General features: G+C 39.7%; 2 protein-coding genes across 7 annotated transcripts in view; one reads left to right on the top strand and one right to left on the bottom strand.

The window, feature by feature from the left end:
* The first annotated feature begins 8,236 nt into the window (after positions 1-8,236).
* On the top strand, positions 8,237-57,549 carry IL5RA (interleukin 5 receptor subunit alpha). The gene is made up of 15 exons (XM_043976976.1): positions 8,237-8,299; positions 8,915-9,007; positions 10,408-10,528; positions 11,261-11,330; positions 12,673-12,737; positions 13,937-14,021; positions 15,908-16,053; positions 16,628-16,766; positions 27,492-27,621; positions 27,990-28,177; positions 30,605-30,750; positions 34,205-34,343; positions 50,864-50,960; positions 53,130-53,214; positions 56,061-57,549. The coding sequence occupies exons 5-15, from the start codon at positions 12,705-12,707 to the stop codon at positions 56,145-56,147; spliced, it is 1,275 nt and encodes a 424-aa protein (XP_043832911.1). The 5' UTR covers positions 8,237-8,299; positions 8,915-9,007; positions 10,408-10,528; positions 11,261-11,330; positions 12,673-12,704; the 3' UTR covers positions 56,148-57,549.
* Positions 57,550-71,923: 14,374 nt separating this feature from the next.
* CNTN4 (contactin 4) overlaps positions 71,924-72,089 on the bottom strand; it is a 1,173,040-nt gene continuing 1,172,874 nt past the window's right edge. For all 6 annotated transcript variants that reach the window (XM_043978091.1, XM_043978085.1, XM_043978087.1 and 3 more), the window contains one exon: positions 71,924-72,089. This exon is cut by the window's right edge and continues 1,734 nt beyond it. The gene's annotated coding sequence lies outside the window, so the exon portion shown is untranslated.

Raw genomic sequence — 72,089 nt, forward strand, 5'->3', positions numbered from 1 at the left:
TGCCAAAGTCTGCCAATTTTACCTTCTTAACATTTCTCAAATATACCCCTTTCTCTTCTCTGACATTGCTACCATCCTGGTACAGACACTCATCACCTCCTGAATGGACTATTGCAATATTCTCTTGGTTAATCTCCGTGCCACAAGTCTCTCTCTACTTCAGTCCATTGCTGCCAAAACAGTGATCTGATTGTGTCACCCCACCCCCACCCCCACCCCCATTCAATAAACTCTAGTGGCACCCTTTCATTTCCAGGATCAAATATGGAATCCTTCATTTGATTTATAAACTGACCCTCTCCAATTTTTCCAGTCTTCTAGCATTTACTCCCTGAAGACCCTTGTTCTAAGATCCAGTGACACCAGCCTCCTTTCTGTTCTTCCCACAAGACATGCTGTCTCTCAACTCTAGGTATTTTCATTGGTTGTCCTTCATGCCTGGAATTCTCTCTCTTCTCAGCTCCACCTTCTGCTCTCCCTGGCTTCATTCAAATTTATTTTACCTTCTACAGGAAGCCTTTCCAGATCTCCCTTAATACTAGTGCCTTATCTTTCTTTCTTATCCCCAATTTATCTTATAAATACCTTGTTTGTGCAGAGTTGCTTACATATCATCTCCCCCATTAGACTCTGGACTCCTGAAAAATGGGACTTTTTTGCCTTCCTTTGTATCCCCAATGCTTATCCCAGTACCTGATTTGTTGATTGATTGACTGACTGATGGACAAGTGGAAGGGTTGGCCTTGACAAAGGAAAACAGCTATTTTTTCAGAGACTGCCACAAAAGAAAAGAGAATTGGAGATAAAGGAGAGGGATTATGAAGGGAGGTAAGAACTCGAAGTGAATAGCTTTTATTTTCTCAGTAAAGTTAAGAAGTTCTCTCCTGAGAGGGAATAGAGGAAGAAATGGTATGGAAATCCTTAAGAGAGAAGGGAAGGTTCAGAGCAGCTGTTGTGGGTAATGTTGCAGACAATCAATCAAAGATAAAAGGATTGCTTTTCAACAAGAGAGGGCAAGGTTAAAATCAGATAACAGTGGATCCCTTTGCCATTGTTAGCAAGCTCTCTCAGATATTTTTCCATTATCATAATAACCCCAAACCTATGTCTAAACCACAAGTCATCATCAACCTCATGTATATCCCCTTTAGTCATTCTGTTTCCATTGAGGCCCTGGCCCCCCAACCATCATGGACACACTTGGCTAAGTGCTGTAAGGGCTACATAGAGCAAGAAGAGCTTTATGTCCTAAGGAAACTCACTCCATCCTTCCAACCTCTCCTCATTTTTCTTTAGTTGCTTCCCATATCGTTGGGCCAACCACACCCCATCATGGCATCTGTACTGTGATGGGTTAATATTCTCACAGTACATAATATCTATATCTGTGCTTCCGATACCTCATTCTAATCATTGCCAAATGCAAAAGTAAAGGGACCAGCGGATGCTCAGAATCAAGCAAGGTGGAGAGCACACCAGACTTGGAGATAGGAGACCGGGGTTGCAGTCCACAGTCTATTTCATAATTGCTGTATGACTTTGAGCAAGGAACAATCTCTCTGAACCCTAATTTTCTCATGAAGATAATATTAGCTGTATTATTTCCCACTGAGGGTTGTAAGGATCAAATAAGATAAGGTATATAAATCATTTCATATTTATTAGTAATTCAATTCGACAAACAATGTCAGGCACTGTCCTGATCGCCAGTCCATTGGTTTGCTTCCATTAAGCTCAGCCAGATTTCCTAGGCCCCAGACAGGTGGGCTGTGTTTTTATTCATGACTTTACTTTCTTTCTTGAAAAGAACTTGTCACAACATGGTGCAGTTTAACTCACCACATCCTTGTTTTGCGGAAGAAGATCCACAAGATGCTGCCAAAAAAAAAAAAAAAAGGAAGTAAGCTTGGGGTAGTCAGAGAAAAGAAAGAAAAAAAGTTAAAGATGTGGGTTTAAATTAAGGGCTCAGGTTACACACCAGACCTCTTCACCACTCTGCCAGCTCTAGGATGGAAACCTAGCTAAGGGGTAGCCATCAGTAGTAGGAGTTCTGACTTCTTTCCTGGCTCTAGGATTCCCCAAGTCCCTAATCATTTTTAAGTCATGATGCCTGGCATGCAGCCCTTGTTTCCTTGAGACTCCCTTTCATGTGCTATCTTCTCTCATTTGAATTCAAGCTCCTTGAGAGTAAGGAGTGTTGGGTTTGCTTGAATTTATATGCCTTAATGCTTAGCATAGGGCCTGGAATATGTGTTTAATAAATGCCTTATCCTTATGACATATTACCTCATGTTATACCACATCATGCCATATCATATACAATATCATATCATGTCAGTTGATATCATATGATTTTTGTTGTTATTCAGTCGTTTTTCAGTAGTGTCCAACTCTTCATGACCCCATCTAGGGTTTTCTTAGCAGAGATACTGGAGTGATTTGCCATTTCCTTCTCCAGCTCATTTTACAGATGAAGAAAGTGAGGCAAACAGGATTAAGTGACTTACCCAGGGTCACATGACTAGTAAGTGTCTGAAGCCAGATTTGAACTCAGGAAGATGAGTCTTCCTTACTTTAAGGCCAGCACTTTATCCACTGCACTATCTAGCTGCCCCATATACATGTGATACCAGATAATATTATATTCTATGTAATATATCATGTTATATCACATCATATCATGGGGGAAAGAGCCCTGCCTTAGTAGTCACAGGGTTTGGGTTCAAATTGCACCCATGGCTCCATGAACTGGAGTACGTATATGAATGAGCCTGTAGTATAGCCACTCCTGCAGACACACCTTCCAATTGGAACACATCATGGGATGCTGCTTCTAGCAGGATATGCACGACTGTGCCCTGTCCCTCCCTGTGTGCTGTGTCCTTCTTCCTTTCCTGCTCCATGCTCTGCATTCACCCCCCCCCCCCCCCCCCCCCCCCCGCTGCATTCCCCAGCATGATCTGGGGCTGTGTCCAATAGGATTGGCCACTGAAGAGCAAGAGCTGCCCATTCAGTAGGTTTAATCCCTACCCTCTTCCTTCTTTTCTTCCTCTCTTATAATCAATTAGCTTGAGAACTTGGACCCCCAAGTCTCGCTTGGACTTGGTGGGAATGGGGGTATTTTGAATACAGCAATGAGAGCATGTGTTTGCCTAGTTGAGTCTGAGACTGGATTCAAAGCCCTGGATACTTAGGTACAGGTGACCTGAAATGAGGCTTTTCAAGCCTGGCAATCATCTCAGGAGTTCAGGTGTTCCTGGGATTCTCTGTTGCTGCTAACTGTTCTGCAGAAGGTACTCCCTAGTGCTTCTTGGATCATCCACCAACAGGAAGATGAGCATAAGCCATGCCCTGACTTCCCAAAACATGTAGATCTTGAGTAAGTTGCTTGCACAGTGTAGAGCTGAGTGAAGGTGATTTGCCTGTTCAGCAGTTCCACAGCGTGTCACCTTTTTAATATTTTAGGTATCAGCCTTCTAGGAGCATATAATGTATGATAACTTATATATCATTTTAAAAGTATTTGTCGATTCAGGTTTATGGGTATTTTGTGTTTTCTGCATTTATGTTGTGGTGGAGAAATAAATAGCTGTCCTATTACCCAATCTGCTTAGTAGAATGAGTAGCTCTCTTAAAGGGAAACTGTTAATAATCCTTTTTGGGAGGAGATCCTAGAAATGAGACAAATGTAAGCTTTGTTTAAGAGATTGTCCTGTTCCCCCCACCCCAAAATTCTATTGAGGCATGGGGGTGTAATGAGTCGGAGAGTATGAGAAGAGCCCCTTTGGAGGAGCCAGCCTCCTTCAGTATAACAACTCAGGTCCATGTGAGTCCAGATCTGGGGTTTCTTAGAGGGATAAGGAAACTGAGACCAGAGAGGTTATGACTTACCTCCAATCACAGAGCTAGTTGTCAGCATTTGAACGCAGGTCTTCCTGACCCCAAGTCCAGCATTCTGTCTCCATTCCATACTGGGGGTTCATTATTCGAAGTACCTTATTTATTTCACATTATTAACCCTCATTCACTATATATTCCAGTCAAAATGACTTACTTGCTTTTCTGTGGTTTAATAACTGTATTCTTTTGTTATTCAGAACTTGACAAACAATATACATATTTCCATAGGCAAAGAATATTAGGAAGAGAGACATATGAAATGGTGAATCTTTATAACCTATAGCTCACTTTAAAAAATTATATAATTCAATAGTTTCAAAGCTGTCATGCTTGTCTGTCTCCCTCTGATTGCACATTTGAAAAATGTATCAAGGAATTTTCTTCTGTTTTTTTGTTTGTTTGTTTTTTTGTGGGGAGCCAGCATCTTCCCCTGAATTTCCTCCCTACATTAAATTGCAAAAATAAAAAAAAAATCCTCCTTTATAACACAAATGCACAGTCAAGCAAAATAAATTTAAGACATCCTAAAACCATGCTTCATTCAGTACCTCCAGTTCCTCACCTTTCTCTCAGTAGGAAGGAAGCATTCTTCATCATTGGTCCTTTCAAGTCCAATTAAGTTATTGCATTAATCAGAGTTCTTAAGTCTTTCAAAGTTATTTTTCTATACAATATTGTAACCATTGCATACATTGTTCTCCTGATTCTGCTCACTACAATCTGTGTCATTCATTTGGGTCTTCATAGTTTTCTCTGGATTGATCCCTTTAATTATTAATTACAGTGGTCTGATATTCCATTACATTAATTTACTTTTATGTGTTCAGCCTGATTAATGGAGTTTCCCTCCAATTTTCTGCTATAACAACAAAAAAAGTGAAGTTATAAATATTTTTGCAACATGATGACTTTTCCTTTTTCTTAGATTTCATTTGGTGATCTGCCTAGGAATGGTGTTGTTGGGTAGAAGAGTATGCACGATTTGTTGACTTTGGGTATATAATTTTAAACTGATGCTGTGAATTACCCCAGCCATTCTGGACACCAGCATATTGCATTAGTGTTCCTGTCCTCCTTATGGCCCCTCTAACACTAGTTATTTTCCCCTTTTCTTATCTTTATCAATCTGATGGGTATGAGAAAGAACTTTAATTTGTGTTTCTCTTTTTATTCATGATCTAGAGCATTTTCTTCATATGATCATTGGTATTTGGGTTTTCTTCCTTGGAGAAAGGCCTGTTTATTTTTGACCATTTATCTATGAGGGTCTTTCCATGTTTTTCCTTGAAATCAGTACTCCATCTCCCAACTCCTTCATGCATGGAATTAGATTCTTTTCTTACCTTGGTCTCTTACCTTCTTTCAAGGCTCAGCTCAGATGTTGCCTCCTACAGGGAATTTGTCCTCATCCCCCAGTAGTTGTCAGTGCTATCTCCCTCTTCAAATAATCTTATCCTTATCTGTATACATTTTGTCCTCCAGCAAAATGTAAACTCTTTGAGGGTAGGGATTATTTAATTTTCATCTTTGTATCCTGCCACATACCATGGGGGTTGGCACATGGTAGCTGCTTATTAAATATTTGTAAAATTGAAATGACTTTATCATAATGCTATTTTACCTATAAGGTCATCCAAAATGAACTCTTAGGTGTCACAATATGGAAGATCCACTTGATCATCCATAGGGGATATAATGATTTGAGGTGAATTCTAGAAAAAATGTTAATGTTTAAGGGAAAACCTTTACCCCCTAACTTTAAAAGTCTCAGGAATTTCATCTCATGGGTTTTTTAATTTTTTCGTTTTTTTCGCTCTGGGTCAGCGCCTTCTCACCAAGCCAAGACATAGACAACTTTGCTGATGAATTTATGCAAAAAACCCTCTAGGTTGTACTTCCTTTCTAAAACCAAATTTGAATCATCCATGATTAGTTCTTGAGTTCAGGTTGGTTGTGGACCACTGATCTGTGTTTATTTAAAGGGGAGATTGCCTTAGTACAAAAATGGCTGGATTTTGAACCTATCTTGTTTTTCATGAGCCACATAATCAGGCCCACTGCCGAGATCAGCATCACCAAAATAGGCCCTAACGTCTATTCAGGAAGAAATTTCAAGTCAGATGTCAGTGTTGAATAGTCAGAAAGGTAAGGATCTGAAGGAATTGGACCTGTGTTCTTTCTTACTTGTGTACTGCTGATGATTTCATAGGAACCTTAAGTAAAAAAAGCTACAAACGTGTTCACCTTAAGGAAGATGAATACAGTTGGTCCACTTCCCTCTTTAGAATTTTGAAGGTGATCATTTTCATGATCTTTACCCTTGGGCTTCTACTCTTGTAACTGTTATCCAAGTTCCCATCTTTTAAAATTAATGGTCCAATAGAAGTTTCAGGAGAGCTAAAATTGATTTGTCTATTTACTTACCTCTTTTAAATGTAAAATAAAATTGCATTTGTGTGTAAAATCCCTCAGCACCAATGAAAACTGCAACTCTACATTTGCTGAGATAGATCTTTATTTGTCCTCTGAGAGATCTTAAACTTTAGTCGGCTTTTATTAAATCTTTATGAGAACAGGACTGGTGAATGACTTTTCTCCAAACAAATACTTTTTCCTGTTGTTGTTTCACTGAAAGAACATGTTCTAAAATTCTAGGACTTGTTCTTTTGGATAAAGTATTTGATGTTGTTTTTAAAAATGCAAGCAAAATTAAGCAATGGTTGGTTATGCTTTTACGCAGAGTTATCCTTATAAATAAATGGAACATGCATACCTTGAAGGGTCCTTTTCCAAAAGAGTCTTTTGTTGCCCAAAATTTCATCATTAATTGTAGAAACTTAGCTTGAAGGAAAAGATCCATAGAGCTTATGTGTGATCTCATATACCTATCAGGTATCACTTACCTGTGATACCTATCAGAAGAAATTATAAAGCTACTAACCAAAGAATTAATTTTATCTATGCTTTGGACTTTCCGTTGTTATCACCATCTTTAGTGATGTTCAATTTTAGTAAGTGCATACGGTATAGAGAGAGAATGTTCAGTGGTCCAAGAATTGAATTTAAAACATTATATTTCTCTAGCAGCTAAGATCTAAGTGTCATAGAATGTATTTAGGTTAGAAGGCAGTAAGAAAGCTTTTGTTGCCGTTGTTTTCCTTGTTCTTTAGTTGTTTCAGTTGAGTCCAACTCTTCGTGACCTCATCTGGGGTTTTCTCACCAGAGATATAGAGTGGTTTGCCATTTCCTTCTCCAGTTCATTTTACACATGGGAGCTTTGTAGAAAAGGAACTGGATCTGTGATTTGATTGATGTGGGGTACTCCTGTATGAGGGAATTCCCTCTACCAATGCAAGTTGGTACTTCCTCTGTGACTTACAGTTTGAGAGAGTCACCTAAGGCACTAAGAGATTAAGTGAGAGATGAACCTTGAACTAAAGGCTTTTTGACCCTGAGACCATTACTCTAACCATTATCTGAGGCTGACTCTCTTATTATACCAGCTACTCTCTCTTTGCAGAAATGTTTTGTTTTCTTGAATACCCTCTGTTCCCCTTACTAAGAGGTAGAGTGGTATAGATCTAAGTTCAAGTTCTGACTTTTTTGCTATTTTTCTTTAGAAGCTTGGGCAAAACCATTTGTCCTCCCTTAGAAGTTTTCAAACCAGTAAGATGGAATTGGATTAGAAATCTAAGGGCTTTTTCAATTTTGAGAGTGATGATGGAATGACAAAGACACCTATGAACACCTATGAAGATGATGACTTTCTCCTTTTATTTGTCATAAAGTTTGATTTCATATCTTCATATTATAGGACTTTCATATTTTAGGACTTCATGTAGGTTATTTCTTCATTCTGTGATGATTCTGCTACAAATAAGGATCTCAGGCTAGAGGGGAGGGGTGGAATCTCAGAGTTAGTCAGGAAAACATGAAGAGCTCCTGCAAATGGGGAGCCTGGGTTTGGGGTCCACAGAATATAGAAAGGGGGAATGAGAAAAGTTATATTAAGTGAAGAGCTTTTTTTTGGCTGCTACCTACACAATAGAAATCCTTGCATTTTGATAGCATAAATGTCACATACAATTATCATTAAGATTGTCCTATCAGAAAAAAAAAAAGATTGTCCTATCAGCCTCTTAGTTCTCATACGTTTTCCCTACTTGTTTTGTCACAGGTAATTGTTATTTTGTAGTAAGAAAACATAGCCTTTCAGTTTTACTCATCAGAGCTATGATGATGCAACAGATGAAAACTGCCTCAAAGTTTAAAAAAAATAAAAAGCTCACAGAGATAAAGTGTATCCACTGTCACCACTACCTCTTTCTAGCAGTGTCTTAACTGAACTTCTCTGTAAGGCAGGAGAAAATGCTGGATCAATTTCTGCCAGCTTGTCAAAGTATGTAGCTCATGGGGTCATTGTTCTAAGTACTTTATGGGCCTCATCATAGTAATTTTATTATTATAGAGGAAATGAGGGAGAGAAGGAAGGAGGGAGAAATGATAGAAAGAGGGAGGGAAGGATAGAGGGAGTGACAAAGGGTAGAGGGAGGGAAGAAGAGAAGGAAGAAAGGATAGAGGGAGGGAGGAAAAAAGGAAGAGAGGAAAGAAGGGAGAGAGAAAAGAAATGAAGGAGGGAGGCAGAGATAACCAGGAAAACTTTAAATGATGCAGTATCTTCAGAATACTGCTCATAATGGTTCTAGAGCTAAGCAAGGTCAATATTAAGCATTCCTTTTGCAATTTAGATGTTCATATCTGCACAATATAGTTCTGTTAAGATGGGTTTCTTTAGTATTAAAAAGTATTTCAATTACTTTATTGTCCTAGATATTTTATAACTTTTAAGTGAGAATATGCATTTTTTTTCATCATATTTGCAAACATACATACATTTGGGTAATGGGGATGCAATATTTCTTGGGTTGAAAAATAAAGTATAGTCTACAATGCCATTTTCTGGGATAGAGAGTTCTTGCTATACCATTTTAATTATTCTCACACTTCTCATTAGGTATAATACTAGGAGAGGAAAATTGAACAAAACCAGTGTCCCACTGAAGACTGAATGCCTTTTGTTTCTGCTGGGGTTTGGAGGCATCTCCAGGTTTGTTTGGTTCTTATAGCGATTTAAAAAAATAATTAAACTTCCTCATTTTAAAATATTCATTAATTTACCTTAATGTATTTACCAAAAGCAAAAAAGAAATGGAATGGGACCAAGGAATTACAAATAGAGCCTATTTCAAACTATCCCTGATGAACTTAAAATTCATGAAGGAATGAAAAATTACTGTTCATCAAGACGTGCAGAATAATATACATGTCTTAAGGAATTCCTATCTAAAAGTTCTCCTGGTTTGTATGAGAGCTTGGAGAGATTGTTTTCCAATAGTCCTAGAGATTATTGTTATGTTTAGAATGAAATTGTTGGGTTTTTAAAAATCCCTTTACAAACACATTAATTTACCTAGCATCCGTAACTGATATGGTCTTAAAAACAGTAATATCTGGGAGACAGAATGGGTTATTGTTTAAAAAGTGGTTCTGAGAAAATGTCTAGTATATGTACATCTCTGTGTGTATACATATGCATATATTTAACTATGCGTCTGGATACAGAAATGTAGATAGATCTAGCCATGAAATCTTCACAAGCAAAGTGGTTTAGAGTCGCTTCCTACCTTGCACAGCCCTTTTGCTTCTTATTACGCAGTGTTTGTTTTCCTACAGTTTATTGACCTTCCTCCCTTTGAATACCCCTTTAGTAATGGGGGGCTGGGGGGGGCAACAGTGCCATCCCAAGGGAGAGTGAGGAGAGGGAAGGAAAGAAGCGAGATGGTTCCTGAGGCTGCTAGCCTTTCCCCTTCCTCCCATAGGGTCCATACAATTATGCAAGTAAAGTTAGGTGACCAAAAAAAAAAAAAACCCAGCCTCAAAATCAGAAGTCCCAAACGGGTGGCGATGTCGGGGTGCACTGTGGGCTGTGGTGGGGGAGGGCAGTCCCATTATTTCTTTGGTTTGTAAGGACGTGAGACTTCCTCGTACCTGGCTCCCCACGGCTCTGACAGCCAGCTCAGGCTTGGCTAGTTCGTATTGAATTGCAAGGGCACCCCCAACACGGCTCGGCCACGTCAAGTTTGAGCGCTAAAGCCAGAAGATTGGTCGTCAGGTGGTGATTTTGTCGGCCCCTATGAGCTGTCGAGAATGTATGCTAAGGATCGTAGTGAGCTCCCCAAAAGATGAAATCATTTCTACTATTTCTAGGAGTCACAATCTTGTGTGTGTACACCCGCGTGTTTTAAGGGGTTCTGGGGTTTTAAGCTGAGCCGCCTTCCTCTCTTCCCCACCTCTAAAGACTGAAAGGCAGGGGGAAGGAGGAAGACTGATTATAGATTCCGCTCTCCTCGCTACCCACCTCCTCAGCACCTCAGACAAGGCATCTTGTCCTCGGGACTGTCGTTAAACTCTTGAGCAATGAAGGGCTTTACGTTTTTATTTCAATAGCAGGCTTGAATCTTCGAGGTACTTCCAAGAAAGATTTCAGGCCATTAATCAGAAGCGCATACGTGCAGGGGAATCCAGTGGAGCATAAATCCTGCAGTCGGACGTTCAATTTCAGAGAGAGGTAAAAAGCTCAGTGAAGTTGATCTGGAATTGGGTGTGACCACAACGGACTCAGAAGGGTACTGAAAGCAGGGCTGGGGTTTTAAAAAATATGTGTTCCTACACTCAGCGGCATTAGTTTGGGGGCAGAAATTGTCCTTTTTATTATTATTTTTAAACCAATTTTCGCAGGTTGAATTTCATCAATTCTTAGGAATGCCAGGGGAAATTCCATTGCAGATTGCTCAACTGTGCAACATTACCCATGATCTCCCGGCCTAGATCAAACCTTATCTTTCTCTTTATGCTGGGTATTAGTTTAGTCCTATTTGTGATAATGTCACTTCATCAATTTCAAAATCGGAGCCAAACACTGTGCCAGGTGAACAGGGCGCACTCAAGGGGCGTTAAACTGGAGCACTGAACTGTGTCGAGAACCTTCCGCGAGGTAGAGTTTGGAGCAATTATGTCAGATTTGTAGGTTAAGGACTTGGTGTCTCATGAGCCTGTGCCCTAGACATAATTTATAGTGAAAGGAGATAAGATTTATTGACATCCTCATTAGGAGAATTGTTTGATACTGGCTATTTGTATTGTCCTCCCGCTGAGAAATGAACTGTTTAACACATTCTTAGACTAGTATTCCTGTCTTGTTTTAAGTATCCTTGCATTTCTTCATTATTACACACAGAAACAAAGGCAAAACTTGCTTGAGATAAGGAGTAATTCAGCTTTTTATTTTTTTGGCATGCAGAGATGACAGTCTATACAATCCAAAGGCCAGCTGAATTTGGAGCCTGAGTCCAATACCTGAGTCATCTTAGGTAAGTCCCTTCACTCTCTTGAGCCTCAGTTTCCTCCTCTGTAAAAGGAGGGGGCTGAACTAAGTGACCTTTGAGGGTCTTTCCAGCTCAAAATTCATGATCCTGCCATGCTATTGAGTTGTTATGGAAGCATGATGAATTTCAGACTTCCACCATGAAAGAGAACAAAGAATACTATAATTGTGGGTATTCCTTCCAGGCATGCATGTGACATCCCCTCTCCTCTTTCCTACTGTTGTCTTGTGTTCCTAGAAATCCTCCTTATATGATAAAATATCTCATAGGGTTATTATGAGAATTCAGTCAAATCATGCAGAGAAAATGAATTTAATTGCTATATAAATGCAACTATTAAATTCTTACATTAATTCAGTCTTCATTACTACATCTGAATTCCTATTCATTGTATTTTCCTTTGACCAGGGATTCAATTGCTTACTTTTAAAGTTCTTTCCTCTTCAGTAAGGAAAAGATCATTAAGAAAAAGAAGAGGAAATAAAAATGAAAGTGTTATATGTAAAGTAAGATGGGGTTTCTGTAGTCACAATTTTAATGAGATTACTTTGTACAACTATCATATTGCAGTACATGATATATTGTAAGAAAAAGTATGATTCCAACAGCTCCATCTCAGTCACTTGCCACTGTTTTGGGGGCCTTAAAAGAAGAAACAGGATTTGAACTCAGGTCTTCCTGACTCCCAGTGCAGTGTTCTATTTACTAAGCCCTTCGCTGCCTATTTCGATAGTTCAGGTGAGAGTTGAAGAAAACCTGAAGTAAGGATGTGGCTATGTCAGTGGAGACAAACGGATATATATATATATATATAAGAGATAAGTAAAGATAGAAATGTTAAATTTTGACAACTGATTAGAAATGTAGAGTGAGAGAGAGGTCAAGGATGACACCCAAATGGTGAGTAAGTGAGGTGAGATTTGAACCCAGGTCCTCAACTCCAGAGGCAGTGCTCTATCCACTGTGCCACCTAGCTTCCAAGTGTCCATCTCCATCCCCATCCCTATCCCCATCTCCATCTCCATCTCTATCCCCATCTATCTATCTATCTATCTATCTATCTATCTATCTATCTATCTATCTATCTATCTATCTATCTATCTATCTATCTATCTATGTGTATGTATACATATATACTGCTCATATCATATATACATGTATATATACTCACATACACATATACACATATTACTTCTTACTAGAGATCTAATCAGTGAAGGAAATGATCTATAGCATCTTCTTTTGTATTTATAGATTAGGCTATCTTCAAATTAGATTTCAAAGCTGACAAAAAGGAAACCCAAGATTTCCATTCTGTTCTCCCCAGTTGATCTCCAATCATTTCTTACAATTGGAACAATGAGATTGCTTTTATTGGTGGTCCCATCACAGGTATGATTTTTTTTTTATCAAAGTTTTTTTTCTGACTATTCCCTGTTATAATTGTCCTTTTCTTCTCTGAATATTGCAATGGTTATTATCATCATTGTACATATATATAATGCATGGCAATAATAGCTAGCATTTGTATAGCATTTTAAAAACATCACATTTTATCTTATATATTTATATTTGCTTATGCTGTTTATGGAGCACACAGAAATAGGTTGTCTTGTGTGGTCATTCACTTCATCTTTAATATCTTCTACTAAATTATAAGCCTTTCAAGGGCAGTGACTGGACTTGACTCTTTATGTGTCTGTCTCCTTTTGGAGTTTTTCATAATATAATCTGTTTACATGTATATGCATGTAGAAGAAGTGTTTGGAAAGTCAGCAGCAAATGTTGAGAAGGGGGCACTGTGCAAGACTGTTAGAGAATATGCACTCAAACTATAGTCTCAAAGCTTCTTCATGTGACATATTTATTATTTATGTGTGCCCTGTGGTCTTGTTTTAATAGTTTCCTTTTCCTCATCTGTCTGTGTCTTTTTATTTATGGAAGAAGAGTTTGTTCTTGCCAGCATGAACACTGCATTGGTATCTATTGTGGACTGGCTTCCTGTCCTGTTCTTTCATACCCAATTGTAGGTAATGACTGTGGTTCTATTATACACTTTCTGTTGAGTTGCCGTATGGACTTCTCTTTGGGACATTCATTTTTGGAGATCAGCCTCTAATAGATCATTAATTGCCCCATATTATACTTTGTTAACTTATGCTACAGATCACAGCCTCTTTATAACTAAGGAGAAGTTATTTGTTCATTGTTGTGGCCAAACAGTTCATCATCATGAGACCAAGTTGGTGATGAGTCTTAGCTAGGCTGGACCTTGGGCAACAGACAGGCAGGTCATTTCCGGCCTGTGCTTGGCCCTGCCATACCTTCTGCTTTTATGAAATAGCGTCCAAATACCCAAGGGCCCTTCAAGAACCCATATCATAGGGAGGCATCAGAGGATGAGCTCAGCAGAGAAGTCCTCTATGATATGAACTAAGGAATGGATAAAAACAACAACAATAATAACATAATATTTTAAGGTTTGCATATATTATCCATTGGATTGAATTGAACTGTATAATAGTATTTAGTTATAAGATTTTAAAAGGCTCTACTGGGTGATTTTCTATGCAACCTCTTATTTTCAATAGGATATGATCATCATGATGATGATTTTCCTGTTTCTCATTGGGTCAGCTGTGGCATTGCAAACAAATTTATGTCTGGAAGAAGAAAGTAAGTAATGATGAAGGAGATTCAAATGTGCTTCTCTTTTCAGTCATATTAAATTAAGTAGAACCTCAATGTGTGTATATGTTGTGTACATGTATGCGAGTATGTATATGTGTATGTAAGTATATGTATAATTGGAGGGGGATTGTTCCTGCCAGGAGATATGTACTTTAAATATATTATTAAAACTGATACTGCTCTGGCCTCCACTGCCTAAAGGCCAGGTATGTTTCTTTTTACCTTTCCCCAAAGTTTCTCTGGTTTCCTTACTGATCTGGGATTCTCTCATCTCTGCCATTGACTGGAGCCCCCATCAATTGTGTGACTTTATCTCAGGGACACTCATTGTAGGCATAGGAGTGCTAAAGGAAACCACCTGAGAAGCATGGGCAATCCATACCCCTCCCCTGTCTTACTTCAGCTTAATTGTGTTTTTTGTTTTTTGGTGAGGCAATTGGGGTTAAGTGACTTGCCCAGGGTCACACAGCTAGTAAGTGTTAAGTGTCTGAGGCCAGACCGAACTCAGGTCCTCCTGACTCCAGAGCTGGTGCTCTATCTACTGCGCCACCTAGCTGCCCCTTGATTGTGTTTTTAAAAATCTGTTAAAGAATAAATTTGCCATATTTTATATAATTTCTCATGAACACCCATGGTTGATCCTAACCTTGTGTTGCTTGGTTTCCCATTATTTGTAGCATGAAAGTTCAATGGGAGTCATATAGGAAAAGAGGGATTTTATATTTATCCTTCTTCCAATTCCCCTTGCTCTACTTCTTCCTTCTCTGTCTCCCAGACTCGAAGTCCAGCAGCCCCTCATGAATACAATCCCACCATTAATCACAAGAAATTTGACCTGCTGTGTTTTTGATGAAGGGAAGATTGTCTCTCCATAGGCAGCCTGGTGGCCCCCACTCTCAGGGGTTCATCATACTGGTGACAGACTTAGTGTGGACAGCTGGATGGTTTTAGCCCTACAGTAGCTCAGAATTCCTGAACTCAAGCGATTTACTACTTTCAGCCTCCCCCAGCAAAAGGAACAGGAGTGCATCACCACACCCAACCCAATTTCATCTTTTTTAAAATGGTTGCATTATTCTAGCTTCTCAAAATCTTCTTGGATCACTACAGTTTTCTTGTTCAAAGTGCTGAGTCTCCCTAAGAGTTTGGTCATAATGGTGAAGGAAGAGAGAATTGACCTGTGGCTATACGCAGAAACCTTTTTGAAATTTTGCTTGATTGAGCCACATTACTTAAAGAACCAAAATGGACCAGTCAGTTTTTTACATGTAGACAAAGCCCAAGAAACAATTATTGGAAAATGAGCAATAAGGAGTGAAAGAAGATGGTGATTCATTAATAAAACTTGTTTTCAATGCCTATTTAATTATCCTAATTAACAAGAGAGAAGTTGGCTGAACATATGGTATAATATCCACTATTTTCAAATGCAAAAGGTGAAATATTAACTAAATATTTGGATTAGAAAAGATATACAGAAATCAGATTTGATTTAGAGATGCTTTCTAATATAGATTATTATTTATGTTAACAAAATTAATAATGATAATTCATCTATATTGTGCCAGGCAATGTCTAGAGTAGGGATTCTTAACCTTTATTGTGTCATGGACCCCTTGAGCAGTCTGGTGAAGCCTACAGACTCCTCAGAATGTTTTTAAATATATAAAATAAGATACACAGAATTACAAAGGCAAATTAGTTATATTGAAATCGTTATTAAATATATATATTTTTAAAACAGGTTAAGTTAAAACAGGACCCCAGGTTAAGAATCCCTGGTTTAAAATAGTAGTTTTAGTCATTGCATTTTAATTTCCACTATAAAAAATTGAATGTTATAATATTTTTTCTTCCCTTTAATTTGACAGTTTTACTTCTCCCTCCTGTAAATTTCACTATTATAGTAACTGGTTTATCTAAAGTTCTTTTACATTGGAAACCAAATCCTAACCAGAATCCAAGGATCAAGTGCATAAAATATAATGTGAGAATTAACACTCCAGATGAGGATGATGTGAGTATCAAAGATAATGGTAACATGGATTTCTTGCACACAATCCATTTGATTGAATTTTCTACATGACACAGAATTTCAAACTCAAACCCACTGAGAAAGGCAGAGGGAGGAGACTAATCATCTTGACTCCATTCTCCTACAAAAGTGATTCTAGTTGGTGTCTCAGTACCATAGAATAGACTTTGGAAGAATTGACTGAAGCATTGTATTTTGCATCCAGAGTAGCATTGCTAAAAGTAAAGGAAATTTAGCTGTATTCCAAATTCTTACTATTGAGAAAGAGCATGTGTTGCAACTCCTAAGTAGAATTGCAGTTTGTTTTTTTGGAAAAAACTTTTTAAATCTAAACTAGAAAACAGAAGAGCCTATCACACGGACAATGTGGAAATCCACAGGAAATTCAAATGTTGCTTTTTAACCAGCTGCAAATTTCATCTAGCAAAGCTGTTTTGTTACATTGTGGTTCGATGCTGTTTTCAGAAATAGGATACAATGTTTATTTAATTGAAGTAGTCTACTTATAATGGTTGTTTCCTCACTGCTTTTCATGGTTTCTGGGATTTATTTCCAGTATGAAACTCCAAAAACCCAAAGCACACGTGTAAATGTACTTCACGGGGGATTTTCAGCAAGCGTGCAGACAGTTTTTCATTGTGATTCCAGTTTTTTCCAAAGTAGCTGGGTTTCAGCTGAGCTTCAAGCCCCTCCAGGTAAGATGTGATCAGGGATAAACTTTGATTATTTATTGTGTGTTGCATAGATAGAGGATTTGAGAGGAAATGAGGATTGGTCTCCTCTCAATAAGAATATAATAGTCACCATTCAAATTATACTCCTCCAGATCTGTTTGAGGAAAAAGGTGTCCTTCTTCTTTCCACCCCCCACCCCAAACAAAATGACACAGTTCTGGGAAACCCTGAGCTGGTTGCAATTAGGTCTGCTCCTGAGCTGTGTCCATATAAAGGAGGAATTGAAGAATTGTCCCTGTATCACCTCCCCCACTGGCTAAGAAATACTGTGTTCTGATTAGCTAGTTTTTGCCCATAGATTGTAACCCTTGAATAATTGGACCAATGATGAAAAAGGGGAGTGTCCATTTGCGTTAGCGATTAGGGAATAAAATGAGCTTGAGAGCCTCCATTTTTGCTCATCCACCAGCTGCACACAGGGTGGCGCATTCTCGTGAGAATGACAATAAATGAGCCTTTGATACATCATCACCACTGAGTTCCAGAAAATTATTGGAGTCATTTTCTTCACAGAACTAGAAAAGGCAATCTTGCCATATTAATGGATGATGAGAATTTATCACAAAGTTGATTTGTAATTTCAATCATAATTAAAATTGGGTACAGTTAACCACATTATGGTATAGGGGAAAGAATGCTAGATTAGGAGTTGGAAAAGTTATAGTTAAAATGCAAATATCCTGTAGGCATAACACATTAAGCTACTGTCAGTCATTAACACCTTATTATGAATTAGTTTCTTAGACTGCTTTTCAACTTGAAAAGGAGCTAAGAAGGAAAGGGACAAAAAGAATATAAATTTGGATTGGGAGGGAGTAGGTAGAGAGAAAGCATCAGGTACCACGGAGGAAGGACTGATCTGGGTAGAGGTCCTCAAGTGGAGTCAGAAGCCAGACTCACTAGATGTTTGTGGAAGGAGTCAAAGAGGAGGAGAAAGGGCTACTAAAAGAAGGGAAACCCCCAACCAACCTTTTCCCACTTCATCATTTTTTGAGTGCTGATGCTGATTATCCTCTCTACATCAGTAGTTCCTAATCACTGTGTGTGGTCTGTGGACCCTTACACAAATGTTTTCTTAGGCAACAAGCAAAATGAACCGGAGGTAGACGCCAGTTTGAACCAATAGATATCACCAACACTTGGTGGGATGAAACTCACAAGTGGAATTCGGCTTCAAATCTTTGAAATTGTCATTAAAAAGAGCATCGTTTTTAAAGAGACCACCCTATTTAATATTTATTCCAAATTGTAATAATAATAATAGAGCTAACATTTATAGACTTTAAGGTTTGACAAGTACTATACAAATATTATTTAATTTTGTCCTCACAAGAAACAAGAAGGTGCTTTTTTTTTTTTTTAGTGAGGCAATTGGGGTTAAGTGATTTGCCCAGGGTCACACAGCTAGTAAATGTTCTGTGTCTGAGGCTGGATTTGAACTCAGGTACTCCTGACTCCAGGGCCAGTGCCACCTAGCCACCACAGAAGGTGCTTTTATTATCCCTATTATCCCCATTGCAGATGAGGAAACTGAGGCAGACAGAGGTTAAGTGACTTTCCTAGGGTCACATAGAGGGTAAATAAATGAATTAGATTTGAATTCCAGTGTGGTATTAACTGTGCCACCTAGTTGTCTAAAAAGAAACAGAATGGATAAAAAGAGAAATGAGCTAGCATAACCTAGGAACCAGAGGGGTGGGGGAGCATAGTAGAGAACATCAGGCTAATATTAGATCAATGACTGAAAAGGACTGATTTTGATAATGGGGTATAACTGTAAACCATCTGAACAGATGGAGGAAACAGATGAAGATACTGAGAAAGAAACTGTAAGCATGATATAGAGCTGTATTATAGTAGTGAAGGGCAAATTCACGCATCCTCTCCTTTTCACGATCTCAATCTCTGTCTGTCTGTCTCTGTCTTTGTCTCTGTCTCTCACTCTCATTCTCTCTCCCTCCCTCCCTCCCCTCCCCCTTCTCTCTGCCTCTCTTTGCCAAAGGCATATCAGTTCAATTAAATTTCTGGTTTAGTTTTACTTAAAGTTTTATTCTTCAAAAAGGAAAGGAATAAACAAAGGAAAATTCTCTTCTGGATTCTGATTCTCACTAACAGGAAAGAACTGTTTGCTGGGGGGAAGGGATGGGAATCTTTGGGAAAAGTGACCATTCCATCTTAGTGTTTGTGATAGAGAAAGGTTAAAGCCAGTCATCATCAGAACCGTACACTGAATTTGGGAAGGGCCGAGGTCAAAGGATTCAGAGGAGGACTAGGTAGGATATAATGGATTAAAATTCTACATGATAAGTCAAGTCAGGGGGACTGGGAAAGACTCAAGGACAAACTTCTGAAGACACAGAAGAAAATAATTCTGATAAGAAAGAATTGAAGCAGTCTAAAGAGAGCCATTTGAATGCTCACAGCACTAAGCAACAAACATAAATTTTAAAATGTCTTTTACAGAAGATGAAAGCAAATGCAGATAAAAGAGGATGATCACAGACATGTGGCATAGTTCTATAAGAAGAGTGTCAGGAGCACTAAAGCTTAACAAGAGCTTAGGCTGGTGAGGAAAGCTAGGGACAACAAAAAGTCTAGGGGATTGGGGTGGGGGTGATCATTCTAGGCAGCAAACTTGAAAAGAGCCTAGAGTGCTGGACTTGGAGTCAGGAAAAAGTGAGTTCCTATCCTGCCTTGTACACTGCACATGTGACCCTGGACAAATCACTTGACATCTCTCTTTTTTTAGTTTCTTCATCTGCAGAATGGGAACAACAGCAATATTTACTTTCCAGGGTTGTTGTGAAGATCGAATGAGATCATTATAAAACACTTTGTGAGCTTTAAAGAGCCATGGAAATGCTAGCTGTTATTATAGTTTTGTTTTGTTTTTTGGTGAAGCAAATGGGGTTAAATGACTTGCCCAGAGTCACACAGCCAGTAAGTGTTAAGTGTCTGAGGCTGGATTTGAACTCAGGTCCTCCTGATTCCAGGGCCAGTGCTCTATCCACTGCACCACCTAGATGCCCTGCTAGCTATTATTATTAAAGTGGTTGTTTGTCCTTCATTCTCTTTTTTTCTTTTCTTTTTTATTTTTTTAGTGAGGCAATTGGGGTTAAGTGACTTGCCCAGGGTCACACAGCTGGTAAGTGTTAAGTGTCTGAGGCCGGATTTGAACTCAGGTACTCCTGACTCCAGGGCCAGTGCTCTATCCACTGCGCCACTTAGCTGCCCCTGTCCTTCATTTTCAAAGAAGGCAGTGGCATCAGGGTGATGTCATGACTTGCAGTGAATTGTTAAGTGAAGGAGATCTGTGCAAGGTCATCAACCTCACTCTCTCCTCCAGAGCCATCTGGGTTTAGTTCTAAGATAAATATCAGGACGACTGGAGATGGTCTCAGATGTTTAAGACAATTGGGGTTAAGTGACTTGCCCAGGGTCACACAGTTAGTAAGTGTCTGAGGTGAGATTTGAACTTAGGTCCTCTTGACTCCTGTGCCAGTGCTCTATCCATTGTACCACCTAGCTGCCCTCATTATTAAAGCTATATTGGAGAAAAGACAGGGATCAAGGAAAGGATGTGTCTGCTGTTTGGTACAGATGGAATGATAAGAATTGACCATAGACAGAAGGCAATGATGATTCATCCTTATTTTCCTTTCTCTGTCTCTGTCTCTGTCTCTATCTCTTCCAAGGAAAAAAATATCCTTGCACTGGGAAGGGAAGAACACAAATGGCTGACAAATGATCCTTTGTAATTGCAATTGTAATTGCCATGACTTGACTGAAGGCATGGTGGCATGCTTATCAGAATTGCTGATGACACAAAGCTTGGAGAGAAAGCTGATACACTGGGTGACCAAGTTAGGCTCCAAAAAGATACAGATAGAATAAAGCCCGGGACTGAACCTAATAGGATGGCATTTTAGCATTGTACTTGAATTCCAAAGATTTGACTTTATAAGTAAAGTACAGTGCAGTGAGAGGTCCTGAGCAAAGTCACTTAACCTCTGTCTCATTTTCCTTCTCTGAAAAAATGGGAATGATAATAGCATTTAACTCACAGGGTGGTTGTAAAGATAGAATGAGATATAGCACTTTGTAAACCTTAAAGTGCTATATAAATGTTGACCATCATCATCTTATTGGTTGTCATCATCATTATTATTGTAAGGTAGTTTGTCAAAAATAGGTCTGCGTATTTTTTATGAACTTCAAGTTTAATATGAGTCAACAATGTGATGCAGCAACTCAAAAAGCTAATGTGATTTTTCAGCTTGATAAAGAGAGGTATAGCTTATAGGTTTTACACCCTGTTACAATAATATAGGAGGCAATGAAATGGGTCTTTCCATCCATATCATTTTTTCCTCTTCAGCTTTAGAAAATGTGTTTTAGATGAAAAATTCTGAGTTCAGTTGCAATCACTCCAGCCCTGAAGTTGGGAAAGTTCCTGATATTAGGCTCTCTATGTAGCCTTATATTTATATTTAGTTCTAGTTAACCCCTGGCCTCTTGTGGTTGAGGCAAAATTCAATTTACTAGGAACATTCAGATAGCAAAATACCAGATTACAGGGTCTGTGGACAAAAAGGCATTTGGAGGAGAAGTTGAGAAAGGAGACAACCTTTTCTTGGTGCTTTCATTTGCCTGGATTCCCAACTCTGAGATGCTTATAGAGCCAAAGATTCTCCTTGATATCTCCCATCTTTGTAACTTGATATGGTTTGGGGGGCAGCTAGGTGGCGCAGTGGATAGAGCACCAGCCCTGGAGTCAGGAGTACCTGAGTTCAAATCCGACCTCAGACACTTAACACTTACTAGCTGTGTGACCCTGGGCAAGTCACTTAGCCCCAATTGCCTCACTAAAAAAAAAAAAAAAAACAACTTGATATGGTTTGTCTTTGCACACCTGATTATTTGATTTGATTAAAAAGTTTTTGCAACTAGTTAAGGCACCAAAGCCAAACGGGATGGTTGTGACCCTACCCTTACACAGGAATAAGGAGGTGGTAGTTCTACTATACTTTCCCAGGTCAAACTATATGTGGAGTATTTTGTTCAGTTCTAGGTAGCACAATTTAACTTGGAGAGTATCCAGAAGATTATCAGGTTGATAAAAAGCCTTTATTCTATGTCAATATAAAGATCCGGTGAAGAAATTGAGGTTGTTTATCCTGGAAAAGACTCCGGAGGATGTGTTTGCAATCTTCAAGCATTTAAAAGACTTGCATGTGAAAGAGAGATTAGATTTATTGTTTCTCCCCAAAGGTAAAACCAGGAACAGTATGTGAAAGTTACAGAGAGAAGGAGAAGCTAGGAGGTAAATTTAGGTGAAATGTAAACAGAAACTTACTAACAATTAAAGTTGGAATTGACTACCTTTGGAGGAAGTGAGTTCTCTGTCATTGGAGATCATGAAACAGAGGCTGCATGACCACTTACTGGGTATGTTGCAGTGGAACTTCTTTCTAAGATATGGGTTGGACTAGATGGTCCCTGATATATCTTTCAAATGTAAAATTCTCTGATACTTGGATAGGTGGAGATGAAGATGGGGAAGGGGACCAAAGTTACCTCAAGGGCACTAAAATGTACCCTCTGTAGAATGAATAAATGACCCATCTCCTACATATTACAATTTTTCATGTGTATAGAAGCTGATGTGGTTGCTGGTATATGCATATATTTAAAAACGTTACTAAATCCATAGCAACTTTTTAATGTATTTTCTTCAATGAATGGGCATTATTAGCACAACTATTACCATGTGAGGGTCTGCAACATTTTTTTTTTTTCTCAGATGTCAGAGGCTTGTGACATTTAAAAATAATTACTATAGATACCAGTTTTGGGTAAGCAAATGTTAATTCTCATCATCTCAGGCCAAGTGGTAGAGAAAGTAGGGAGAGAGCTTCAGCATGCCAGTTAGCTTGAGCAGGGGAAAAGCCCCCAAGACACCCATGTAGTCTCCCAGAGAGACAGCATGTGTGCCCAAGGAGACCCAAGAGAGAGATCTTGTAAGAGAGACCATGTGGTCTCAGAGAACCAAGAGAGACCCAGAAGAGGATCCAGAAGTCAACCCAAAAGCCCTCCTGTGGCATCTTCCAAGAGCTTTTTTATCCTCTTTTAATACATTGATCAAAGCTAATTGGGTAATTATAGATCAAACAAATCTAAGTGGTTAGCATTATTTAAATCTATTGGTTGACAGACTTGAAAGTGGTCTATATTAAAATGAACTCTAGAGATAACATCAGAGAAAGAAATGCAAACCCCCTCACTCAAGTTGCTCAAGGCAAAGTCTGTTATCTAGGTGTGGTTTAATCCCATTGGGGTCTGGGGTGGGATCCAAATGCAAGCCTCCCTTGACTCCAAATTTAATGTTCTATTGTTCAACAGCACTTTACTTCTCTTAGAGGTCAATTTGTCCCTGCCCTACCATGGTTCTCCTCATGAGTGATTCCCAAAGTGTGAAATAAGAATCCCTGAGGTCCACAGACCCTTTGGAGAGATCCATGAAGTCAAAACTATTTATTATTTATAAGGCTAAGATGTTTTCATTTCTAATACAGGAAATAATCTCCATATAAGCCAACTAAGCAACAACTCTTTGGCTCAAGGTCTTTAATTAATTTCTGAGTGTAAAGGAGTCTGAAGACCAAAAAGTTTGAGAACTACTGCCTTATCCTATTTCTGGGTGTTCCTTCTCTCTCCTCTGACTCCCCTCTTGGCCGATAACTGCAGATCTTAGCATAGGTTCCTCACTAAGGCCTCAGTTCTCCTTCCTCTATTTTCTCCCTCAGGAAGGCATCATGGTTGTAGATGAAGAGCTGGCCTTGTGGCCATGAAGCCTTGGGATCAAGTCCTGATTCTGATACACTCTCTTCTCCTCTCCTCTTGCCACTGTTGGAGTAAATTGAAGAAGGGATTTTTCTTCAGGGATTGGGTGGACTAGATGGCTTCTGAGGTCCCTTTCAATTCTGTGATTCTCTGGGATAATAATATCTGAAAACTCACCTCACAGAGTTGTTATGAAACGATTTCAGTGAGTCTTAAAGGGCGCTAAAAATGTACGTTATCACCTATTTTTATATTTGTTTTGCCTTCCCATCAGTATTGTAAATTCTCTGGGGATGGGGACTATACTGTATCACCACCATATGTCCTATAATGTCCAGCTGGTGCTTAGTAATGTTAACCTGGAAATTAAGGAAACAATTAATATAGGAGAAATAAGGTCTTTAATCGGGACAGAGGTCATGGTATCACAGAGCTCAGAAGCTAGGAATACCCAAAGATGGGAACAAAGGACAGGCTTTTTATGGGGTAAGGAACAAAAAGGGAACCAAAAAATTTCTACAGCTACTTAATGTAAATGAACCTTTAACAAAAAAAAAGCAATAGAATTGCTCCTAAATTAATTATAGACCCTACTAACTCTAAATAGAAACTACTTAATGTAGATGGACTTTTTAACATAATAATCATAAAGTCCAGGGAGTAAGGTGGGGAAACTTTGGGAGGGGATGTTACTTGGGGGAAGGTCCATAAGTCCATCAAGAATCTGGAAATGACAAAGACAGTCAGCCCCAGGCAATTCATCTGCCTGGGTAAGGGGACTGGATGGGGAATCAGTCAGTTCACAGTAAATTTGTAGTTATTAGTAGATAATTCTTCACAGACTGATATTAATGGTTTGGGGAATTCTAAAACTGATGAAGGGAACTTAGTTGGTAGAGTTGGAAATGGCATTAAGAGTGAACCATCTGAGGCTAAAGGTATAAGAACCACTGCTTGGTTTATTAGTTTACAAAGAAAATTTAGGGTATATAAACACTTTAATTAGTGCTACTTTTTTGGGGGGGGGCAGTGAGGCAATTGGGGTTAAGTGACTTGCCCAGGGTCACACAGCTATTAAGTGTTAAGTGTATGAGGCTGGATTTGAACTCAGGTCCTCCTGACTCCAGGGCCAGTGTTCTATCCATTGCACCACCTAGCTGCCCGAATTAATGCTACTTTCAGTCGAACACTTGAAAAAGAAAAAAAAAAATAGAGAAAATTTAAAAGAAAGAAATATACTTTAAATTTCTGGGACATGGGAACACACCTGGAAACAGTTGGCCTGGTTTTTAGGCAGAAAGAGAAATGATGATGACAAGCATGAAAATGCTTGGAAAAATACAAATATCATCATAATCACCACCATCTCATTTCTTCCGTTGTGATGCAGCTGTCTTCTTAGTTTTGTTTTATTAATACGTATTTCCAAACAGCCATCTTGTCTATGTCATAGTCCTGAAAGAAGCCATGAGTGGCCATGTTATCCAGTCCCATGGCTCTAGAATTACATCAGTCACTGAAAACAAAGTCTGAAGGGCCTTCTCATTCTTTGAGAAACATCATCTTTATATTCCTTGTGGCTGATGGGTCAACCTTTGCCCTTGTTCCTTGTGGCTAATGGATCAACCTTTGCCCTTGTTCAACAAATATTCTATGATGAGTATATGCAAATGCACCTACAATGAGCATAGAGTAGGAGTGTTGGATATACAAGAAGCCATTCTAGCCATGGGTTGACTCATATTAAGAAACCAACTAAGTTTCTTCCCAATGTAACGATTGGAATAACGCCACCTGCTGGAGACTTACTGTAGAAGAGTTCTGCCCATGAAGCGAAGGTCTTTGAGGGCAAGACCAGGAGTCTTTTCTTTGGTATCAGGAAGTGACGCGGACTAGTGGGAGGAGGAAGGAAGAGACTGGCGCTCAGTCTCGCTCTCTTTGTCCTCTGGACTCTGGTGGAGAAGGGAGCTAGAAATATGCTCTCCCTTTAATAGATAGGAATCTAGGCCTTTCTCTCTCTTTACCAAATTCTTATTCTCCTTAATAAATGCTTAAAAGTCTAACTCTTGCTAAAGCTTATAATTTATTGGCAACCACTCATTAGATATTTTAGACAGTTTAGCTAGAATTTTAGCCCTTAACAGATGGCGACCACTCATTAGATATTTTGGACAGTTTAGCTAGAATTTTAGCCCTTAACACCAACCAGGTTTAAACACACTTTGAAGGAAAGCCATTAATAATGAAAAAGTCCCCTATGATTTGAACTAGCAGAGTAGATCCAAATCACCACTAAAAGATATTTCTAAGAGGTGAAGGCTTGGAGAACTTTCCTTTGATAACATTAAAATGGACTTCAGTACAATTCATCCAGTCTTTCTGTGAATGGAAAGATTTCTTCATGTAGACCATCATAGCTATGCACAACTGAACTGGTTTTATGATGGTTGATTTGGTTGGTTAAGTCATCATACATCAGTTGTTGAGCCTACTCTTTCACTTAATGTGTTACCTTATGTCCCTAAAAATACCTTTACATTCACTCAACCAGCTTGTATCTGTCCCAGCATTTTGAATTGTCTGCCAAACAAGCTGCTAGCCTGCCCCATCTGATGAATTTTTCAATTGCCCATATTTTTCTTCTGCTCAGGGACTCTCTGCAGCTGCATTCTTAGGGATTGCTGTTGACAGTAACAGACCTTCTTCCTCACTTATGACAATTTCATTGCTGGCCTGGAGGCTTGCTAGCATTTGTGACGCTGGAACATAAAAAATCTCCGCAGATCAGCTTCCAGACCGTGGAGCTCTCCAGAGTGTTACTTTTTAACTTGGTTTCATAGAATTCTTGTCTTTTAGGCCCATTGTTCTGGGAGCCAAATGTGTTCCTGGAACTCCCATAGCTATAGAGCCAGTGCAGCTGTGGGCTTGATGAGGGCTTTTCTCCCATTCTGAGCAATCCCTGACAATTCTGCTCATTGCTGCTTTAGAGAGGTTTTAGCTCTGCTCAGGGCTCTTACTATTTCCCTACGCAAATCCTTTATTCTAGCCAAATTGGCCTCACTGTCTCCCCCAAAAGGCCTTATGTTCTCTCATCTTTGTTCAAATACGTTCCCCTGCCTAGAATGGCTACCTCACTTTTTAATGTTTTAAAATTTAAATCCTACTGGGTGGCACAGTGAATAAGAGCACTGGCCCTGAAGTTGAGAGGACCTGAGCTCAAATCTCACCTCAGACACTTACTGGTGTGAGGCCCTGGGGAAGTCACAACTCCAATTCCCCATAACATTTGGGGCCATCTCCAGTCATCCTGATATATATCTTGCCACTGGACCTACCTAGATGGCTCTGGAGGAGAAGAATGAGGTTGGTGACTTTGCACAGACCTCCCTCACTTAAATCTAAATGCACTGCAGGTCATGACATCATCCTGATGTCACAGTCCTCTTTGAGAACAAAGGACAAACAACAACAATAACAACTCCTTCTTCAGGTGCCCTATCCCTTCCCTTCCTCTCCTTCTTCCGTAGATGAAGAGATTGTATTTTGCCCTAAATTTCAGATAATCCCAAAGGCAACCAGGAACAACTAAAGATTCTTGAATTGAGGGAATGACATCATCAGGGCTGTACTTTAGGAAGATTATTTTGTTAGCTGTGTGAAGGAGGGATTGATTGAAGAGGGGAAAGGACTGCAAATAGGGTGACCTACTTGGAGACTATCACAACAGCCTAGGAGAGAGGGGGCAAGGGTCTTCTTGTCTTCAAGGCCAGCTTTTTATCCACTCTGCTTTAGTGCATTTCAGTCTTAGGGATATCCATTATTAACATTGTTTTGATCTCACAGGAGCTCCTGGGACTTCAGCTGTGAATCTGACTTGTGTCACTAACATCTTACGGGGTGACGTATCTCTCCACTGCACCTGGTTTGTTGGCAAGAATGCCCCAGAGGATACACAGTACTTCCTGTTCTACAGGTTCAGCTCTGTGTCTATGTGTTTTTGTTCATTTGTTCAGTCGTGTCTGACTCTTTGTGACCCCATGGACCTTAGCACACCATTACTGTCCATGGTGCTTTCTTGGCAATGATATTGGAGTGCTTTGCCATTTTCTTCTCCAGTGAATTAAGGTCAACAGAGATTAAATGACCTGCAGGGTCATGAGGTTAGGAAATGTCTGAGGCTGAATTTTAACTCTGATCTTCCTGACTCCAGGCCCAGTCTCTATCCACTGAGCCACCTAGTCCCCTTAATGTCTATTTACATATATGCATTTAATTAATTTTCTTTAATTAACTAATTAATCGCTAAGTAATTTTATTATGCTTATCCATATTACAATTTAGGTTCGACATATACACTGAAGAATGCCAAGAATATAAAAAAGATTCATGGAATAGAAATATAGCTTGCTGGTTTCCAGAGACTGCCATAGATAGAAAAGGGCGTGGCCAGCTGGCAGTACACGTTAATGGCTCAAGTAAAAAAATTGCCATCAAACCATTGGATCGGCTGTTTGACCTTCATGCTATTGGTAAGGAAGACTCATGGGATCATAGATCAGAAGGAACCTTAGAGACCAGTGAGGCCAACCAACCCGTCATTTTACAGATAAGAAACTGATCAGGATTGCATAATTAGTGCCTATGGCAGGATTTAAATTCAGATATTTCTGACCCAAAGACCTGCCCTTTGTACACACTGCCCCTGTGGTAGTGGTAGACCTTTAGAGTTATGACTTGTATTTTATAATTGTATATTTATGTATAGGCAATATAACTATTGCATTTGAGAATTTTAAAGCTCTTTCACATGTATATTTTTTCACTTTATTCTTATAACCATCCCCATTTTATAGATGAAGAGACCTAGCGAAGCAATGACTTATTCAAGTTTACTCAACTATAAATGGCAGAGCCTCTTGAAATCCAAACTTTCTAACTCTATATCTGGTGTCTATCTACTCTACCACAGCCTCTCTATAACAGGGAGGTGAATAGGATTGGCACCCTGCTATAGGCCTCATGGGTTGGTCAACCTTTGATGGTTAAGTGTCAACATTTTCTTTGATGTTTATGTCTAGATATGTATAAATAAGTAGACATGACACAATGAGGTCCACTATATTGCAAGACTGTTTATACAGTTATGACCACTGACATTTTATTGGATATCCCAAAATGTCCCCTGCAGAAATGTGGGTGAAAAGATATAGGTGACAAAACTAAATCTAATGAAATGGGGTCAGATAGAGTATGACAATCCATAGAATCAATGAAGATTAGAACTGGAAAGGAATAAAGAATTCAAGCCCAACCCACACATTTGACAGATGAGGAAACTGAGTCTCAGGGAGTAATTTTCCTAAGGTTATAGAGTTATTAAACATGATGGATAGCTAAGACTCAAACTCAGGTCTTTGGGCTTCAAGTCTGGTACTTTTATTATTCCATGGCCTTTGATTGGGCTATTAATAGACTTATTGAAAGAGAAGCCCACACTTTCTTAGCCAAGTATCCTCTTGGCTATGAGACTCTTTGATGAGTGAAAAGGACCCAGCACTGATAATCAGAAAAAATGAATTGGAATCTTAATTCTACCATTGGCAGTGTGGTAAGTGGATAGAGGCCCAGTGAGGATTCACATCTTATCTCTGACACCAACCTGCAGGGTGACCATGGGCAAATCCCTTAACCTCCACAGGCAGCCAGCAAAACTCCTAAATGCCCACTTAAATCAGAATAAAATGTAATTGGGAAATATCTAACAAAAATAAATAAAAATACAATACAACACAGATAATGTTAATTTGTGGTTTTCTAAGTCAATATGCTGCCCTCAGGGTTTCTATTTGAGTTTGAAACCACTGCTCTAGGCAACTCTCTATCAATGTTTCAGAGAAAGTGTCAACCTGTATTGGTAGAGAGTTTCCTTATCTGAGAAATCAGAGAGGTTTTTCCCTATCCATACCTTCTACTCATCTGTGTGACCTAAAAGGAGGCATTTAACTTCTCTGAAATCCAGGAAAATGAGAGAAAAAGGCCTAGACTGGGAATAGAGAGATTTAAATTCTAGTCTGGACTTTATTACTCTACTGAGTGACCTTGGGCAAATTATTTCACCTCTCTGGTCCTCTGTTTCCCTATCTGTTACAATAGAGGGGGTGTAGTTGAGCTCTGAAGTTCCTCTAGTTCTTATTTAATGACTTGACCTGCGGTTTAGGGAGTAATACCCACCTCCTTTATGTTCCTTATAAGGCCTCGGTGAGAAGACTAAGTGAGAGAACAGATGAAAAATATCTTCAAAAGGGGAAGAGCTTTATTCAGATGAATGATTCTGTTGAATCAGAGTATTTTGAACTAGAAAGGATTTTAGGTCTAATCTAACCCCCAAATTGTATAGATGTGGTCACTGAGGGCCCAAAAGGGGAAATGAACAATCCAAGGTCACATAGTTAGTCACTGGAACCTAGGTCCTCTCCTTCCCATTTCTGTGTACTTTCCATTCATTCTGACTCATTTCATCTTGACTGTCTACACTGACTGAATCATAAGGCAAATAAGGCCTTATAATGCAACTGAGAGGGCATTGTAATCTCATTGGGAGTGGAGTAGAGCAGTCATAAACTTTAAATTCTATTAAGGGAGAAACCAGGACATCTTTAAGGCTGAGGAAGAATTCTCCTAAGCAATGACCCTATCTAGGAGAAATTTTACCTTTCACCTTGGAGATGATCTTGGTCATGGGTAGATATCGTTGTCTTGCAAACAGTGATTTGATTTATGCTCATATCAGAGACATTTAAATATGTTTAAAAATCCATTTAGTTGCCAAAATCCCTGCTAGCTCCTGAAGTTGATTGTACACATGTAGTATTCTATCCTAGAAAATGCCTTACAATTTTGAAATAGCAGCTGGGAGCATTTCTTCTCATGAGATTGGTTCTTATTTTCAAATCTAGATCAAGTGAATCCTCCAGTGAATGTCACTGCAAAAATAGAAGGAAATCGTCTGGTTATACAGTGGGAGAAACCAGTTTCTAACTTTCCTAGAAAATGTTTTGATTACGAAGTGAACATCTACAATATAAGAAAGGATTATTCACAGGTAATCTTAAGAGATGATGTTGCATACACTTTGGAGGGCTTCGTTAATTATCTACTACCATTTCCCTAGTTGAACCATAATGCTTATGAAGCCAAGGATGGGGGTTCAATCTTCATAGACTAGATGACTTCCTCTGAGAAAACCCTGTTCCATAAGGTATATTTCTTTCCTCTCTTTACCTGCCAAACTCTTAGAAACAGCACTCTCTACTTACTCTCTCTACTCCCCGATGATCCTCTTACTCCTCCATCCCTTACAATCTGGCTTTTGGGCCAATTGATCTATAAAACCACTCTCTTTAATTTAAATAATGACCTCCTACCAAATACAGAGATCTTTTCTTTTTTTTTTTAGGCAATTGGGGTTAAGTGACTTGCCCAGGGTCACACAGCTAGTAAGTGTTAAGTGTCTGAGGCTGGATTTGAACTCAGGTCCTCCTGAATCCAGGGCCAGTGCTCCATCCACTGTGCCACCTAGCTGCCCCTAAAGATCTTTTCTTAATCTTCACAATCCTTGACATCTCTGTTACATTGGACACTGTTAATCACTTTTTTTTTGCCCTTGAAACTCTTAACTTCTTTGACTTTTGTGCCATAGGCACTGATGGTTCACTTTATACATCTATGACTGTTTTTTCTCTCCTTATTCATTCTTACCCCCAAAGTATGGATTTCCCCTAGCTCCGTCTCCAGTCAACTTTATAGGCTTTAAAAAAAATCTTCATATTCTCTCCCTTGGCAATATCACCTACTCCTATGCCATCAACTTGTACCACCTTGTAGATCGCCCTCATATCTCTAGCTCTCAAGTCCATTTTAAGCTCCAGACTCACATTTCCAGCTGCCTGGTAGATATCTTCATCTTTGTATCCTGTTGGCACCTCAAACTTTGAAACTGTTTCCAACATATTCCTACCCAACTAAGCCTACTCTCTTGTCATCTTATTTTGGATAACAGTACCACCATTCTGCCAATGAATGAATGAATGAATGAATGAATGAATGAATGAATGAATGAATGAATGAATCAACAAACATTTATTAAGCAACTATGATGTGCTGGGCACTGAGTGTACAAGGATAAAAGTGAATCAGTTATTAACCTTGAGGGCATTACATACAGTTTGGGTAGAGGAGACAACAGGTACATATATGAGTACATACAAAAGCAATAAAAAAAATAGATTCAAGGTTATTGGGCAGGGAGGGGAGGTAGTAGTGAGTTCAGGAAAATCTTAATATAGAAAGTTAAGCTGAATTTTGAAAGAAAGAAAGAAAATAGAGAAAACTGAAAACTTCTCATTGCATCTAAGGCATGCCAGCATAAGAAAATACCAAAGAAAGACAAAGAAGTGGGAGATAAGAGTATGATGTCTGCAGAACATTACAAAGACCAGATTAGCGAAATCATAAAGTATATGAAGTGGAGTAATGTGTAATAAGACTGGAAAGAAAGGTTGGATCTCAGTCGTGAAGGGCTTTAAATGACAAAAAATGGAATTTATATTTGCTCCTGGAGGTAAGAAGAAGCCCTTGGAGTTTATTCAATAGGGCAGTTACATTGTTAGACTTACATCTTAAGAAAAGTCACTTTGTTGGCTGTTTGGAGGGTAGATTAAAGTGGGGAGAGAATTGAAGCTAGAAGACCAATTAGGAAGCCATTGCAATGATCCAGGCAAGAGGTGATGAGGGTCTGAATAGGGTGATGGATGTGTGAGGGGAAAGAAGGGGACATATTTAAGAGATATGGTAGAGGTCAAAATGGCAATATTTGATAATTGATTGAATATTTACTGTGAATGAGCATAAAGTCAAGGATAACACCCAAACCAGGGCAAAACCAAGGTAACTGAAAGGATGGTGCTCTCGACAGAAATAGAAAAGTTCACAAGAGAGGTGGGTTGAGGATGGGTGAGAGGAAGTAATAAGTAATGAATTATTATTGCACTATAAGAAATGGCAAATACAAGGAATCTGGAGAAATATGAGGGGATTTGTATGAAGTAATACAGAGTGAAATAAGCTTAACCAAAAGAACAATATACACAACAAACAATGTAATAATGGAAATGGAAATTTCAATAGATGGAAGTTAAATTTGAATATTGGAAAAAACCAATGAAGCCTCAGAGAAGAAATAATGATACATACCTTACATCTCTTGGCTGAGGTATGAGAAAACTAGGTCAGAATGTTTTACACATTGGCAGAAATGGTCTCTGTTTCAAATGCTTTTTATTGTTTTTTCTTTTTCTTTTTTGAAAGGGGATTCACCTACCCTCTTGGACTAGGCTCCATACATAGTCAGAATTTAATCCATTGCTTTACTTCCCACTCTTTCCCCAGGCATCTTCCATTTGCATGTCTCTTGAAGAAGTCTTTCTTGGTCATCTTCATGCAGATGCTACTCAGATTTACTTGTCCAGCCCTAACTTCCTAGGGGACATCTTGGACAGGATGTCCTTTAGACATCTTAAATTCAATATGCCTTAAACTGAATTCATTATCTCTTCTCCTAAACCTTCCCTTTTTCCTGACTTCTCTATTACTACTGAGGGCACCAACATCCTCCCAGTCATACCCGGCTAACAACCTAAGGGTCATCCTTGATTTCTCACTTTCTTTTATCTATCTCTGTCTATTCTGTTGCCAAGGCCTCTTGATTTTTACCTTTATGACATCTCTTGTATATGCCCTCTTCTGTCTTTGGACACTGCTGCTACCTTGGTGAAGGCCTCCATCACCTCACACCTAGATTGTTGCAAGAGCCTACTCTTCGGTCTCCTGACTCAGTCTCTCCCCACCCCAGTCCATTTTCCACTCAGGTACCAAAGTGATCTTCCTAAAGCAAAAGCCTGACTGTGTCACCCTCCTACTTAATAAACTCCAGGAGTTTCCTTTCACCTCCAGGGTAAAATACCCAGTCTGTTTGGTATCAAAAACCCTTCAATATTTGCCCCTCTCTCTGCCTTTCCAGCATTCTTATACTTTACACACACACACACACACACACACACACACACACACCCGCTTTGTCGTTTCACCCACAAGAAATTCTTATCTCCTGACATGGGGCATCTTCACTGCTTGTCTTCCATGCCTGGAGTTCTCTCCTCATCTCCATCTCCTGGCTTCTGTCAAGTTGCAGCTAAAATCCCTCCTATAGAAGGAAATTTTCCTGATCCCTCTTAATTCTTAAATCTTCTATCTATTGATTATTTCCCATTTCTCCTGTCTCTGGTTTATTTGTACAGTTTTAGTTTTTTTTAGTTTAGTTTTGTTTTTGGTTTTGTTTTTGCATATTGTCTTCCCCACTAGACTGTTTTTCCCTTTCTTTGCATCCCCAGCATTTATCCCAATGCTTGACATGTGGTAGGTCTTTAATAAATCTTTATAAATTGGCTGAAAGTAGAGTTTTCAATAATAGGTTTGTTAATTTTTTTTTGTTTGTTTAGATACTGAAAATTCAAGGAAATTCTTTCAGCTTGGTAATTGATCCCACCTCTAAGTATTCTTTAAAAATAAGAGCGACAGTGCATTTTACCTGTAGAAAGAATGGACTTTGGAGTGAATGGAGTCAATTTATTTATGTTGGTAAGCATCCGTAATTTCTGTTCTTATTCATGGATATAATAAACATTTTTGTAACTCTAAAAACTCTTGCAGGGTTAGTATAAGATTGGTCTTAACTTCACCTGTATTTCAATTTCATTTGGATTGATTTCTACTGGCCTTCTGCCTTAGACATTTGGAATTTGAAATTGGATGTCCTATAGCATCTAAAATTCAGTATATCCAGAACAAAACTCTTATCTTTCTCCCTAAATTTACCACTCTTCCTAACTTCCCTCTGTCCATCCATCCAGTCACTGAAGTTCATAACTTTAGTGCTGTGATTCTTCACATTCTCCTCATGCCCCAAATCCACTTAATTTCCAAATCTTGTCATTTTTACCTCCATGACATATTTCAAATATCTTCCCACCCTCCATTCTCCTTAAAAGGTCACCAGTCAAGAACGAGAGGCACAGATTGATTTGGTCACTTATGTATAACTTTAGGAAAGTCCCAAACTTCACCATGGCCCATCTTTCTTTTTCTTTCTTTCTTTCTTTCTTTCTTTCTTTCTTTCTTTCTTTCTTTCTTTCTTTCTTTCTTTCTTTCTTTCTTTCTTTCTTTCTTTCTTTCTTTCTTTCTTTCTTTCTTTCTTTCTTTCTTTCTTTCTTTTTGGTGGGGCAATGAGGGTTAAGTGACTTGCCCAGGGTTACACAGCTAGTAAGTGTCTGAGGCCAGATTTGAACTCAGGTCCTCCTGAATCCAGGGCCAGTGCTTTATCCACTATGTCACCTAGCTGATCCCATGTCTCATCTTTCTGACAGGGTAACAATCTTGGCACTTATTTACCCCAGGAGATAAATGGAGTGAAGTTAGGACATGATGATCTGACACACTTCCATCCTTTCCTTGAAGCAAGTAGCACCGTTGTAACCTGAAAATGTGGCCATGCCTTCTTGAAATAGATGACTACTAGATTTTGTACTGGTCAGTTCAGTGCCAGGGTTTCTGCTGAGTCAGGTGGCAGGGCAACAGTTTCAGGCCCTTGTCAGCTCTCTCCTAGACTATTGCAATATTCTCATAATTAGTCTCCCTACCTGAAGCCTCTTCCCTCTCCAAACCATCATCCACAACTGCCAAAATTTAGTATTTCTGAAACACAAGCATTTCCATGGCATTACTCCACTCCATAAACTCCAATTGGCTCAAAGATCAAATATAAACTCTGACAATTTAAAGAGGCTCACAACCAGTCCTTAAATTACCTTTCTAGCTTGTTATATATACTTTGTTCCCCTTCATACATTCTACAATCCAACCCCAATGGCCCTCTTGTGCCTTATGTGACACTCATTTGACCATCTCTGACTTTGTACTGGCTGTCCCACATGCCTGAAATCTAGTCTGTGCTCACCTGGGGCCCTTTAGAATCCTTGTTTATTTTATTTATTTATTTTTTTGTGAGGCAATTGGGGTTGTGACTTGCCCAGAGTCACACAGCTAGTAAGCGTTAAGTGTCTGAGGCTGGATTTGAACTTAGGTTCTCCTGAATCCAGGGCCTGTGCTTTATCCACTGCTCCACCTAGCTGCCCCAAATCCTTATTTAATTAAAAAAAAAACCTTGTTTCATTCAAAAGCTCAAGCACCATATTCTACGTGATGTCTTTCCTGATGCCTTTGTTTTTTGAGTGCTGTCCATCCACAAATTACTATGTATTTATTTGATATATGTATATATATATATATATGTATATATATATATTTTTTTTTTGCATCTACTTATATACATACCTGTTGTCTCCCCCAATAGAGTGTAAATTCCTTGAGGGAAGGAACTGCTTAATTTTTCTCTTTGTATCCCCAGGGCCTAGAACAGTACCTGACACATAGTAGGTGCTTAATAAGTGCTTATTGATTGATGGGACGGATTGAATGTCTTCTAGGGACTGAAGGTGAGGATTATCTTGGTCACTTAGCTATGACTTCAGGGAAGTCTCACACTTCACTATGGCCCAGCTCTCAGACAGGGTAATTATCTCAGTACCTATTTGCCCCAGGAGAAAAGTGGGGCAAAGAAGGGCCATGATGCTCAGGGACACTTCCATTCTTCTCTCTTTTTTTTTTTTTTTTGGCGGGGCAATGGGGGTTAAGTGACTTGCCCAGGGTTACACAGCTAGTAAGTGTCTGAGGCCAGATTTGAACTCAGGTACTCCTGAATCCAGGGCCGGTGCTTTATCTACTGCGCCACCTAGCCTCCCCTCCATTCTTCTCTTGAAGCAAATGGTACCCTTGAAACCTGAAAAGGCAGCCATGCCTTTTTTGAAATGGACTAGTTGTCCCCTGTGAACTGGTCAACTCACTGCCAGGGTTTCTGCTGAGTTAGGTGGTAGGGCAACAGTTCATTGAACATTCGCTATAGAGGTGGGAATTTTTTTTTAAGTGACCTATCACTTTGTCACCATGCTCCACCTGTGGCTTATGGGAAGAAGCCCATACATTTTGCTTTCTGCATCTGTCTGGAAGCACAAGTCTAGTCCAAACCTGTGAGAAGTGCTCCCCGGACTGACCCAAGACAGAGATGGAAGAGGAAGATGCCTATGAAGTAGGATTTAAGGGCTAACAAATGGACTGGTCATGTCATAGGCATGGGGAATTTTCTGCAAATTATATTCATAGAGAGAATAGCACAGTGCCTGGCATAATAGTAGTAGTAGAAGTAGTAGTAGGCCTCCACCAGTTGCTGATGACCATGGATCAGCGCCTTGAAGAGCCACAGGCCACAGTGTGGCTGTGCAGTTCCATACAGGAGCCACAGCTCCTGAGTGACTTATAACCAGTAACTGCCGCGTCCCGTATTGTATCTACTCCATGAGGAGTAGCTGCAGTGTCCTCTCCAGGACCCTGGCCTGGGCAGATCAATATGGAAAACAAGCTGGTGCCCATGCAGTAGGCTTTCCCTGACATTGGTGGATCCAAAGGAGAGGCAGAGCCAATACAGTTTGGCACCAGTGCCATTGCAGGAGTTGCCAGGCATAATAACAGCCTGGTAATAGGAGTGTAGTGTTAAGGGCTAAAATTCTAGCTAGTCTGTCTAAAATATCTAATGAGTGGTCGCCAATAAATTATAAGCTTTAGCAAGAGTTAGACTTTTAAGCATTTATTAAGGAAAAGAAGAATTTGGTAAAGAGAGAGAGAAAGGCCTAGATTCCTATCTATTAAAGGGAGAGCACATTTCTAGCTCCGCTCTCCACCAGAGTCCAAAGGAAAGAGCGCGAGACTGAGCGCCAGTCTCTTCCTTCCTCCTCCCACTAGTCCGCGTCACTTCCTGACTCCTGAAGAAAAGACTCCTGGTCTTGCCCTCAAAGACCTTCCCTTCATGGGCAGAACTCTTCTACAGTAAGTATCCAGCAGGTGGCGTTATTCCAATCGTTACAGTAGTAAATGTTTATTGACTGATTGTAGAGAGTTGTCTAGGACAGTGAGAGTGACTTGCCCAAGGTCCCACAGTCACTTTGTGTCAGAAGTCAGATAAACCTAATAAAACAAGAAAGGGGTGGAAGAGTAGGAGGAGGGCAAGCTCATAGCTGGGCATTAATTTTATGCTACTGTTGGTTCATTTTAAGACACCTTATGCAATTGTCAAAGGACATGTACATTTGGGATTGATTCTCTTGGTTACTTGGATTCCCTGTCCCCCTTCCCCCAATATTTTACAGCCTGGACTACACTTGAGTGGCCAAAGATCCCAAAACATGTCAGCAGGGGAACTGGAAACCAAACTGAATCCCCTTTTAACAAAAGTTGCAAGTTCCTATGTGGCAAATAAAGAGCTTTTAACTCAAAACTTGTGGGAAATCGCTGTGAATTAAGAGTTAGGAGACTTGGATTCTAGACACAACTCCATCCCTGACTCACTGTGCAACGTTGGGCAGCTTACTTCCTGTCTGGGTCTTAGTTTCTTCCTCTTTAAACTGAAGGGGTTGGAACAGATGATCTTTCAGGTCCCTTCCAGATTTAACACCCTCTAATTCTGTGCACTGCATCACCCTGTCCCAGCTGTGCAGAGAGCAAAATTGTTATTTGTAATGAGATTTTATTTTGAGCCTCCCTTAATTTATTATTCACTTCCTGCCTTGGATATTTCTTATCATTATTGTTTCCTAAACAGCAGCTTCCCCGTTTGAATCGAGGCTCATTATCATTTCCCTCCAGGTGTACTTCAATGCTGTTATCTATAGTAAATCCCATCTCATTTATTTCCACTGGGTTCGGAGAAGATGAGCTGATTAATATTCCTACTTGCCTTATAAATCCATCCTTTCTGGAATTTACTCTCCTGCTCAGTTTAGGATCATTAGTGAATTTAATCAATGCAGGCTTTCCATTTTCATCAAGATGATTAATAAACATAATAGGAAGTCCAGGCCCCTCTGGGACACTGTGCATGACTGTTCCTTACCCCTTGAGGGGACAGCAATAATTGTACTCTGCTTGGGGCTGATCAGGCACTTTTTTTTTTTAACCTTCCCATTCTTCTCTTCTAAATCACTCCCTCCTTCCCTCCCATCTTGTCTTCTAATTGGCATCCTACAGCTGACCATCTGGGTAAGAGTTGGCTAGAGTAGCAAATGAGATAAAGCTAGAGGTCTTCCCAACAGAGTCTCATGTAGGCCTCAGCCACCCTCACAGCTTTCCCTTATTTAGTCCTTACTGATTTCTCCATAGGCGAGATAAGTTATCAAGCAATCAATTTCACACACCTTATTTCACTTGATCCTCACAACAACTCCGTGGAAGGGGTCTGGGACTCTGCTATAACTTATCCTGGGGGAAAGGGTGTGCTTTAGTGAGATGTTCAGCCAGCCAGCAGATGGAGGGGTATGTCACCATTCACTCTTTTTTTCCCCCCATGCAAAACATTTCTGTATTAGTTGTGTTGTGAAAGAAAACACAGAGGAAAAAACCCCAAGAAAAATAATAAAAGTAACAAAGAAGTATGCTTCTATCTGCATTCAGATTCCATCAGTTCTTCCTCTGGAGGTGGATAGTATTTTTCATCATAGGTCCTTTAGAATTGTCTTGGATCTTTGCATTGCTGAGCATACTTGTTATTCACAGTTCTTCACTGTACAGTATTGCTATTACTCTGTTTTAGGGTTTCCCTGGTTCTTCTCACTTCACTCTGCATCAGTTCATGTAAGTCTTTCCAGTTGTTTTTTTCTGAAAGTATCCTTTTCATCATTTCTTATAGCAAAATAATATTCCATCACAGTGTGGTAAAATATGAAAGTTTTACCAGTTGGTTAGGATAACTGAAAGACGCCAGTTTTTGAAGGACCACCCTTTTGGGGAGGAGACGAACAGTCCACCTGCTGCGCACGTCAGACTGCCTGCGGGGACTCGACTTCCGAGGTGGAGAGAACGGAAGTGGAGGCTTTTGCCTGCTTGGCAGGACTCCTGACGGCGCGGCACAGACGGGCTCTCGCTCCAAAGGTGGCCTTTTCGGTTTGGTGAGTTTTTATAAGGAATATAGACTAAGCTTAGACTTAAGACGATTTGTATTGTGTTTCTACTTTCCTATCCTTCTAATCAACATCACCTTGTGACTACCATAACAATAAATAAAAAGGTCTATCTAGAAAACCAAAAGCTTCTTCCATTTACTAGTTTGGGAGATAAATTAAGGGAAAGGTTAAGTAGGGGAGATTTATGATCTAATATCCAATTTTAAATCTCACAACAGTCATACAACAGTTTCTTCAACTATTCCCCAATTGATGGCTATCCCTTCAATTTCCAATTCTTTGCTACCACAAAAATAATTTTGTACATATAGGTCCTTTTCCTTTTAAAAAAAATCTCTGACTCAGTGGATAAAGTACCAGCCCTGGATTCAGGAGTACCTGAGTTCAAATCTGGCCTCAGACATTTGATATTTACTAGCTGTGTGACCCTGGGCAAGTCACTTAATTAACCTCCATTCCCCCTGCCAAAAAAAAAAAAATCTCTTTGGGATACAGTGGCATTGCTGGGTCAAAGCTCTTTGTAGACACTCACTCTTACATCACAGGTGACTTGCCCTAATTGCTTCTGCACCTCTGGATAGACGGAGTATGGAAGAGGCAGCCAGCAGTTGCTACTCCCTTGGAAGGAGAGCACAAATAACAAGGGTATTGGGTAATTCCATCTGTGTATTCCATCAAACCAAACAAAACCATTACAGAGACTTTGCAAACAATTTCCTCCCAGATGGGGAAGCACAGGCTACCCTATACATCATGCCTGGAGGAAGCTCACTCCCTTGTCTCATTCAAGCTTAAACCACTTGGAAATGAAAATTAAAATCTCTGCTCTGCTGCTATGGAGTAAGAGATGGGAAGGGTTTCTCAAAGCTGTCACCCTCTGTTGCTTGGTCCACTGTTTTATAGTCAGTGATCAGTGCCTCCATTCCTCCCCACCCCTACCACTAGTTGTTAAGATCCTTAATCTGAGCTCACCTTCTGTGGTCAGAGCTTCGAAGCTGCTGAGGGCTCACACGGTAAGTTATGTAAGTCTTAACTACTCTCATTTTTGTTGATGAGAAGATTGAGACTCAGCATGGTGACATGTCTAGTAATAGGCAGAGTTCCCCCATAATAGGTGTGTGTCTTCAGTCTCTAAAACAAAACCTCGAATTTCCTCACCATTGGCAAATTCTTTGAGGGTGGATTTGATTTTGGAAGTAGCCAAGGAGCATCCAGAGCCAAGTCTAATGTGTGCAAGTAAATGATCTAAGGATCAAAGATCCCGACCCTGGTTTGAGTCACAGGGTTTGAATCTCTGAATTCCATTTGTTTTTCACCTATAAATTGACAAGTTTGGGCTTGATGACCTATAAGGTCCTTTTCAACTGTAAGATCTCCTAGGATATGATTTATCAAATTAGCTAATCTCTGATGGGACAGCTAAGTGGCATAGTGGATAAAATTCTGGGTCTAGACTCACTTTCCTGAGTTCAAATCTGACCTCAGACACTTACCAGCTGTGTAACCCTGGAAAAAATCACTCAACCCTCTTTGCCTCAGTTTCTTCATCTATAAATTGAGCTGGAGAGTGAATGGCAAACCACTCTACCATCTTTGCCAAGAAAACCCCAAATGGAGTCATGAAGAGTTGGTAAAAAATAAAAAAAACAACTGAAACAATCTCAGACTTTGGAAGCATAGCACCTAGGGAAGTCACTTAACTTCTCTAGGGCTCAGTTTTCTCATCTTAAAATGAGGACATTGGACTGGATGGCCTCTGAGTTCCCTTCCAATTCTAACCCTGTGATGAAAAATAACAATCACTTTGAAGCGATAGTGATGGACTGGAAAGACCAATATATCTGGAGTTAGAAGACCTGCTCTTGAATTCTCCTTTTAATTCCTGGGTGACTTTAAGGAAGTTATTTCACCTCTATAGACTTCACTGTTGGCTGTTGTTTTCTTCTTTAAAAAGAGGAAGTCAGGGGCAGCTAGGTGATGCAGTGGATAGAGCACCGGCCCCGGATTCAGGAGGCCTGAGTTCAAATCTGGTCTCAGTCACTTGATACATTACTAGCTGTGTGACCCTAGGCAAGTCACTTAACCTCAATTGCCTCACAAAAACACACAAAAAAACCCAAAACCAACAAACAAAAAATAAAAATAAAAAGAGGAAGTCAAAACTAAATGATCTTTGAGGTGTCTCACACCTCAGAATCCATGATCCTATGAAACAGGAGGAAAAGACCCAAATACAATGCAATAATCCAGCTAGTTTCAAAATGTGGTTAATGGTACACTGAGGGTCCATGAAACCCTTTAATGGGGTCTATGAGGTCAAAACTATTTTTATGATAGTACTAAGACATTTTAATTTCTAACATCAATAGATATAACCTGCATAAACAAAAACTCATTGAAGGAGGATCCTCAATAATTTTTAAGGGTATAAAGGGATTATGAGACCAAAAGTGTAAGGATCTATTCTCTAGTTTGTAGCTTTGTACTCAATTCCCAATAAGCCCTTGAGATATACATGCCTATTGTAAGGAATGGGGATTGTTGTCGGTCAGCAATTAGGTGTGTACTCTTGGCCAGTTGTTTATTGAGTTGTTCCAATGTTTCCTACTCTTCATGACCCCATTTGGGGTCGTTCTTGAAGATGAGAAAGCTGAGGCAAACAGGGTTAAGTGGCTTACCCAGTTTCACACAGATAGTAAGTATCTGAGGCCAGATTTGAACTCAGGAAAATGAGTCTTCCTGATTCCAAGACCCATGATCTATTTATTGTGCCACCTAGCTGCCCCTTGACAGCCCAATTGGCCAGGCATTGTGTTAAATGTCTGAGGCAAAGAGAAAGGGAAAAAGAACCCTTGTCCTTCAGGAGTTCACATTCTAATGGGAAAGAAATACATGAACATAAGTAGGTCTGTAGACTATGTAGACAGTCTAATATCATCAGAAAGATTAGTCTTCAGAAAACCCAAGTTCCTGCCTTGCAGATTTCTTATTATTGTTTCCTAAACAATTCACATACAACAAAACTAATCATGGGTGAGGAAATGCTCTCTCCCATGGCTGTTCAGTTTCTGTTCTGCATCTTACAGTCTAAGAGATTCCTGGGGTATTGAGAAGTTCAGTGACTTGTTTTGGATCCCACAGGTAGCATGTGTCAGAGGTGGGGTTTGAATTCAGATCTTATTGAGACTAAGCTCTCAATTCATTAAAACAAGCTGGATAAAGAGGCTGTTTTTTTAGATGGAGTAACACTCAACCTTTGGTTGGATTGGTTCACTGATTAACCTTTTATTCTCCAGTATCAGCTGGAAGATAATGGGCCAGAAGGCGTTCTTTTTGATTGGGGGCAGTAAAGATGAAGAAGGGAAAGATCAAGACTGTGGGGAGACCCCGTGTATCTAGAAGGCAGCATGTAGTGACAAAGAATCACAGGAGAGTCAGAGTTGGGGTGCAGAAGACAGATCAAACCCACCTCACTCTTTAGCTAGGCCCAGTCCTTCTATACTACAGTACTTCCTGTTTGCCAAACATTTTGCTCCCCAGTGGAAGTAGCAGTTTTATTTTTATCACTATTTAGTATCACCTGCTCTTCCTCAACTGTGATCTGTCTTATCTTTGGGGCTAACTTCCTATTTTCTCATTTTTTTTCCATTTTAAAACTTTCTTAACTTCCTATATGTTATATTTCTCAACTTATCTCTTGTTTACCCAAATCCTTTATTTATTTATTTTTAGGATGCTCACGTTTGAGTCTCATGGTGAAATTTAAGTTTTCTGAATCTCGTTATCTATCTTGCTCCCCATGCCTGCCCCAGTATCCTTAATGAGACCCAAATATCCCTGTGAAAGGAAAGGAATTTCAAAAAGCAAGAAAAAAGAAGTTCCCATGGTGATGGATTGGCAGAGGAAAGTTTGTGTTGGAGCCAATGCCTTGACAAACTTTCTGCTAGAGAAAAAAAAATCTCTGAGCTTGTTTCTAATTGGCTCCTTCAGACAGTTTTGGTCTCCCTGATTCCAATCTACTATTAATCTTGTCTGTCAGTTACCAGTCACCACAGTATCCTTACAGACTAAAAACTGACTGTAGACTTTATTGTACTGAGGAAAATGTTGAGAGCCTAAGGGAGTATATTAATGGTTGACTCAGGTTTAAAACGTGATTTTTAAACACCTAATTTCATTCAAGATGTGTGCATTGTGTACACGATTTGGCACTCATAGATGCATTTGTGTGTAATACAGGAGGAAAACAATTAAAAAAAAATCTGTCACTATTTAAAAACAAAGGTCTTAGGATCACTCAACTGTGGTGTCATAACTGTGATTCATTGCTGACTGCCAAGGAATCTCCTGTAAAATTGTTTCTAATAACATGCCTCTTTTTTTGCTAAGAAGCCCAGGCTCTCTTCTCTGTCATGATGTACATTTCCCAAGACTGTGCCACAGTAGGCTAAAGCATGACACTCCTCAGTGGCAGAGGAACCTGTGAAAATGAGCACCTGCTCTCACAACCAGGGACTAAAAATTGAGGGTGCACTCTTGGAACTCAAGCTATGAATTGGAGGGTCTGCTCTAGCAGGCTTATTAGTATTCTTTTTAATATTCCCCATATTTCTTCCTCTGTCTTTTTGGCTCATGGGACTGTTTCTGTGGGGAAACTTCACCACTAGCAAAGAGACTCACAGGGTTTTAAGTTGTACTCATTCTTAGAGAACATTGTTAAGGGCTAAAATTCTAGCTAAATTGTCTAAAATATCTAATGAGTGGTCGCCAGTAAATTATAAGCTTTAGCAAGAGTTAGACTTTTAAGCATTTATTAAAGAGAATAAGAATTTGGTAAAGAGAGAGAAGGGCCTAGATTCCTGTCTATTAAAGGGAGAGCACATTTCTAGCTCCGCTCTCCACCAGAGTCCCGAGGAAAGAGCCTGAGACTGAGCGCCAGTCTCTTCCTTCCTCCTCCCACTAGCCCGCGTCACTTCCTGACGCCAAAGAAAAGACTCCTGGTCTTGCCCTCAAAGACCTTCGCTTCATGGGCGGAACTTTTCTACAGTAAGTCTCCAGCAGGTGGCGTCATTCCAGTCGTTACAACATCTAGTCTGATCCTTTATTTTCACATACAACAAAACTGAGGCCCAAAGAGATAAAGCTAGCCTCATACAAGTTGGGGGCACAATGATCTCCATCCAGCCTGGGTGCTGACATGAAGGACTGATTGGTCTCCTTGCTTGAAGGCTTCCTGGACCAGTGATAAAATCAGTTCTTCTTATAAGGCCCATTCCAAGGGATGACCTCTTTCCTAGCTTCTGTATTGAGACAGGGACATACATGCTTTTATTGGGCTCAACAGTCAAGTTTCCTTGTGTTGTCTTTTCTTTCTGACATCTAAGCTCTCTCCTTTCTGTTGTTTGAACCCTTTACCCTGGTTCCCGACCTACAAAATCTCCTGGACTTTCGTTTGGGACTCTGACTTTGTCTCAGAATTCAGACTGGTCTGGTACCTTTCCTCTAACTCTTGCCATAGTGATAGGGTTGTTGTTCTTATAGCTTTTGTTTGTACCTAGCCAATGTCCTGGACCTGATTCTGTTAGAGCCTTGTATTGAGTGATACTTCTCCATTTAGAGTTTGGATATTTAGCTGATGAATAAGGCACAGTAAGGACAGCAAAGTCATGGAATAAGTGTGCTGGCATTTGGGAGGCCTACATATTAGTCCCAGCTCTGCCAAGAACTAACCATATGACCTTATTTGGGCCTCAAATTGCATTTCTATAATGAAAGGGAATTGGATTAGGCAATTTCTAAGGTTAATCCAGTGAGGATTTATTGAGATTGTACTGTATGTAGGGAGAATAGGTGCTAGGGAAGATAGAAAGTTTAAACAAGACATGGACTGATCCTTCCTTGAATTTGCAAATCTCTACTGCTTTTGGCATTCTACATATAGATGACTGCCTATGTGATATAATTTAATGAGTGCTAAAGGGCCCATCTTTCTTCAAATATTTCCCCCAGGACAGCTGCAGTGCCTAAAATTCTTAGCATAAGAGATTCCTTCCTTTTGTATTAAAACATTTTCTCTGTAAGGCTCCTGTAATAATGGACATGTTACCTAGTTGGGCTAATACATTTGAAATTCATTAACAACTAGCTTGGGGGTCAGAATCATTCTTCTTAGCTTGTGGGCCATACAAAAACAGGTGGTGAGCTGGATTCAGCCCTGTGGGCCATAGTTTGCCGACCCCTAAACTAGATGAAAATATCATTAACTAGCCTCGAGGAGCGGTAACTGTGAGGCTTTTGATGGTGGTGTTGATGGGAGGTAATACATAGTTGATGAAACATTGCTTGTGTTGATGTGATAATCAGCAAAGTTACACCTGTCAGCTACATCCCCAGCAACGGAAGGAAGGTACACAAAGGACTTCAAATGGTCTTTTTCCCTCTCTAGGGAAAACCAAGATATACACACACACACACACACACACACACACACAGGTAATCCATTTAAAGGGCCTTTACAAACCCATAATCACCTGGGGTAAGCAGGTCTGGAACCTAAATCTTTGACTCCACTTGCACTACCTCTGGGTACTAGATTGATTTCTTTCTTAGGTCAGTTTCCTGAAATATGAACAGATTCATATTTCTAAAAGAGTGACTGGTGCATGCGACTCTTTGGTCATTTCATGGATTTGGGATTAATTACCCAGTAGTCTTCACCTGTTTACAGTACTTTCAGAAATAAGCACAAAGAACAGGGCTTTTAATAGGCTGTTTAATGTTGATATTCTCCCTCATCTTGGTAGCTAGGTGGTTCAGTGGAGAGAATATTGGGCTTGGGGTCAGGAAGACATCAGTTCAAATCCAACCTCAGACACTGGCTATGTAGGGACTTTATAAATGTTTATTGAGTTACTTGACTGAATGACCATGGGGAAGTTACTTAAGCTCTCTTAGCTTTAATTTCTCATCTATACAAAAGGGATGATCATAGCACCCACTTCTCAGTGTGCTTGTGAGGATCAAACAAGATAACATGTTTTCGTTTTCATTATTATTTACCCATGACATGTTTTTTTAGATCAGAAACCTAACCCATGATGAAGATGAAGCACTGAAAGGCTGTATTTCCAAGGGCAGCCTAAGGTAGGGCAGGCCTCACAGGACAGCCAGCTCCCTTCCACAGTCTGGGTGATCTGAGTTCACTTGGCTCTTTGGGTCCAGGCACTCTTTGGAGCTATCTCAGTTCTCCCCACCTTGAAACCATGATATAGTATGTAAATCAAAGGGCCCTGAATTCCCCATGATATGTTTAATTGGGGTACTTTAGATATTAGGGAAATAAAGTCAGATCCTGGGAATATTCCTAAAGGTCTTGTTTAGCCATGGTAATACCATTGGATGTTTAAATAGCACTTTAAGGATCGGAATGTACTTTGCATACATAATCTCATTTGATCCTCAGAACAATCTCCATGAGGCATAATGATCTCTGTTTTATGGATGAGGGAATAGACTCAGAGAGGCGATTTTTCCATGGTCACACTGTTAGTAAAGGTCAGAGGCAGGATTGGGGTTAGGTGCTTCCTGGTTCCATGTACAATGTTCTTTTAGTTACTCATGTCTCTACAATCCAGTGACTGGTCTCATTGCTATTCCTCACACACCAGATACTCTGTTTCCCTACTTGAAATATTTTCACTGGCTATGTTCCCCGTACCTGGAACATTCTTTCTTCTTGTCTCTGCCTATTAGCTTTTTTGGCTTCTTTCAAGTCCCAGCTAAAATCCTAGCTTCTATAGCTTTCCCAATTCCATTTTTTTTTTTAAGTGAGGCAATTGGGGTTAAGTGACTTACCCAGGGTCACACAGCCAACTCCTCTTAAAGCTGGTAATGTGGATATTCCCAAGTATGGGTTAAAGAGATTCTAGACCAAGAATGCTTAAAATGGGGTCTAGTAAACTTGTTTAAAAAATGTTTTGATAACTGTATTTCAATATCATTGACTTCCTTTGTAGTTTTATGTATTTTATTTTATCCATTTAAAATCATTATTCTGAGGAGTCCAAAGGCCATTTCACCAGGTAGGCAAAGGGCCCATGATATAAAAAAAAGTTAAGAACTTTTGTTTTAAATCCAACAACCAATTCTCTTCCTAAGCCTTAGCAACATGTAGCCTTGGCTACCAGGTACTGATTTCAATGGCTACCACCAATCATTTCCACTTTCTTTGACTATCTATTCTTCCTCAGTCTAACCAGGCTAATCTGTCCTGGTACAAGGTGATGATTCTCCCTTGGCTTATCAAGGTAATAGTTGAACTGAATAACTGGAAAGTGGTTTAACTGAAAAGATTTTTGTAATCATGGTTAGAAGCAAACAGCATTGTTATCATGATTTGGCATGACTCTGGGGTGTGTGGGATAGCTCAATTGGAGATGCAAACACAACTGAGTGTGTGGTTTTGATAACATTTGTGAGTTATCTCTCATTTTTGCTGCTGGGCCAAAATTCTTTCCATTTCAAGCTCGGTGAGGAAGAAAGTTTTATGCTAGGTTAATTTTTGTGGTTTAAGGTTTTTCCTTTTCCAATAAATATGAATGGTAGATTTTTTTTTTAAATCAATGTCTTTTTTTTTTTTTAAAGCAAGGAAGGGCAGGTAGCAGACTGTTCAATAGTCAGCCAGAAAATATTTATTAAGTTTTTACTGTGTGACAGATGCCGTGCTAAATTCTGGGAATACAAAGATAGAAAAAAAACAGACTTTCTTTAGCTTCCTCCTCCAAAGTCCTATTCTAATGCCTCCCATTAGATTATAAATTCCTTCATTAGACCTTGAGGGCAAGGACCATCTTTTGCTTCTTTATCCATCTCCAGAGCTTAGCACAGTGGCTGGCACCCAGTAGGCACTTAATAAATGTTGACTGTTTCATTGATTGAGAATTGAATTGAATTGACCCTGTATTCTGGAGGGTCAAATCCATGCAACATCAGTTCTGGTAGTCCAACAGGGTAGAGTTCCAGAAATTCAGGTCAAGTCAACAAATATTTAAAAAGCTCCTACTATCTGTCAGACATTGTGCTGAGCAATGGGGTTACAAAGAAAGGCAAAAATACTGTCTCTACCTTCAGGTAGATTACATGCTAATAGTATGTCTGCTGTCTGAGACCCAGACTTGTTCAGTTTTGGAAGACTCATTAATAGGTGGACCACAAGGTGATGAATTTTTCAGCCAAAGCAATTTGCCAAAAAAATTCTACTAAATTCTCCAGAGATTGTGATCTATGTTGGTTGAGGTTGGACCAACACTGAAGAAATCAATTTTTATTTATTTATTTTTTTTAATGTGCCTACTCTATGCCAGCTACTGGAGATGTAAAGTGCTTTTATTCTATAGGGGGAGACAACGTGCACACATATAATGACAAATATGCAAAAAAGAAATCTAAGATTTCTAAGGTCAAGGCCCTAGCAGCTGGAGGGACCTGGAAAGACCCCGTGGAGGAGGTGACTGGAACTTGGCTTTGAAGGAGACCAGGGAATCGAAGAGGTGGGGCTCAGAAGGGAAGCATCGGTACCTGACACAAGCAACTTGAATTCTGTCTGAGCCTCAGTTTTTCCACTGGTTGAAAATAGGAAATACATTATAAACCTGTGTGTAGAGAGGACAGTGTTAGATCCTGGTGGAGATGTAGATAAGACTACACTCATGGATCTTATGGTCACACAGGAGAACTCTATCTGCTTGTCTTTATCATCTCTCTCGAATCTTTCTGTCATCTGTCTCTCTATCATAGTCTATATGGATATTTGTCTATATAATAATAATAATAATAGCTAGTATTCTTATAGTGCTTTAAAGTTTGCAAAGTACTTTACAAATATTTTCATTTTGTCCTCACAACAACATGGGGAGGTAGGTGCTTTCTGAGACAGGCAGAGTTCAAGTGACTTGCCCTGGGTCACACAGCTAGTGAGTGCCTGATTTGAACTTAGGTCTTCCTTATTCCAAGGATAGAATCACCCAGATGCCTCTACGATACATGTATATCTATAGTAATTCATGTATTATAGTTCAGTGCATTCAAGGAATTGAGGAAAAATATCATGTGTGGTTCAAAGGTAGGTAGACAAGTTGTTATTGACTGGGGGAAATCAGGGAAGACTTCATGGAGTGGACTGCTTCTGCATTAGGCTTTAAAGGACAGGTAGGAATTCTACAGATGAAGTGGAAATCTTCTGAGCCTGAAGGAGTGAATATACTCCTTCACAAATCTCCCGGCACACTGCCATGGTCTAGAAATAAATTTGAACTGTGTCAGAAATACGGCATTTGGCTGAAATTCTGTGGGAGGCAGGCAGAGGGATGGAAACAACAGCGGATTACAGGTTAGGTGATCTGGACATTTGCATCTCCGGGGAGGATCAGCCCTGTGATTTCTCTGTGTCTGTTTCCTCCCCTGCAAAGCAAAGGACCTTGAACACCTTTCTAGCTCTAATAATTTATAAATCTCAAAAATCCATTGCTTTCCGTTCTTTTTGAAATGTGTTATGTTAAATGTTTGCTTCCTCAAGTGGTAATTGCAACAGATACAACAATCTTGGTATTTCTATAATGAAGGCCTCAAAAACTCTTTGTTGAATTGAATTTCCAGTTCGGGGAATGATTCCCCGTTTTGGTGTTCTTAGGAGTATGCACCTGGTTAGCTGCCTCCAGCCTCCAACCCCTATGAAACCATAGTTCTGCTAATCAGATGCTTGCTTTCTGGAGCTCTTTCAGCTGGGATTATTAATTTTTTTTTTTTTTGAGGGGCAATGGGGGTTAAGTGATTTGCCCAGGGTCACACTGCCAGTAAGTGTCAAGTGTCTGAGGCCGGATTTGAACTCAGGTACTCCTGACTCCAGGGTCAGTGCCTTATCCACTGCGCCACCTAGCCGCCCTGTAATTATTTGTTTTCAAAGATAATTTAAAGTGTTTTTTTTTTTTGCTTAGCCTGCCCAATGCAATAATGTTCTTTTTTTTCCTTCTTGTTCAGGAGAGGATGAGCCGACCCACCTGACAGAATGGCTTTTGGCTGTGCTCATGGCTACTGCCTGCTTTTTTGTGTTCAGTCTCTTCTTCATATGTCGAGTGTAGGTATCTTCTGGGCTTGCTCTAGGGGCACCCTGTGGATCCAATAAACCCTGGCTTTTTGCTCACCCATCACTCATCATTCCCATCCCTGTAGGAAAACAGTTGTGCGCATAGAAAAGTGAGGCGTTAAAACTGGTCATCTGTGGGCCTTTTCTGGGCCTGTTTTCCTTTTTTGTTGTTGTTTGTTTTTTGGTTTTTTTTTTGCGGGGCAATGGAGGTTAAGTGACTTGCCCAGGGTCACTCAGCTAGTAAGTGTCAAGTGTCTGAGGCCGGATTTAAACTCAGGTACTTCTGAATCCAGGGCCAGTGCTTGGGCCCGCTTTCTAAGGAGATTATTGTTGGATAAACAAGAGGGTGGAAAATCAATAGCTGATCTGTGGAGATACAAGCACCAGGAAGCTGCTGGGAGCCAGTGAAGACCTGCTCTTGAATTTGCTAATAGCACAGTAATTTTTATGAAGGCCTGTAAATTATTCAAGCAGCTCTTCATTTATTTGCTGACTTCCCTTATATCTTTTGTTGCCTTTTGTGGAGGGCCAGCCCATCTCTTTATATAGCAGGTGTTCCTTTTGGTACAGTCAGGTTCCCCCCACTGTGAGCTGAAATGACAACTGCACCCCCCTGCCAAGGCAGTGTGATTACTTCAGACTTGGGTAGGCATTTGTTGGCTCCCCGGCCCTCCTGCCCCCAAGTGGCTAATTGCACTAGAGCCACCGATGCTTCCTGTGATGACATGCATATATGAAGACAACCTAGGTGTCAGGGAAGAGCGTGCTGGTATTTCTCCCCTTTTCCCAAATAACTTCAAATAGCCCTGCTGCCAGGACCAGACACTGGGGTTCAATAACATGTGCCACTCAGCATATTTAAGAATGATCTGTCTTCTAGCACTCATGTGACCTCTGAAAAGGGCATTTATAGAGATGAGTATGATTCTGAATAATTTCGCCATTATTAATTAGTAGGTTCTTGTGCTGTATTTATAGGAAAGGCACAGGACATTGACACAGCTCGGAATGGGCTGTTATAGGGGAAGCTAGGTGGCACAGTGGATAAAGAACCAGCCCTGGAGTCAGGAGGAACTGAGTTCAAATCCGGCTTCAGACACTTAACACTAGCTGTGTGACCCTGGGCAAGGCACTTAACCCTCATTGCCCTGCAAAAACAAAACAAAAGAATGAGCTGTTATGATTTTTTTGATATGGGTATTATTGGAGGCTTTCCATATGATTTTCAAGGACTTAGGAAGCAATAAAATATATTCGTGTGAAAACAATTCTGAATATCATTTAATTTTTCTTGTATGGTTGAGAAGGACTTTGCCATATGGGTTATAGAACTATCATTGTTGACTTACTGGTAGCTGTTGTGCATTGCCTTTAGAGTCAGATAACCTGGGAATTGTATCTCTCAGTTATTAACTGTGTGACCATGGGCAAGTAGCTGAACCTCTGTGAGCTCCAGGCAACACTATGTCCTGATTTAAATTGGTAGAGCAAGTGTGCTATAGTTGTGAAGCCATTGGTCTGATTAGAGTAGCAATGCCCTACTTCGGCACTATTGTGAGGATCATAGTGAGGTAAGGGACAGGGAGCAGGCCTATAGAACTCCTAAACAAGGAAACTCACTCCACCGACGAAAATTGGCTGTTTTTCTGCAGCTCATGGTCTTAGTTGTCTCACAATAAGAAGTTTTTTGGTTTTTTTTGTTTGTTTGTTTGTTTTTTTAGTGAGGCAATTGGGGTTAAGTGACTTGCCCAGGGTCACACAGCTAGTAAGTGTTAAGCATCTGAGGTTAGATTTGAACTCAGGTACTCCTGAATCCAGGGGTGATGCTCTATCCACTGCGCCACCTAGCTGCCCCTCACAATAAGAATTTAATAGACTTGGCCAAGGTCACACAGTCCTTATGTGTCAGGGGCAGGGCTTGAATTTAGGTTCCCTGGTTCCTGGGCTAGCTCTCTCTCCACCTCCACCACAATGCCTCAAAGTGTCTACACTGTAGGGTATGTGTCAGCTGTTTGTGGCAGCCCTGGTTACTAAGGAGTCTGCGTATGTAGAAGTGTGATTGCTGTAGTGTGTATCTTTTAAAGGCCCTTTCTAGAGCAAAGCTTTCTGGCCAGAGGACAAGTGGCCTTGTTTAAAATCTTTCCTTTCCTTGTTTTGCAGCTGCCAGTTATGGACCAAATTGTTTCCTCCCATTCCAGCACCAAACACTCAAGTTAAGGATCTCTTCTTAAGCAACATCTATGAGGTAACTGCTGAAGAGTCTTGATATCTATCCTGCTGAGGAATACTTGTGTAGTATGCTGACGTAGTACGTTGAGTTTTTATGGAATGAAAGGGTTTTGTCACCGAGCATACCTATGTGTTCTCCCCGCCCCCTCCTCTCTCTGTCTTTGTTTCTGTCTCTGTGTCTCTGTGTTTTTCTGTCTCTGTCACACACACACACACACACACACACACACACACACACACACACACACACACACCCCTCCACCTCTTTGGTAGAGAATATTTTAATGGAATCACCTGGTAATTTCAGTTAAACAACTTGCCAAACTATTTTTTTTTCTTCCCCATTCCTACACTGACTTATTAGTTGAAAACATAGTATCTGAGGAGCAGAGCTTTTAGAGTGAGACATCTTCTAGTCCAACCGTCTCACTTTGCAGATGAGAAGCCGAGGTAAATATAGGTTAAGTGACTTACACAGGGTCACGCAGCTATTATGTATCTGGAATAGGATTTGAACTCAGGTCTTCCTGACTCTAAAGTCTGGCACTTTCTCCACTTTACCATATAGCATCTGGTAGCTGTGGTTGTGTAAACAGCTTTCATTGACTTTCACATCTTCTGCTCCATTCACTGCCAGAGAAAGGTGACACAAGCCTTTTCTCCAGCATGATCAGTTAGGGTGCAATTCCTTCATCTGACAGATCTTTATAGAGGGTTTTTGTGGTATAAGGTCAGCCATCGCCTCTTTAGGCAGGGCCTAGGTATGGTTCAACTTTCCTACCCAGACCTGAAATAGACAGCAGGCATGGCTGAGCTCAGGTATACAGAGATCAGAGCAACATCCTGGGAAATTCAGGCAGAAGACCATGCATGCTTTGCTCTGCTTTGCCCCTATCCTTGACTCCTCTTTGCCCTGGAAGCATGAGGTCAGCTTAGACAAAACTCACCAGCATTTTGGAAAGGGGAGCCCAGCGACTGATGATCTGCAGCCAAGCAGATGTTTGACCTCCCTTCTGAGGTGTGTTCAGAATTTCTCTCTCTCTCTCTCTCTCTGTCACTCTGTCTCTGTCTCTCTGTCTCTGTCTCTGTCTCTGTCTCTGTCTCTGTCTGTCTGTCTGTCTCCCAGCATTTTTAAGGTCATATTATATTTTTTTTCCAATAACATGTGAAGATAGTTTTCAACATTGGAATTTCTTTTCGACCTGACCTGCATTCTCTTAAGAACCATGGGGAATGTGAGCAGCAGACTTAAGTCGTTTGTCTGAGCTTCTTAATGGGTCATTTTAATGCTTGTATCTGATTTCCCCACAGAAAACAAGAGGTTCCTATTGATAGGAAAAGGAGTCGGCTTAAAAGCTTATTTGATAAGCTCATGGTTTGTTTTTAATTAAAAGTAAAAGCATCTGTTCAAAATAACCTGACCTGGGGAGGAACAAGCGGATTTCAGTATAAGCAAATAGCAAATATTAATGTTAGAGCTAAGCCTAACCTGGCTTCCTGGGGCATCTTATCCCCTTGCCATGTTGCTCTTTCCCATTAAACAACCTCAGCAATTAAAGAGGAAAGAAAAGGAACAAGTAAAATGAGCGAATTGAATGCTGCACTGTGCCCAGAGGACCAAAATTCTCCAGTCACTGGGAAAATGGTAGAAGCAATTCCAGCTTCCCCATATGTAGTTTTCCCCTCCTCTACTCTCCCCAGCCACTTCCACCACCCTGCAGAGCAATCACCTCCAAGGGCCCTGGTCCAACTTGGTTTGGCTCCACTGCTAATAGAGGCAATAAGGGTCCCAGCCAGTGCCAATGGTGGCACCAGCTTTGACAGTATAGGCACCAGCCCAGTAGGAATGAGCTAGAAGGCATTAGGAGGGAGAGGAAATGGTGGAGGGGTGTTGATCATTTCTAATTACAGCTGGCATCCCAGGCATAGCTCTGGAGGCAGTCTTAGGCTTTGGGGATCTCAGCCTTCCCAGAGCTCTCAGGGCAAGGGTTTGTCAAGGAAGTTTTTGCCTGTTCAGAACCCAGTGAGGAACCATTCTGACTATGAGGTCAACATGTGGTCTGTTTCACATCATTCGGGTGAAAGACCCAAAGGGATCCATTCCTGACTGCTCTTTACTGTGTGACCTTGGACAAATCACTTACCTTCTCTGCAGCTCAATACCCCCTTGGGAAGAATGAAGGTTGTGGACTAAATGATCCTCGCCAGCCTCAATGCCTATGATTCTATGAATCTTTGCTAATCAGCCAATTAACAAGATTTTATTAAGTGGTTATCATGTGCTAGTTACTGCACTAAGTGCTAGAGAGTAAATTTCAAATCAGCTTCGAAACTGGTTGATGTTTTCTCCCAAATGTAGAGAGGTAGTGCAGTGTTGTGAAGAGATTGCTGACATGAGTCAGTGGTATTGGGTTCAAATCCTGCCCTGTTGCTTACTACCTATGTGATTTCGGGCATAGCCTCTCTGGGCCTTAGTTTCCACCTTCCAAATGAGATGTTCAGACTAGATGATCTACAAGATACCTTCTGGCTTTAAATTTACGATCATATGATTTGTGTGACCTTGTGCAAGTCATTTCAGTTTCTAAGGCCCTTGATTTTCTAATGGGTAAAATGAGAGGACTAGTTGACCATCAATGTTCCTTTCAGTTCTAGTCTGATCCTAATTCAAATGTTTTATTATTGCTAGAGTTGTGCATGGAAAGGGGGAACATATTTAACCGGAATGTGGGAGGTGAAATTGCAGATGTTGCATTATTCGTAATTGTTTCTCTTAAAGAATGCATAACAACAATTCTAAAATGTGAGCAGCCCTATATATATATAGCACATGGCTATATTTTCTAATATTTTTTTTCCCAGAAAACCAGGTTCGGTGAAACAGAGATTGAAGTCATAAGTTACTTGGAAGATCCCGGATTGGACAATTTGGATGATTCTGTATTTTGATATTCACTGAGGTATTCCAAGGAAATGCTCTGGGCCATACCAGGAGATACAAGGATAGATGAGCTATTCCTTCAGGACTCATCCTTCCTCTAAGGTATCTCAGGTTGCAAGTGACATCCCATTGAGCTACACCACCATCCACCCAACTGTATCTTTGTTTTTGAATCGGGACTTGTTAGTAAGTCTCTCTCTGATCATAGCAGGGGGATTGAAGCCACCCAGGGACAAGTCAGGTGCTTTCAATCTTTCGATGAACAGGTTTCTAATGCAAACGGAACTTTTTCTTCTTGTTCACCTCAGCACTCACGCATTCTGTTTGGCAGGATTCAGCCAAAGGTCTCAGGAAGAAACTCTTTGCTGGCCTCACTGCTGTAAATGTGGCTGTTGGCCTGCCTACTGTGAATGAAGTCCATGACTTCAATAGTTCTTCCTGTTTGAGAGTGATGGGAACTATTTTCTTGTGTGTGTGTGTGTGTGTGTGTGTGTGTGTTCTATAAACATAGAATGTCTGGGGTCAGGGGTGGAGCCAAGATGGAGAAGTAAAGGCAAGGACTTGCCTGAGCTCTTCCAAATTCCCCTCCAAAAAATATTAAGATAATGCCTCTAAATGAATTTTGAAGTGGCAGAACCAATAATAGGATGGGGTGACACAGCCCAAGACAACTTAGAAATTTGTCAGGAAAGATCTGTCTCACTGGGATGAGAGTGGAGCACAGTCCAGAGGAATGTGCCCTAGTAAGCCAGGCAGCAGCAGGCCTTGGGGGCAACTGAATCAGTGGCAGCAACTTCTAGAGCTTTCAGACCAAAGACAATAAGGGGGTCAAACAGCTGGTCAGAGCATTTGCTGGCTCTGGGAGCAGAACTCTGTTACATTGCCCATATGTGGCTCTGGACCATACTTCCAGAGCTAGAAGAGCACTAACCAAGCAGGAACCCTGGTCACAGCTCCAGAGCAGAAAAGAGTGCATGTAGTCACTCACAGACCAGAGCTCAGGCCAGAGCACAGTAACCTCACTTCTCCTTAGGTCATACTATCTTGGAAGAACTGAAAATTTAAAGAGCCCCAGAACTAGCTCTGAAAACAGCAGCATAAAAAACCCTGAAACTTGGGATAGTACCCACTTCACCCCAGGAAGAAAGCCCAACTTTAATATAAAATTAAAAGTTAATAAATACACTGGGAAAATGAGCCAACAACAACAAAAGAACTTGACCATAGGTTACTATGGTGATAGGAAAGATTAAGACACAAACTCAGGGGAAGAAAACAATGTCAAAACAGATACATGAAAAGCCTCAAAGATAAAATGTGAATTAGTCTCAGTCTCTCCTCCCCACCCCACCCCCCAAATAATTGCTGGAAGAGCTCAAAAAGAATTTTAAAAATCAAATAAGAGTGGTAGAGGAAAAATTGGGAAAAGAAATGAGTGATGCAAGAAAATAATGGAAAAAATCAACAGCTTGATAAAAGAGGCACAAGAAAATATTGAAGAAAATAACAGTGTAAAAAATGGAGTGGGCCAAATGATAAAAGAGGCACAGAAGTCCACTGAAGAGAACTCCCTGAAAAGCAGAATTGTGACCAAATAGAAAAAGAAGTACAAAAATTCAATGAAGAAAATAATTCATTAAAAATTAGAATTGGGCAAGTGAAAGCTAATGACTGAGTGAGACATTAAGAAACAATAAAACAAAATCAAAAGAATGAAAAAAATAGAAGAAAATGTGATCTATTTCATTGGAAAAACAATCAACCTGGAAAATAGACTGAGGAGAGAAATCATAAGGGAATCAACAAGGTTGAACTGTTTATATTCCTACATGGGAAGATGATACTTGTAACTCCTAAGAACTTTATTATTATTATTAGGGTAGTAAGTAGTATACACAGACAGAAGGCATAGATTTGAGTTGATTTTGAAGGTATGATATAAAAAAAATAAAATTAAGGGAAGAGAGAAATGGGAGGTGCTGGGAGGAGGGGGAAGGGAGAAAAAATGGATAAATTCTCTCACATAAAAGAGGCAACCCAATTTTTTACAGTGGAGGGGAAAATTGGGGGATGGCAGGCAATGCTTAAACCTCAATTTCATTGGAATTGGCTAAAAGAGGGAATAACATACTCAGTTGGGCATAACCATTTATCTATCTATCTTACCCAAAGGGAAGTAGGAGGGGAAGGAGATAAAAGAAAGTGGGGTGGAGGGGACTGATAGAAGGGATGGTGGATTGAGAGAAGTGGTGGTCAGAAGAAAATACTTTTGAGGAGGGAAGGATGAAAAAACAGAGAAGATAAATGGGGGGAAAGTAGGATGGAGGGAAATACAGAGTTAGTAATCATAACTTTGGATGTGAATGGGATGAACTCACTCATAAAACAGGAGCAGATAGCAGAATGGATAACATTATTTAGACATAAAGCAAATTAGGGGAGAGTGGATGGTTTAGCTGTCAGATTTATGGATGAGAAGAATAAATGACCAAACAAGTGATAGAGAGCATTATAGGATGTAAAATGGATAATTTTGATTACATTAAATTAAAAATGTTTTGCACAAACAAAACCAATGTAGCCAGGATTAGAAGGAAAGCAGAAAACTGGGGGAAAATTTACATCGTTTCTCTCATGAAGGTCTCATTTCTCAAATATATAAAAAAATGGAGTAAAATTTATAAGAATACAATTAATTTCCCAATTTATAAATAGTCAAATGATATGGACAGGCAGTTTTAAGAAGAAATCAAAGCTATCTATAGTTACATTTTTAAAGTACTCTAAATCACTATTGTTCTCAAGTTAAGTTCAAAGTCCAGCTTCTGAGAACAATACCTTCTTAAGGGCTAGCCAGGTGTGATTACAGTCTAGTTAACTTTGAAGTAGGCTAATCAGCAGTCAATCACTCTCACTTGATTCCATTTAGATTAATTTCCAGGTAGATCTTTGACTATCTGCTAAATCCCATTATTTTATCACACAAATTAAAATAACTCAGAGACATCACCTCATACCTATCAGATTGGCTAATATGACATAAAATGAAAATTATAAATGTTAGAGGGAATGCTGGAAAATTAAGATATTAATGCATATTAGTACAGTTGTTAACTGATCTAACCATTCTGGAGAGCAATTTGCCCAAAGGGTGATCAAACTTGGCATACTCTTTGATCCAGCAATACCACTACTAGGTCTGTATCTCAAAGAGATTTTTTAAAAAGGAAAAGGACCTAATTATACAAAAATCTTTATAGCAGCTCTCTTTGTGATGACAAAAATCTGGGAATTGGGGAATTTCCATTTATTGGGGAATAGCTGAACAGGTTGTGGTATAAGATTATGATAGAATACAACAGTGCTATAAGAAATGATCAGAAAAATGCTTTCAGAAAAACCTGGAAAAAACCTACATGAACTGATGCAAAGTGAATGAGCAGAACCAAGAGTACATTTTACACAGTAACAACAACATTGTATAATAATCCACTGAAAATAACAGCTATTCTCAGAAATCCAGTGATTTAAGAATTCCAAAGGATTTATGATGAAAAAATGCTATCAACCTCCAGAGAAGGAGCTGATAAAGTCTGACTGCCGATTGAAGCAAACTTTAAAAAAAAAAAACTTTTTTCTTTTCTTTTTCTTGTTTTCTGGGGGGGAAGGCCAGTTTTCTTCCACAACATGACTAATATGGAAATATGTTTTATGTGACTGTACATGTATAACCTACATAAAATTTCTTGCCTTCTCTATGGGGGGGGGGAGGGGAAGAAGGGAGAGAGAGAATTCAGAAGTAAAAATTGTTTTTAAGTATGTAAAAATATTTTTACATGTAATTGGAAAAAATTATATATTAAAAATTAAAAACGCAGAATGGTCTCTTGGCAAGAATGAACCAGGTAGCATAATTTGGGGTTTAATGTATTAAATATATATATTCATATGAGAATGTATATGTTCTGAGAAAACCACCCTTCTTTGAGGACTGTATTATATTAATAAAGCTGCCAGGAATGATATGAGCAAATGGGTCACAGCCATTCAAAGAGGAAAGAAGCTTATGAGGAATCAGGGCTCAATGTGGAAGTCACTTTTCCTATATATCTTATATTTTGCCTGCTTGAATTTTGATGAAGAACAATGTTCCAACCAGAGACCCTTATGACGTGACATCAACAAAAAGGAATGTGGAGTAGAAAAACCTTATCCTAGGTTTGCTACTTACTTTCTGTGTGACATTGGACAAGTAACCTGACCATTTTTGGTCTCAGTTTGCTCATCTGTGTAATGGTTCAGTCAAACTTCAAGGTCTTTTCCAACTCTAAATGCAACAATCCTATAAGTAGTCATGGGAATGGGTGGGAAATAGTTATTTCTTGGGATCTAGTCCTTTCTTTGACCATGACAGGACTTTTGAGGAAGAGTTCAAAATTGGTTGCTCCCTAAGAGTAGTTGTTTTCAGGAACACCAAAAGGCTCCTCTGCCCCCAAAAGGTTTCATTTGGCAGCCTCACAATGATGCTGGAAATTTCAGTCATTGCCTTTTGGAGACTTGTGCCTTTTAGTTAGAGTGAGGCATGCTACAAAAGTAATTTTCCTAAAGTGACATCAGGCAATGTCACTCTCCTGTTCAAGAAACTTCAGTGGTTCCCTGTTTATCCTAGCATCAAATATAAATTCCTCCATTTAGCATTTCAAGCCCTTCCTAACCTGGCCTCGTTGTAACTTTCCAGCCTATTAGACCTTTCCCATACACTAAGGTCCAATCAAACTATTTTTTTTCCCCAAACAGTTCCTTATACACAGCATTCCATCTCCCACCTCCATCCTTTTGTACTGGGTGTCCCCCACGCTTGGAATGTATTCACCTGAGAGCTCAGCATCTTAGAATGTTTGGTTTCTTTTATGATTCAGCTTTGCTTCCACCTTCCACATGAAACCTTTCTAGATCCCCTCAGCTTCCAGTCTATCTCCCCCTGCCATCCCCACTAATTATTGCTTGTGATTTTGTACGTATGTTTGTCTCCCTGAGCTAGATGGTAAGCTTCTTGAAGGCAGGGACTATTTCACCTTTGTTCTTATCTCCAGGCCTGGCACATAGAAGGTAATTATTAGATGTTTGCTCATTGACTGATTATCTGACAGGGATAACAGATAATTTAGCATTTTATCAGGGATTAGTATATTGATCTCCTTGTCATAAAGAGCAGAGAATCAAGCCTTAAGGGATAGGACCTAGCATAGTTAAGTTTGCACTGGGGGGCATTGGAGGGGAGGATACGAGGTCAGACAGGAAGCACGATTGAATCCCCGGGTATTGGGGAATAATGTGGGAACAGCAGGTACCTGGTAGGGAACACAGAATGGGGTGGGGGTGGGGAGCTCTTAAAAAAGGCCCAAGAACCTTAAATCCACCCTAAGCACTCCCAGCTTAGTGTCTGCTATCCTTGTGTTGGGAAGTCTGGGACCTCAGATTTCAGCTTTCTTTAGTCTGCTGCAATAGGCAAATACAAGCAGCTCAGGCAGAGGACAGAGCTTTTTCTTTTACTCCCTTAAATATTTTTTTGGTCTTTTTTATTATGAACCTAGCTAAAACCAAGAAATGGGATATTTAAATGATAGCTAGCATAGTCAGGGGGACCTGAGTTCAAATCTAGCCTCAAATACTAGCTGTGTGACCTTAGGCATGTCACTTAACCCTGTTTACCTCAGTTTCCTCATGAGCTGGAGAAGGAAATGGCAAGCCACTCCAATATCTTTGCCAAGAAAACTCCAAACGGGGTCACAAAGAGCTGGACATGACCCAAAGTACTGAACAAAGTCTTTCTATAGCACTTTAAGTTTTTCAAAGTGCCTTACATACTTATTTTAGCAATCCTCACAAACACCGTGAAGAGAGGTATTGTTATCACCTCATACAGGTGAAGAAACTGAGGCTGAGGGAGATTGAGTGACTTGCCCCGCTTGTAATTGCTTGATCCAGGATTTGAACTCAGGTCTTCCTGACTTCAGGTCCAGGGCTCTTTTCATCATGCCACCTAGCTGCCCATTCAACATAGAAAGAGGCACAGAAAAAAAAGATTATATATGAAACTGTGAATATAGTTTTTTTTTTAACATATATGTTAAATTTAGGCAAGTAGTTACAAAATCATTCTGCTTGTTGAGGTACCTTTCTCAACTTCCTTCTCCTTTCTTCTGTATAGTTTTTTTTTTTTTTTGGTGGCGCAATGGGGGTTAAGTGACTTGCCCAGGGTCATACAGCTAGTAAGTGTCAAGTGTCTGAGGTCGCATTTGAACTCAGGTTCTTCTGAATCCAGGGCCGGTGCTTTATCCACTGCGCCACCCAACTGCCCCTTCTGTATAGGTTTTAAAGTTCATTGACACCATGCATATGTATATGTATATGTCTGTATATGAATATATATGTGTGTGTATATAGCATCTCTTTAATAATCCACTTCTCCCATTCCCTTCCATCCTTTTGAGAGAAATATTCCTTTGTAATAAAAGAGTATAATCAAACAAAACAAATCAGCCCATTGACTACATGGGCTGGATTTTTCCAGATGGTAACAGTCTTCACATAAGGTCAGTCACTTTAATGACCACTTTAGTTTCTACAGTGATCATTCCCTCCATAGAGTACTGATATCACTTATTGTCACTCTGTCTCATTTGGTAATTGTCATATACTACCCTATCTTGTCATTTTTCGGTTGTTCATATATTGTCTCTCCAATTAGAAAGAAGTCCTTGAGGGCTAAGAAATATCTTACACACATCACACTTCTCTCTCACCTCCCACCCATGTCTTGTATATGGCAGGCACTCCATGCATGTTTATCAATGATGATTGGTCTATAATTAGACTGGGCCCCAAAGTCTCTGGAAGCAACCAGGACACCCTCCACAGACCTTTATTAGGAAGGTGTCTTGTAATATACTATCTCCTCCTCACCCTCAGTATTTACTCTGCTGAACAAAACCTTTTTCTATCCTGGACCTCTTGCCAAGGCTGGGACTCCACCAGCCTCCACACCAATATGGATGGAGTGAAGGTCTTTGAAAAAAGGCCAGGCCTTCATTTTCCAATCTCCTCCTTTTATCCTATAGCTTTCACAGCTACGAGAAGAAGAAAAAATGATAAACTTTGCTGAGGGCAACGCATCTGGGCTTTCTGAAAATGTATTGTTTTGAACCTTAGCATTTCTTCTTGACATTGGTGTGGGTAAGAGCCTTGTTCTTACCAAGAATAGGGCTTAGTTTAGATACCAAAGCTGAAAGGTCCATTGGCTACTTTTTCAGTTTCGGAAATAACCCCCACATAGGTAAAAGACAATCCTGATGAAAATCCAAATTGTAATAAGATAATTTTAGAGTAAGATCCCTGCCTACATATCAGAGCCATCTGTTTGTTGGCAGAATTAAAACAAAAACCCAAATCTAAGCAAACCTCAGGTGCTAATTTGTTAAAGAAAAGGAAATGAGAATAGAGAACTGAAAACTATGTTTGATGACATGATAAGAGTGAAGAGGGACCTAATTAGAAGAAAGACTTTAATTTGAAAGGGGTGGCTCTCCATTCCAATATCTTTGTGGTTTTTATAGCATAGCCAAGTACCGAAGAGTTGAGTTCTGCCTGGATGATAATTTTGAAAACTTCTATGTACTTTGATACTTACTCATTTTATTTGTGACTCCATGGGGAGATTGATAGTGTAAGTCATGTAACACATTTTATTGGATTAAAAGAACAGCAAGGATACCTGTGAGTCACTTACACTCCAGGGCATCCTCACCTTTAAGAGAAAACTTGCAGAAACTGATTTCACCTTCAAACTGAGGGATTAAATCCTTTGATAATCTCATAAGGTAGTATACTCACCTCATGCTTATTCCCCTTACCCCCTACTCCCGCAAAAAAGAAAAAAAATCCACACAATCTATTAAAAATATATAAGTATATTTTGGAAAATAAAATTCTATTCAAATAAAATATATATATATATAGGTATACTCCACCTGACGGGTTGTGTTGATTCTATTAATACTCAGAATTAAGAAAAACAGTGTGACCTGAGACAATGTAACGCTATAAATGTTATGAATTGTTGGCTATGGATTGGGTCTCATTATAAGACAACTGTGATGATGGTTTTGAAATAAAGTTAGTCGGGGCAGCTAGGTGGTACAGTGCATAGAGCACCAGCCCTGGAGTCAGGAGGACCTGCATTCAAATCTAGCCTCAGACACTTGACACTTACTAGCTGTGTGACCCTGGGTAAGTCACTTAACCCTGATTTCCTCCAAAAAAAAAAAGAAAAAAGAAATACAGTTAGTCAGGATTAAACAGATCCTATAGACACATTAGTACACTGTGGTGGAGGTACAAATTATTTCAGTCACTCTGCAGCTTAGTTTGCAACTATGCAATATGATTGACCAACCTCAACCAGTGAACCCATTGCTAGAGATAGGACAAAGAAGAGCAAGCAAAATAGAAGAGGACTTAAATTGGACTCATGGGGACTGAAATCAAATCCAGTTACTACTTCTGTGACCTTGGCTAAGTCATTTAACTCCTCTGGGCCTTGATTTCTTCCTCTATAAAATGCAGGGTTTAGATGAGAATTCACTGACATTTCATTTCAAGTCTAGATCAATAATCCTATGACAAAAGTCCAATATATACCAAAATCTTAATAGCAACATGATTTGTGATAGCACTGAACTAGAAACAAAACGGATGCTTATTGATTAGGAAATTGCTCTACACATGGCATTATATGCATGCAATAGAATACTATTGTCCAATGAGAAATGATGAATATGTAGAATTCAGAGAAACAAGGGAATATTTGTATGAACTGATGTAAAGTGGATAGAGGCAGAAGAAAAATCTACCACAATTGTTATGAAAATCTAAGTGAAAAAGATCAGAGAAAGAGAGCTGAACACTTGGTAACTGAAAAATCAGTCATGGCCCCAGAGAGCAGATAGTGAAACTCTTCCCCTCTGCAGAGACGTAGGGGGGTGCTGCTATGGACAGAATATTGTATACATTGTCAGATGTGGTCCCTATACCAGGTGTTTTTGCTTAATGGTTTTCTTTCTTTATCCCTGAGCAGATGTTGTGGTAGTTTGTATTTCCAGAAATGACTGATGTATAAAAAATGATATTAATAAAGCTTTTTTTTTTAAAAAAAGAAAGAATTGAGATCCCATGAAACCATATTCTATTTAAGTCCTTGATGAGCTAAAAACTCGAGTCAGCAAACTTATTAAAGCCTCTTTAGCTGGAGAACTGGCAAAAATAAGGTGACTAGTTTGATCAGTGACAAAATAGGTTTCCTAGGACAGCTAGATGGCACAGTGGATAGAGTGCTGAGCTTGGAGTAAGGAAGACTCATCTTCATGGGTTCAAATCTGGCTTTAGATACTTACCTAGCTATGTGATCCTGGGCAAGTCACTTAACCCTGTTTTCCTCAGTTTCCTCATTTGTAAAATGAGCTAGAGAAGGAAATGCCAAACCACTCCAGTATCTCTGCCAAGAAAACCCCAAATGGGATCACAAAGAGTCAGACATGACTGAAATGACTGAACAAAAATAGCAACAAAGATGGAGGACAGGCAGAAATAAGGTGACTAGTTCGATCAGTGACAAAATAGGTTTCCTATTTTGGCTCAGGTTTTATTCCAATGAATCATGATTGAATGGCAGATGTGGCTCTAAAATCTGTTTCACAGTCAAACACTGAGTTTTCAAGAAGGATATGAATAAAACAAGAAAGCAGCAGGCAATTGTGTTTTTCTGATATTGGTAGGTGTCTCAGCTATTCAAGATTTGACAAGAATACACATACTCTTAAAAACTGCAGGAAACAAATCAAGAGTGACCTTTCTTTTTACCTACTGAAGTCTGGGATCAGTGGAACACAAGCCTTTTGGTATCTGACTTTAGACTTTATTTCCATCTACAAACAAACTTGAGGTGGGGGGAGTGAATTTGGTCAAATGAAAACCAGTCTATATTTTGAAATGTAAACAATTGGACTTATTTCAGCCAAACAGCCAGACAATCTAAGAAGGCATCAGACAGCTCATATATGTTTTTCACCTCTCACATTTAACTTTGTTCTTCTTATAGCAGGGATTCTTAACCTTTTTTGCATCATGGACCTTTTTGGCAGTCTGGTGAAACTTCCGGCCCCCTTCCTTGAATAATTTTTTAAAAATGCATACAAGAAAAATACATAGGATTACCAAGGAAATTAATTATATTGAAATAGTTATTAATATATATATCTTTAAAAAATCAAATAAGTTCACAGACTCAAGGCAACCATGTGACCTGTTGAAATACTGTACCATGTTAACTTAGGTCAACTAGTATCCTATATTTCTGAAAAGATTATTATAAATGAGTGATTAATAGGTTTGGTTGTTTTCTCCCTGTAATGACCACTTCTGAGCCTCTCAGTAATGAAACAAATATCTCTGATGCCTTGTGGGAACCTCTGGAATATGGGGGGACCTTTATTCACTCTTTCCCCTAGCAATTGAAGAATGGAAGGAATGCCAGGGCAGGTATCTGGTCTTAGCCATGGGATCTAGAAGGTCTCACCACCCTCTATGTAGCAGTTTCCATATCTGTTAAAGGAGGACAATGTGACATGCCCTTACTCAGCTCACAGTGGGTCAGGAGGGGCAGATGCTGATGGAAATGCTTTGGAGACTGAAATGATAAACATGCTACATTTATTGTTTTGCTTTCAAACCTAATGATAATGGGATTATTAGGCTTCTTCCTGCTGCATCCGTGCAATTGTGAGATTACATTTTGGACATTATGTATCTAAGGCTTCTAATTCCAGAGAGCTATGCGTGTAAGGCAGTGTGTGCTTTGGTGGTACGATTTGTTCTGGAGAGAGAGGATCTGTGAAATTAGGGCAAGTCACTTAAACGCTCTGGGGCCTGAGTTTCATCACCAGACAAGGATACAGTTGCACTAGATGATCTTTGAAGTACCTTCTAGTTCTAAATCTAAAACTATGAGAGCTTAAGATATGTTTTTTAGATTTAAAAGTTAAAACTCGGGGGCAGCTAGGTGGAGCAGTGGATAAAGCACTGGCCCTGGATTCAGGAGTTCCTGAGTTCAAATCCTGCCTCAGACACTTGACACTTACTAGCTGTGTGACCCTGGGCATGTCACTTAACCCCCATTGCCCCACAAAAACCAAAACAAACAAAAAGTTAAAACTCTCAGCAGAAGTGTATTTATATCATCTAGTCACACAAGTCTTTCCAACACTTTTTGGATCAACCTTTTTTTTTTTGTCTCAAAAGTCAAAGAAATAAAACCTAAGGATGTTTGCCATTTCAGTCTTCAAAGCAGCCAACCTACACTAAAGATCAGGCCTCTCATTGGTGATTAGAGGCCGAGGAGGCTTTTGTCTAGATGTCGAATTCTGCTGAATATGAGGGGGTTTACATTTGAATCATGGAAGGGGAAAATTTAATCTTCATGGTCCATTAAGGATAAGGAGGAACAAGGTCTCCTTGGAAATGGAGTAGCATTCCTGGTACATTGTACTTGTTTGTTGGCAGGCTGGGAGAATCGATGTCCAATATAATAGCTGAGGGTATCTGCCTCCCTAAAACTTTGTCAGAAAGCACAAAGGGGGGATATGGTCATTGAACTAAGGAAATTGATTTTATTTTACATAATATAACTGTAACCTGATGTTAGAAAAGTTTTAGGGGCCAAAGCAATAGTTTTGCACTGGTTGATGAGTCAGCATAGACAAACAGTGTTCTATTTCAAGTCTGATCTTCACCAAGAGATCCCTGAGTATCCACAGCAGTGCCTTCCTTCTCTGAATTCCTCTCTGTGGAACTTATCATTTGTACCAGTCATTACTAGCTTCTTCTTTATAAATTCTCTCATACTGTATGAAGCAGTGTGGGGTTGTGGTTATATGGTGGGGGGGGGAGAGAGAGAGAAGCATGAAGGAAACATAATGGGATATATTTGGATGAGGAAGAACAGAAGGAAAAGAAGTGATATTATGGTAGGTTTGTGCAACGGTCATTTGACCAGAAAGAATTCAACTAAATGATGAGTTTGGGAATTGGATACAAAATATGGTGTGGAGACATATATGTATGTATATATGCAAAGGATTTCATCTATCCAGACATTCACTGGAACTTCTAGCTTAAAGTAAAGCAACTGATGAATTCTTGACTTGTCTTTTGGCCGAAGGTTCTCAACCTGGGGGCCATGAACTTAAAAATCTATCCATCCATCCATCCATCCATCCATCCATCCATCCATCCATCCATCCATCCATCCATCCATCCATCCATCCATCCATCATCTATCATCTATCTCTCACTCTCTCTCTCTAGATAACTATATTGCAATATAATTGGCTTCCTTTATAATCCTATGTATATTATGTATTTAAAAACATTATTCTGAGAAGGGGTGCATAGGCTTAGCCAGGCTATCCATTACACAAACAAAGCTAAGAACTTCTGTCTTAAATGACAATTTCATTTTTCAAAAGGCAAAAGAAACAACAAAAAGGGCTACTATTTTGGACCTATTTTTGACCAATTGGAGGGAATGGCTGCCAAAAAAGTAAATGATGGAAATCTTGTGAGAAAGTGATCCCTTCACTTTAGGTTTCATAATAGATCCAGTGGGGAATAATTATTATTGGGTTATTAGAAGATTTAAAAAAATATCAGAAATAGGATAGGTAGAATCTCATGGCCTAAACAGCACAGGGGAAGTCACCCAAGTCGGACGAGAAGCTCTTAAGATGATATGTTGATGACACAAATATAAACTGTTATGATGAGGGGAAAAAAGAAGGAGGTATTTAAAGATCTAGAGCTGACATAGAACTTAGAAGCTACAGAGCCCAACTGCCGAATTTTGCAGGGGAGGAAATAGAGGCATAGAAAGATCAAATGATAGGTAGTGCAAAGAATTAAGTACTGGACTTTGACTAATGAAAGCCTGAATTCAAACCCTGACAGCCCGCAGCTAAGTCATCTACCTTACAAGGTTATTGTGAGGATCAAATAGGATAAAGCATATAAAATGCTTTGCACATCTGAAAGTGTTTTATAAATGTTAAGTACAATGATGATGATGAGCCAAGACCACATTGCTAGTACATGTCAGAGATTGGATTTGAACCCAGGTCTTCATTATTCTGAGTCCAATGGCCTACCCAGGATACCAGACTGCTTCATTGTGGATGAATGGGGATGCTCAGGTCATTTGTGAGATTAGGTTTTATAAAGACGTGCCTGAGATGTCAAAAAACTCATGATGAATATGAAAGAGTGGTAGAATCCTATAAGACAAGGAGTAATTGGGGTAATAAAGCTCCTAACAAAGTGCATCTGATGATGAAGGGGAAGAGGGAAAGGAAGAGGAAGGGGAAGAGGAAGAGGAAGGGAAGTAAGGGAATAAACATTTATACCATGTGCCAGGCACATACATACAAACACCCTCTCAATGATCCATACAATAACTCTGTGAGGTTGGTGCTATTATTATCTCCATTTCCAGTTGAAGAAACTGAGGCAGAGGTTAAATGACTTGTTGGGGGTGACAGAGCTATAAATGTCTGAGACCAGATTTGAACTCACATATTCCTGACATAGGCTCAGGGCCACCTAGCTCTGCTTCTAGGGAATACAATTCAGGTCCAAGAAGAGATAAGATTGCTATTTGGGGTATGTGGAACAATGATAATGGATGATAGAAAAAAATTGCAACAGAGAAAAATCTTTTTTTTTTTCTTGACCACATACCCTTTTTAGATATGGAAGTATGAAACAAAGATTGCAAGCAATTGAAAAATTGAAAACCAAGATAAATAAGATGATAAGAGAACTTGGTCAGTACAGGAGACCTCAATTTTTAAAAAGTACAGATTACATCACATAGGATATTATACCTAGGGCAAGAAGGCTTCTTGGAGGCGACCTGGTTTAACCCCATTGTTTTGCACCTCCAGGGGAACTGAGACTAAAATTTAAGGGATTTGTGCCAAGTTGCAGTCTGAGCTGTTTTGGATTTGAACCCCAAGTCCTCTTAAACCCAATTCCATTCTCTTTCTACTCCACTGTGAATAATGTTACTATAGTGAAGGACAGAATGCGGGTTCCCAAAGACAGGACAAGATGATGCTCTAGATTCTACAAGATAACTTGCAATACTTCTGGTTAAAAACAAGCCAACAAGTGTGAAAACACAGGATGAGGGAGATAATGTCAGAATATAATTCACGAGGAAGCAAACTGGAGTTTGTAGCAGGCTGTGAATTTAATATGAATTAACTCATGTGATCCTCAGGGGACATTAATAGGTGGTTAATGGTAAGAATAAGGAAAGTTAGGCTCTGATCAGACTTCAACACATTTGTTGTATTTTGTTCAGTTCTGGGCACCATAGTTTAGAAAGGACGTTGACAAGCTGGGGTGGATCCCAGAGGATCTTCCAGGGAATGTAATTTCCTGAGGGCAGGCACTACTTTGCCTTTGCCTTTGTAAACTTGGAACCTAGCACAGGATTTTTATAAATGTTGAATTGAAGAAATGATGGGTTCTTTGATTTGGAGAAGACTTGATGGGGAAATGGTATAATAGCTATCTTTAAGAACTAAAGGACTGGGGGGGCAGCTAGGTGGCACAGTGGATAAAGCACTGGCCCTGGATTCAGGAGGACCTGAGTTGAAATATTGCCTCAGACACTTGATACTTACTAGCTGTGTGACCCTGGGCAAGCCACTTAACCCTCGTTGCCTCACAAAACAAAATAAATTTAAAAAAGAACTAAAGGACTATAACTGAATCATAGGAACCCAGACACAGAGTTGAAAGGGACCTTAGAGGCCATCAAAGTCAATGCCCTCATCTTACAGATGAGGAAACTGAGTCACAGAGCGGTTAAATGACTTGCCCAAGGTTACGTGGGAACACATATCTGAGTCAGGATTTGAATGTAGATCCTCCTTCTGCCAAATCCAGTGTTTTAGCCATTGCTTGATGCTGTGTCACACACACACACACACACACACACACACACACACACACACGATGTATTTTATGTGGCCCCAGAGGGTAGATGCATGAACAATGTATGAACAATGGTACAGAGAGGCAGGTTTTGGTTTAATGTGAGAAAAAAAGACTTTCTGACAATTAAAACTGTTTCAAAGTAGAATGGACCATATTTGTATACAGTGGGTTTCCCTTCACTGGTCAACTTAGAATGAAAATTGGATAATTATATCTTGAGGATGTTGTAGAATGGATATAGGCTGAACTGGGCAGTCAAGTGGATAGAGTACCTGACCTGGAGTCAGGAAGACCTGAGTTCAAATCCAGCCTCAGACACAAGCTGTGTAACACTAGACAAGTCATTTAACCCTGTTTGCCTCGGTTTCCTCATCTGTAAATGAACTGGAGGGAAAAAAATGGCAAATCATTTCAGTATCTCTGCCAAGAAAATCCCAAAATGCAGTCACAAAGAGTCAGAGAAGGACTGAACAACAACAAACTACATATTACAAGTGAAGGTCATAGGTAGAGGCTTATGAGTCACTCTATGATTTCAAATGAGAAAGCACATAATGCCTTATTGAAATAACAGACCACCACCAACAATAAGAGCAACAAAATCCTGACCAATGGATTAAGGAAAGCAAGAAGAATGCTCCCAAAAGACAAATATCTTTACAAATGACAGCATATTTATTAACAATACCTTTAAAAAAAGATTACATCTGCTAGATCACTGATAAATATCATTTACACTGGGGATGGAAACTACATGGGGTGTCCTATTTTTCATTTATTTTGCTGTTTTTTGTTGGGTTTTTTGTATGATTTTTGTATTTTTTTTTGTTTTTGTT

This window comes from Dromiciops gliroides, chromosome 1 (assembly GCF_019393635.1).
Source record: "Dromiciops gliroides isolate mDroGli1 chromosome 1, mDroGli1.pri, whole genome shotgun sequence".
NCBI lineage: Eukaryota > Metazoa > Chordata > Mammalia > Microbiotheria > Microbiotheriidae > Dromiciops > Dromiciops gliroides.

Coding starts and splice junctions, on each gene's coding strand:
- IL5RA (XM_043976976.1), top strand. CDS start 12,705: ATGAGATTGCTTTTATTGGTGGTCCCATCACAG. Junction 30,751..34,204: donor TAAGAAAGGATTATTCACAG/GTAATCTTAAGA, acceptor TTGTTTGTTTAG/ATACTGAAAATTCAAGGAAA. Junction 50,961..53,129: donor CTCTTCTTCATATGTCGAGT/GTAGGTATCTTC, acceptor CTTGTTTTGCAG/CTGCCAGTTATGGACCAAAT.